The sequence below is a fragment of the Thalia democratica genome, chromosome 9 (assembly GCF_965202585.1).
Source record: "Thalia democratica chromosome 9, ktThaDemo2.hap1.1, whole genome shotgun sequence".
NCBI lineage: Eukaryota > Metazoa > Chordata > Thaliacea > Salpida > Salpidae > Thalia > Thalia democratica.
In genome coordinates, this window is record NC_139173.1 from 5,450,673 (window position 1) to 5,522,761 (window position 72,089).

General features: G+C 25.4%; 2 protein-coding genes across 3 annotated transcripts; both read left to right on the forward strand.

Moving 5' to 3' along the window:
- The first annotated feature begins 7,165 nt into the window (after positions 1–7,165).
- On the forward strand, positions 7,166–9,704 carry LOC145843846 (vezatin-like). The gene has a single exon (XM_082951089.1). The coding sequence runs from the start codon at positions 7,185–7,187 to the stop codon at positions 9,360–9,362; it is 2,178 nt and encodes a 725-aa protein (XP_082807215.1). The 5' UTR covers positions 7,166–7,184; the 3' UTR covers positions 9,363–9,704.
- A 1,094-nt stretch (positions 9,705–10,798) lies between these two features.
- On the forward strand, positions 10,799–39,680 carry LOC145844004 (phosphatidylinositol 4-kinase beta-like). 2 transcript variants are annotated; one of them, XM_082951311.1, is made up of 20 exons: positions 10,799–10,953; positions 11,145–11,331; positions 11,722–11,952; positions 12,354–12,480; positions 13,550–13,740; positions 17,959–18,145; positions 18,422–18,551; positions 19,034–19,147; positions 22,370–22,580; positions 23,258–23,390; positions 23,721–23,985; positions 24,288–24,966; positions 25,216–25,270; positions 25,845–25,996; positions 27,584–27,803; positions 29,381–29,512; positions 31,230–31,381; positions 36,140–36,272; positions 38,693–38,813; positions 39,132–39,680. In XM_082951311.1, the coding sequence occupies exons 1-20, from the start codon at positions 10,809–10,811 to the stop codon at positions 39,311–39,313; spliced, it is 3,747 nt and encodes a 1,248-aa protein (XP_082807437.1). In that variant the 5' UTR covers positions 10,799–10,808; the 3' UTR covers positions 39,314–39,680. The 2 variants fall into 2 exon arrangements, with proteins under 2 accessions (XP_082807437.1, XP_082807438.1); XM_082951312.1 differs by lacking the exon at positions 19,034–19,147.
- Positions 39,681–72,089: the final 32,409 nt, after the last annotated feature.

The window sequence follows — 72,089 nt, forward strand, 5'->3', positions numbered from 1 at the left end:
TTCCACATTTTTAGCTACATTAGTTAAACATTCTTAACTGTTTTTTCTTTTAGTAATTATATTTATAGCTATTTAATTTTTTCATAGTTATACTTTATACTTACTTGTGTAATCAAAATAACTACTTATTTGTTGAAATTTAGTAAAATAGACAAGTTCACACTATTAAATAAAACTAAAAATGTGACTAAAGTAAATATTAGCTTATCTAAAATATCATCTCTTATTGAAAATAAAGTAAAAAAAAAGTTACGTATGATAAATGTAAACAATAATAAGTAAAACCTGATGCCAAAATTTTAACTTTTGGTTTAAACTTTATATTAATTTTAACAAAGCATAATTTTTTTCAAACTCTGTATAGTAGGTTCAAGAACACTTATGTTTTTAAACTGAACTATCCAAAATCAACTAAATAAAAGAATTAAAAGTTCTTACACCACAAGTATCGACTAATTTAAGGGATAAACAACGTACTGCCTGCGAAGTGGAAATGACTACTTTGCTGATGTTTACAAAGCTTAAGTAGAATCTAGCTAGCATAGTAAAAGAAAAAACTGCGGCCTGCGATCAAGTAAATCTGGCCCACTTAACCAAACATTAAAAATAACGCTAGAAATTCCAAAAGTTGAAAAAAGGAGGAAAAAGAAAAACCTGAAACTTAAATTAGGTACAGTAAAAAAAAAAGGTCAAGTAGAATTATTAGTTTTTCAAAATAAATTGGATAGTTAATTTTTTTCGTGAATTAAATGAAATTAAAATGCAGCGGCCCGCCAGGTACAACATATTAAAGCATTTTACGTTTTCAAACAACTAGTTTGAGACTTTTAGTGAAAAAACTCCACACAAAACTTACAAGAAAAATTAATTTAAAAGATTTATGTTAAAAGTGATGTTTCATTGCTTTTGAAATATTTTGTTATATTAATTTTTTTAGCAATGTAATACAGACAAAATAGTATTTTTTAAACTATTGAGTAAGCTTGAAATTCAATATCTTGACCAAATATTTTGTTTTACTGTAAAATCATTCAAGCGAGACCTGCAATGAAATTTAGTTGTTACATGCAAACTCAAAGCTGAAATGCTCCTAACAAAAAAGAATTAAGCATAATTTTGTTACTATTGCAGTCAACAATTTCTCATGATTGAAAAAAGAAATTAAGTATAATGTAGAAAAAATTATTTATAATCTATGATATTTTGGTTTGTAGAAGGGTAGGTTTTAAAATTTTTTAATTGCAAATACAAAAAAAAAAAAAAACTTAAAATATAATTTTTTTAAGTTATTGATTTATTAAAAAAAAAATTCTCTTTACTTATGTAAATCAAACTTTGATGTTACTTTTAAACAGAAAATAATAACAATTCAAAATAAATAAATAAAAGTGGGTTTTCTACAAAATAATCGACGCACATTATTCAACAAAATTAACAGGAACTTTTAGTAAATTTTACATTGATATTCTACTTATTTTTGCTACAAGGTCCAAATTTCAAGGAGATACTTTTTAAAAAGTCAAGGCATCGATAGGGTACGCCTATAAGAAGTACGCAACCGCATAAAATACGCTCTTAATTTTTATATACTACCAGGTACAAAACAGTGCACCCAATTTATCTTTGATAACTAATGTGTTTTTAGAAACTTTAATAGATATTTATAACTATAATTATTTACAGATCACGGAAAGAAATCAAAGTTTTTAAAGCAAAACAAAATATTGTAATTTCTGGTGACATTCCAACTTCGATTGACATTTCTAAAATTTATTGTGACATCAATAAAAATAAAACGATCATTTGTATTTATTTTAAACTAAACTTTAGATATAAAATATTATTAATTTCTATAACTTAAAAAAGTATTAATAATTACTTTTTATAAATAAAAATAACTAAAACAATAAAAGAATAAACTCATGCTCTGTTAAAAATTATTCTGTTCTCCTTTTCAAATTTAATCTAGTAGTTTTGAAGTCTAAAAGTAAATGCAAGCACAGTACTTGGGTTTATTAAAAACAAAAAAAAGTATGATTAAGTTGTTTTGTTATTTCTACAAACACACTGACGCACAGTATTTATGCCTTATAAAACAGTAAAACTATGATTAACTTGTATTTTTATTGCTACAAACACACTGACGCACAGTATTTATGACTTATAAAACTATGGTTAAGTTGTTTTTTATCCTACAAACACACTGACGCACAGTATTTATGCCTTATAAAACAGTAAAACTATGATTAACTTGTATTTCTATTGCTACAAATACACTGACGCACAGTATTTATGCCTTGTAAAAGAGTAAAACTATGATTAAATTGTATATTTATTATAAATACTGCGCGTCAGAGTATTTGTAGCAAGAAAAATACAAGTTAATCATAGTTTTAATCTTTTATAAGGCGTAAATACTGTGCGTCAGTGTGTTTGTAGAATAAAAAAACAACTTAACCATAGTTTCACTGTTTAATAAGGCATAAATACTGTGCGTAAGTGTATTTGTAGCAATAAATATACAAGTTGGTCATAGTTTTACTGTTTTATAGGGCATAAATACTGTGCGTCAGTGTGTTTGTAGAACAAAAAATTACTTTAATAAAGTTTTACTGTTTTATAAGTCATAAATACTGTGTGTCAGTGGGTTTGTAGCAATAAAAATACAAGTTAATCATAGTTTTACTTTTTTATAAGGCATAAATACTGTGCGTCAGTGTGTTTGTAGAAATAACAAAACAACTTAATCATACTTTTTTTTGTTTTTAATAAACCCAAGTACTGTGCTTGCATTTACTTTTAGACTTCAAAACTACTAGATTAAATTTGAAAAGGAGAACAGAATAATTTTTAACAGAGCATGAGTTTATTCTTTTATTGTTTTAGTTATTTTTATTTATAAAAAGTAATTATTAATACTTTTTTAAGTTATAGAAATTAATAATATTTTATATCTAAAGTTTAGTTTAAAATAAATACAAATGATCGTATTATTTTTATTGATGTCACAATAAATTTTAGAAATGTCAATCGAAGTTGGAATGTCACCAGAAATTACAATATTTTGTTTTGCTTTAAAAACTTTGATTTCTTTCCGTGATCTGTAAATAATTATAGTTATAAATATCTATTAAAGTTTCTAAAAACACATTAGTTATCAAAGATAAATTGGGTGCACTGTTTTGTACCTGGTAGTATATAAAAATTAAGAGCGTATTTTATGCGGTTGCGTACTTCTTATAGGCGTACCCTATCGATGCCTTGACTTTTTAAAAAGTATCTCCTTGAAATTTGGACCTTGTAGCAAAAATAAGTAGAATATCAATGTAAAATTTACTAAAAGTTCCTGTTAATTTTGTTGAATAATGTGCGTCGATTATTTTGTAGAGAACCTAAAAGTGATTGATGTTTTAAAGTTTTGCTTTAGTTCCATTAAACAAGGTTGCAAAAACTTATTTTCTTCACACTAAAAAATATTTAACTTACTTTGTTAGCTACTAAAATATGCTTTTTGTATTTTTTGTCAATAGGACCAATATACCATCAATTTTTTTTTTGTTAAGAATTATTAATTTTTATCTTCAACAATAAGTATTGTTCAAGGTTTGAGCTAGAAAGGTAAATAACCTGTAATTTAACCTTATTTATGGTAAAAATATTGGTATCAAACTCTAACACTGAAAATATACTTAAAGGTCAGTCTGACTAGCATGTTTGCCAAGTCAGCAAATTTTTTTTAATTTTTTTATTTATTTATACATTTTATTTCTAACCAACCTTACCAAAACATATTTAGAAATAATCAAAAAATAAAGTTTAAAAAAATTAAAACTAAATAAAAAAAAAAATGCTGACTCAAATAACATTCAAATCAGACTGGTCTTAAAGTATACATGTGTGTCATTGTAGCTGACAACAGAAATGAAATTTGACCAACTTTGTCAGCTACAATGATACACATTTAGTATACTAGCCCTCTAACACCTGCTTAATGGTTAACACTTAATAGTCAAAAAATAGTTGTATTTAAATAAAAAGAACTTTCATCTCAACTCAACATATTATCTCATCTCAATTTGACAAATACTCAACATTAAAAACACATGTTGGGCAAATCCTGAAGCCAAATCAACTATTAGAAAGAAAGAAAAGTGTGAATCACAACTACGGTCAATGGATTGGTGTGGAGAAAGACCTTTTGGTTATTGAGCCTCACACCATACATTTTATTAAACTTTTTGAGCAGTTTTAATTGAAACATTAAAAAAGAAACTTAAGATCAATGAAAAATTGATATTATTATTAATTAATAATTTTTTTTTTAAGTATTATTATTTAAATTAAGTCTAAAACAAAACTATTTTTACAAAAAAAAATTGATGTGCACCAGGGACGTAGCTAGCTCAAAAAAGTTACAAATCTACAAAAATTAAAACATCTGAAATGACGGCAGATAAGTCCTAGCGGGAACACAGCTACCTTTAATGTTATTGAATTTAATCTGAAACTATGCAGTTATGTTAATACATCAAAAGTGGAATATTGAAGTACGAGTGATAACTGTACACAAGGCAATTTATTTTGCTCCACACCCACTATGACTCTTTATGTGTTGCCACTTGTGTAAACCCAGAAAACATTCATTAAAAATAAGTATAAGAAAATCACAGTTTAACTCATTACTTAACAAATAACATTTATATTGTATTCAAAATCAAACATTTAAGGTAGTCAATAGTAAGAACAAGTTATGCAAATTTTTGTAACATAAAGTTGTATGATTTTGATCTTTGAAGCTACAGCTTCCATTAGCATCAGTTTTGCAATGCTTTTTTTTTGACAAATTAAAGCTATTACTAAATGTTACAATTTGGATGTATTTAATTCGTTTAATCTTTATGACATTAAAAGTGCTAGAGATTACATACATGTTGAAATTATCTCTCAGGAGTGCATAACTAAGTTTAAATGAATACTTAAAGCTAAGAAAGCAGAGTCTTTTTAAGAAGAAATAAAAGCAAGTTTTTTCCATATAAGTATACGTTTCTGTAGATTTGCAGACACGTACGAAGCCATGTGCCTGGTGTGCACTCTTTTTTATACCCATTTCTGCTAATATTGACAATGGAAACCATATTCTACCATGGGCACCACACCGTCTCCTCCCCTTAGATTTCAATTTTTACAATCATGTATTCTTATTGCTCTTTTCACAAGAACAACCTCAAAAAATGCAATAATGCAAAAATGCAAAGCTCCATAATAGCATAATGGAGAAGTGGTAGAATATGAAAAATAAAAACATATATCTCATCTTTAAATATATATATAAATAAGATTAAACATGAGTGTAAAACAAAAACTGTAAATCACAGATACTTTAAAAGTATCTGTGAATTTCCTTTGTAGGTGCTTAAATGTATTTGAAAAAAAGTATATGTTCTAATGTTGTATATTTCTAATATATGTTTTAACTCAATTATATAAAATAGACAAGGTGGCCATTTAACCTGGAATCTATGAATAACCTGTAATTAGAAATTTCTGGAAAAACATCCTGGAATATGATTTTTTTTTGCAAAAACGTTTAATTTTGAAAAACTTTACATGTAAAATAGTTAGTTTAAAATTAATAGTAAAAAAAAAAGATATTTTAAGCTGCATAAAGTAGTTTTTATGCGCTTTTTTACCTTAAGTTTTATTTTGTAATAAAAAGAAACAACTAAGTTTGTAATTTTAAAAACCTTTAAAAAGTTTTTGAAAACCACCCACTAATGATAAATTAACATTATTTTCTATGAAATTGCTTTGTACTGTTAATTTATAGTAACTTTCTTGTAACAACTTTTTTAATACTTTTTTAAGTTTTGAAATTTTTATGGTTCAAAGTTAAAAGTAATTATGATGCAGGAAGTTCACAAAAAGTTCAAAACAGACTGAATAAACTTAAATAGTTTGAAAATTTATATATGTATTTTTTCATCTAAAAATACATTTCTCCATAAATTAATTATACACACAAGAGACTTATAGAAAGTCATAAGTTATGTGAGCTTTATACCATGATTAACTGAAAATTAGCAAAGGTATAATTAGGATAATTTCTGTAAATCAAAGTTATGTTAAAACTACTACAAAGAAACACCCAGAAACTAATTTTGATCTAATTTAAAAATTATAAAACTTTTTTTTTATTACAGTAAAACTTTGTTTCAGACAAAATTGAGTTAGTTTTAAAAAGGCATATATAAAACACAAGAAAATAGAAACAGTTTAAAACTTCACAAAAACTTGATAAAAAAATAGAAACAGTTTGAAAACAACCATTGTGTAATCTTTCCTTGAAATGACTCAAATTTAATGATTTAATTTTATAAGAATATAAAAAAGGATATTAGAAAACATCCAACATATTGTATTTTGTTTTTACCACTTTAATAGTGTTATAAATAATATAGATAGTTTTTAATAGTTATCCAATAGGTAATAAACATTAAAGCTGTATTCAACTTACTTAAACTAGTTAATTCTAAAATTATTATTTTCCTTTACACTTAAAATTTAAAATACTTGTTCAGTTAATTATTGCTAATCATTGTATAGAAATTATTTTTTTTATATAAAATTGTATTTTTTAAGTAATATTTTGCTATATTAAAACTTATGGCCTAATAAATATTTTTGATGAAAATAATTTTTAATAAGTTGTTTTACCTCACACTTTGTATTATTATATGTTTGGTTGTTATTGAAAAAAAAATTAGATATCTCTATTTTTAAGAGTAGAACAAATATACTGTTATAGTTTATATTTTGTGAGTTAAAAAAGTTCTAATTGGTTTTTAAAAGCAAAATATCTCAGGTGGTCAAAAATTTAACAATAAAAGAAGAAAAAATATGATAATAAAAATAAGATTGTTCAAATATAAACAGGTATTCTACTCTTTTAAAATGATTGTATTTATGTAAACTGTTTTGTGGTTTAATTGCTATTGTAATAAATACTGGTGTAATGACTTTGGAAATATTTAAAAAACTTATTATAAACACCTATTTTGTTGGTAAAATCAGATATTTCTGCTCCATATTATCAATAACCTAATAATTCTGTAAAATTGAAATGAATAATTTCAACTATTATTTGTTAACAGGCCAGTAATGAATCAATATTAATAAAAATAAAAATGGTTGAAAGTAGCTTTGCAGAAGACCCGGTTTTGCACCAAAACTCCCCTCTTCAAGAATACTTGAACAATATGGAGTTCAACGACGACGGCTTGGTGGAGGAATACTTCAGCAAGAAGCAGAAAAAGTTTGAGCTAAAATCATCAACATGTTATTATGACACGTTCTACGTCTTAATGAAAAAATACTGGCAGCAAGTAAGAAGTTTTGTTTCAAACGTGTTTCCAATGTCACAGAACGTTGTGAGAGATCTGTGCAAGCAGTATTACTACGAGTTTGGAGAGGAAGTTGTGAGCAGCAAGATAATTCTAGATGAGGATCTGGACTTTCTGTGCTTGCAGACACCTCAGATCTTTGTGGATATTGTCAGAAAGGACAGAAAGTTGAGTGGAGATTACCAACATGAACAAGCTAAAGTTAAGAAAGAAGAAAAGAAAGAAATTAAAAACAACTATTTAACTTTTTCTTTTGTCATATTGTTTATTGCAGTGGTGGCCACCTCTTTATTTTCAGTTTACCTTCATATGGTGGTGTTTGCTTTTGTGCTCATGTTTGTCATATTCACAGTGCGATTGAAACTAACCAAAGAAATTTGGAAGCGCAGGCTTTTGGGCAACCTGTCAATTATTAAGGACCTGTTGAACTTCAGCTACAAGTTCTTGTCAACTTCAAGGCAGAGCATCAAAATGGCTCAAGAGCTAGAAGTTGTGTCACTTGGTTACAGCCTTGTTAATGGTGTCACCCCTGCTGCTAGGCTGGAACAATCTTCCAAAAACAGAGACAAGCCAAAAAGCTGTGTGAGATTGAGATCATTGGTGTTAAAATCAACCATAAACTGCATACTTTGCTGCAGGGAAGCAACACTGAAAGTTCTCAAGTTTGTTCCGATCAACAGTGAGCACAAAGCAAGCTCAAATCGCTTTGATGTGTCTCTGGAAAGCCTTGAGAGCTTGCATCCTTGCCTGGCAGCCACCAACGACCTTGAAATGCTCCAACACAGCGACGGCTACTCCCTGGCAACTTTGAAAGTGATGAACAGGCTGTTTAGAAAGCAGGTGTCTGAGCTCATAACCCAAATATTCATCGCCCTGTCAGCTTCAACTTGGGACTTTTCTAACACTGGTTTGTTGGTCACCTTATCAGAGGTACTAAAAGTTCCAGTTCAGGAATTTTTAAAGTCATGTAAGGTGTTACGCAGCTGTTATGAAATGCACAAGTATGTCACAAGTGTCAAACCAGCCAGTCCCAGACATCATAGCTCCACTGAGAATTCTAAAGTGTCAAAAGAGTTCATGATCCACCTTAAAAGTCTGCAGGTTCACATGAGGAATGCTTTGCTGATGTCCATTGAGATGGAGGAACGGTTGAACAAGGTTGACAGTGATCAAGATCAGGATTATGCGACTGGCCTGATGGACAACATAGACCACCACATAAGTTTCTCACATGATTGTCTTGAGAAGTGTAAGAATGGTGTTGGTAAAAAGGTGGACAATATAGAGCAGGTTGGAGATGTGTTACCTCAAACGAAAATGTCAGCTTCTGAGTATCAGTCTGTTGAAGAAGTTGTTCAGGAGAAAGATCCAGTTGACTTCACTGAAGACCAAGTTTTTGAGGCAGTTGTTGACAAGGATGAAAATGTATTAGTGTCAAGAGACATTGATGCAGATGATGAAGTAAACTTGAAACTGCAGAGGGAAAAATCCAAGCATTTGTTGAAGGAACTGAACTCAGTTCTGGCTTCAAAGACGAGTGCTGAGCAGAGAGAGGAAAGAAAAGTGAAACTGTTCCCAAACTACAAGCCAAAAACACTGCCTCTTGAGAAAAACAACTCAATAAAAAGCATCTTTTCATTCTGTGACAAAGTCAAAGATGATCAAAATGTAGTTAACGATGTTGTAATTGACCAAATAAAACTAAATCCTTTGCCTAATGGCCGTAAAAAAGTGACTACATATTCCAAAAGGCCTCCTAGTAGAAGCCACAGGCTTAAAAGCATAGAAAACAACGTTATTGATGAAAACAAGCAAAATGACAATAAAACTTCTGATGAAGCAGAAAGTACAAAAAAAGTAAACTATTCTCGTGGGTATGGGTTTTCACAAGCACTAGCGGCCCAAGCTGCAGCAATTGCTAGGAAACAGCAAACAAAAACTGAAATCATTGGTGATGACTAGAGCTGCTAAAATACACCTGTTCATTTTTGTAGGATGACTGAAATGAAATTGTACAGATAAATTGTTGTTTTCTTCTAAATGGAACTTTTAACTATTAAAATGGGTCGTATTTATTGATTGTAAGAGTTGAAATTTATGTGCAAAGAGATTTTTGTGACAAAATACTGCTTTTTTTTATTATTATTTATTAAGCCTAAAGTTGCTTCAATTTTGCTAAAAATAAATGAGTTATGTACTATTGATATTGTACTATACTATTGTTTGAGCTATTGCCTGTATTTAAAAACGTTTTGTTTAGGACGAAGTGTTTTGAAAGATTGATACAATCTTTTTCTACTTATTTGAAACATCTAACTTATATATATATATATATATATATATATATATATTACAATTTAGACTACAGTTATATTAAATTTTAGTTATTAAAGTAAATCATTAATAAATTTTTTTTTTGTTTTTTTTATAATTGAAGCTCTTTTTAATACATCAAACTTAGATAAAAACTAAATTGTGCTGAATTATTGTTTTTTTTGTCACTTTTTATAGTTGAAGCTCTTTTAAATACATCAAACTTGGATAAAAACTAAATTGTGTTGAATTATTGTTTTGCTATAAATTGAAATAAATAAAGTTTGAAGTAATTTTTTTACTTAAAAAAATAGTACATTTAAAGGTGCAGTCTTATCAAAAAAAAGATTAATAAAATATTTATTTTCAACAAATAAAGCATAGAAATATTTATCTAAAAGCTTTTCAGAAAACAGTACTTTATAGTTTTGATATTTCAATCATGTTTTTAGTATTTAAATCATTCAGGAATGTAGAAGTATATATCCGCTTAGCTGCTATTAAGTGATATTCCATTTTAAAATACGTAGATTGATTATAGCTATACATTTTCAGTCTTTACCAAAATGCAACATTTTTACCAAAGTCTACCTTCTAAACCATTAAAGATAAAAATAAATGCCATTACTTGAGTATCTTGATAAAGTATTAAAAGTTTATTAAGTTTGACAAAAAATAAATATAATTTTTACTTTTGTGTATAAAAACATTTAACTTAAAATTTTTATTATGAAATAAAAAAGTACTGTGTTTTATCTTCTACAAAGTATTTTTTGTTGTGATGCCTTTTTTATTAGTATTTTTGTGTTGTTAAAAAATGAGTTTCGTCCTTTTGTATCATTTTTATTATGTTTGATGATTTTTATCTAATTTTTTAAACACAGGCTTGTTAAAAACAAATTTTTAAATAAAATTATATACTAGAAAATGTTCTATATTTATTTATACGTATTGTTCATGTCACTGTTTTTGATATATTTTAAGTACTTAAGTTAATTTAAAAAAGTTATCAGTATCTTTAGTATACACCTATATACACACCAAACTATAGTATTTAATAAATGTTTTTTGTTAGAAAGTAGTAATAAGATACAAATGAGTACCGCAGAATCTCAAAATGAATCTCCTACATCAAATATCTCTTTAAATAAAGAATCTCCCATAAAAAGTTTCCCGCCAAAAAAAGAATCTCCCACAGATAGTTTCTCACCAAAAGATGTAGAAACTCCCGTTGAAAATGGTAAGAAGACTTAATTAAAAATTTTATAAAACTAGTTTACTGTAATTAAATTGACCTAACTATATTTAAAGATTTGTTATAGGCAAAAGCTAAACATTTTAAGACCACTACCAAAATAGATTTAAACTGTTATTGAAGTTTTTTTTTTAAATAACACAAAGTGATTTTTAACATCAAAACTGAAACTTTAGCAGTTTCTCTCGGAAATGGTGATTGTCATCAGAACTCAAGTACTGGCACAGATGACAAAACTATGTCTGATGACAAAACTTCACTAGATGACAAATCTCCTGTTGAGGATGAACCAAACTTGGAAGATTCAATTGTGACACTTGTCAACCAGGAAAATGACATTGATGACGTTGTCAATACACCAAGGTAATTTAAAAATGAGTTGATTACTTTAATTAAAAACCATTAAACTAAGCCTATAGTTTATATAGTGTACAAGTTAAATTCAAATATATGCTATATATTAAATTAGATAAAAAATAGTTTGTTCATAAAAATAGTTTAAATGGTTTTTTAAATCCTTGTTTGTAATTATTAACTTCCAAAAAACATAAAGTTTATTCTTCCAAATTAACATAGCACAAGGTTATTTGGTTGAAGATAATTTTAATCTAAATTAAGGTATGCAATTGTATTTTTTTTTAATTTACTTCACAGGCAACTGCATAAATAGTTTTTATTTTACGTCTTTTTGTTTTTAAAATAAATAATAAATAAACAATTTTTTGTGTTAACAATAATCTTTTTACTCCACAGGCAGCAACCTGAGAACGTCACCTTCCGCGTCGAAACGTCAACAACGTCTGATGACGTCACAATAAAAGCTCATGCTGTCACGCTGAACAACTCAAATACGAGTATTGTGACGTCACAGAAGAAGTACAACAAGCTGGATCCGCGCAAGCTGAACTTAACACTTGATCTTTTCTCCTCAAAGAAGAAGAAGTCTTCATCGTCTTCCAAGAATTCATCTTCCCTTTCTCCCAGGTTATTGATACATATTTTTTATGAACTTTTATTATTTTAATTGTGTTGTTGTTAACTATTTTTTATTATAATGATTTTTTTTAATCGATTATTTTAAAAGAGTTTTGTTGAAAAATAAAAGCTGGTAAAAATGTTTGTTGTGTACAAAAAGAACAGTAAAACAATTATATACAAATTATATTTAATAATATAATTAGGACACACTTATTAAATAAATTTTACCATATAGTTCTGAAGTAATTATTAAAATACTAAAATGAGTTAAAAAAATGATTTTAAAGCAAACATAATATTGGCATATTCGTTCTAAAATTATTAATAAAGTTTTCTATTTTATATAACAGAGAACAGATGAAAGTTAGTTTAAATGACAAAATTAATAAGCAACAATTTAATTTCAGGGAAGATGAAACGTCATCTAAGAAACATGTGAGAAAGTTGAAATTGACGTCAAGCCCAGTCCAATCGGCTGCCGACCAGAAAAAATCACCAAAAAAATCATGGCTGCTCAGGCTGTTCGAATCACAGGTCAGTTTTTTTAATTGATTGTTTTTTTAACCAGTTGTATATTAAAGTTTCATTTTTTAATTAACCAAGAAATCATAGCAGTTTCGGCTGTTTGAGTTTCAAGTTTGATACAAGTACAAGTATTCTATAAGTACATTATAATACTAAGTTGTTGTTAATTTGAAGAGGTAAAAAGTTTTAATCATACTTTATGTTTGTTTTGAAAGATGTTAAAAATATATTGAAAGTCAAGAACTCGAAAAAAGTTTTACAAAGTTTCAAAATAGTTTATAAAAGAGTTTTTAAGGTATATACTTGAACACTAGTTTGCAACAATAAAAAAATGATTAAATTTTCTATCATTTTATAAATAACTAAATTAATTTCTGTGTCTTTTATTTTAAAAAGTTGATTCTTTTTAGGTAGCAGTTTTGCAACTTGTAATAAGAATACTGTTTATAACTATACTGTTTATACTATTTATAACAATAATTTTATTACACTAACAACAGTTATGACATGCAAAATACTTTATCTAAAAAGTTTTACTTTGCAATGCTACGTAGAAAGTTAATTAGTTAAAAGTATTAGTCTGCAAAAATCGATTAAGCCGATTAGCAGAATTTTACTTTCATTTTGTTCAAATTGTAATAGTTTTAATAAATGATGAAAGTTGATATTTAATTTAATTGTTAGTTTGTTTAAAGTGTCTACTTCAACAATAGTTTTAGTCATTTATACACTTATGTAAAACAAGACATAATACAATACTCTATAGTCTATATGCAATTTTATATTTGTACTTGGATGAATTAACTCTTAATATTTTCAAAATATTGTTTATATACTACATCTTTACTGTTTTTTTTACTGTTACAAAATATAAATATTTTTGTTAAAATTTGAGATGTAGGTAATAAAGTATTAAATCCTAGTACTTGAATACAAAAACAATTGCTTAGTTTAAAATATTTTACGTTTAGTACTTATTAAAGTATATTCATAAAGTATATTTTATAAGTTTTTCAAAAGTTTGTACTGTAGACATTAAGATTTGTTTCAGACTGATTTAAATTTCTAATTTCCACAGGTATTCGACATGCACATAGCATTGCAACATTTGTTCAATTCGAAAGAACCGGGCGTTATGGCGTACCTGGGCAACAAATTGTTCCACTTTCCCAAACATGAGGTTGACTTCTACCTTCCCGAGTTGCTGGTCATGTACATCTACATGAACCACGATATGAGGGAAGCTATTCACCCTTATATCATATCAAGGTTTGAGTTGGATAATTTATTTATTAGGTATTCACCCTTATATCATATCAAGGTTTGAGTTGGATAATTAATTTATTAGGTATTCACCTTTATATCATATCAAGGTTTGAGTTGGATAATTTATTTGTTAGGTATTCACCCTTATATCATATCAAGGTTTGAGTTGGATAATTAATTTATTAGGTATTCACCTTATATCATATCAAGGTTTGAATTGGATAATTAATTTATTAGGTATTCACCTTTATATCATATCAAGGTATTAGTTGGATAATTTATTTATTAGGTATTCACCTTATATCATATCAAGGTATGAGTTGGATAATTAATTTATTAGGTATTCACCTTTATATCATATCAAGGTATTAGTTGGATAATTTATTTATTAGGTATTCACCCTTATATCATATCAAGGTTTGAATTGGATAATTTATTTATTAGCTATTAACCCTTATATCATATCAAGGTTTGAATTGGATAAATTATTTATTAGCTATTCACCCTTATATCATATCAAGGTTTGAATCAAATAATTTATTTATTAGGTATTCACTCTTATATCATATCAAGGTTTGAATCAAATAATTTATTTATTAGGTATTCACCCTTATACCATATCCAGGTATGAATTGGATAATTTATTTATTAGGTATTCACCCTTATATAATATCCAGGTATGAATTGGATAATTTATTTATTAGGTATTCACCTTATATCATATCAAGGTTTGAATTGGATAATTTATTTATTAGGTATTCACCCTTATATAATATCCAGGTATGAATTGGATAATTTATTTATTAGGTATTCACCTTATATCATATCAAGGTTTGAATTGGATAATTTATTTATTAGGTATTCACCCTTATATTATATCCAGGTATGAATTAAATAATTTATTTATTAGGTATTCACCCTTATATTGTTTCCAGATTTGATTCGTAGTTTTTTTTTGTATATTCATCCTTATGTTTTATCTAGGCTTGATTTGTTATTAAGTATTCACCCTTATATTATATTCATGTTTGATTTAAATACTAAGTGTTCATCTTTGTATTATATCAAAGTATGGTAGAATAATTAATAAAATATTTAAATTGTTAGTTATCAACTTAGGAATTTACTAAAGATGTTTCTTTATATTTTATTTTTATTTTATCAGGGTCTGAATTAATAATTTGTTTATTTACCTTTCATCCTTATGTTGTATCGAGAATTGGTTTGAATGTTTTTGATTAAGTATTCATCTTTACACAGCGCTTTCACGGGTCAGGCCAAGTCAACCTGAGTCATTTTTTTTTGGAAAAAATCAGGCTAAGTCAGTTTTAATAGGTCAAAATATCAAATGTCAGATTTTGTGGTCAAAATGATAAAAAGTCAGTTTTTTTGGGTCAAAATGTCAGACTTTGTCAGTTCATATTTACAAAGTCTTTAATTTCAATAGCCTTCAGCTTGTAAAAATTAATAAAAAAAATATTTTATTAAGTCAACTAAAATTGCAAAATTTTCCTAGAAACATAACTTTTAAAAACGTTTTAATTTACATTTTTAGTTTTGCAAAATTAATTATGTTGTAGTTCAAGTGTTTTAATAACAATTTTCTTACCAATCACTAACACAATTGTGACAATTAGAGATTATTTGCAAAGAGGTAAGTGTATCTAGCAGTGAGAAAAAAGTATACCTAGTTCAGTGAAAAGAAACTTTTTTATTAAATTTATATTATATTTATTTTTACATTCCAATAAATTCTTATTACGTTTATCTTTCGCTAAAGTACACATTCTGAACGCAGAAGCTACTCAATAGAAAGTTTGTAGCTAAGAATTACTAGTCTAGATAAAAGAGAAACTTGACATAAAGTTTTTATGTTGTTTCAAAGATGCGTACTAAACAGAAAGAACGTACTAAAATGCGCATTTAACTGGAAGTGCATATTAAAAAAAGGAATGTAAAAGTCAGGCTAAATCGGTAAAAATCTTAAAAATTCTGGCTAATTTTACAAATTTTGCGTGGCAATCCTGTTATATCATATCAAAGTACGGTAGAACGATTGATAAGAAATTTAAATTGTTAGTTATTCTGGCAAGTTATGAGTTTACTTAAGAAAAGATATAAAAGTAAAGTTATAAGTGTTTATAGCAAAAACAAATATTTTTGTGATAGTATTTAATGTTAGTGACATAAATTTAAAAAACCTAAATTTTATTTACTGAATTGAATTTAAATCAACAATATTTATTGTTTACTATAAACTTGTGGTAGGGAGTTAGTCATTACTACACTTTTTTAAATTATAACTTTTGAGTAGTAATCAATAAATGAGTTCTATTAGATTAATTATTCATCAAGTAGTAAAACAATAATGTTGTAGATTTGTACAAAACCAAAGAAAATTTTAGCTAGTTCAATATAAAGGCTAAGTAAGGTTGTTTTTAAAACATTTAATTTAATTAAAAATTGATGTTTGAAAATGAAATCAATATTTTGCAACGAATGATTTATTGATTATGTTCGTATGTGTTTATAATGAAAGTTCATTTAGAATTTTTTTTAGTGTACTTTAAAACAAAAATACAAAGAATAAAATAAAATATAAGCTTTAATAACAGAAATAAAACCGAAATGTTTGGTATCGTATTAAGTTATGTTTTTAAGGTTTTTAGTTTTTATGGTATAATAGTGTGTTTGTTGAATTCAAGAACAAAGCTAATTGCAAGTTCTTCGGTTTAGAAAAAAATGATGTAAATGTGTATATTTGACTTAAAATATTTTATTAAAATTAAAAAGATTTTAACTATATCAAAACGATTGAAGTTAAAAAAAACACATAATTTGTTTATGTTTAAAAACAAAATCAATTTGCTTTCAATAGGTTTGTTAAATATCTTTTGATGACATATTTCTTATTACTAATGTTTATGTTACTCAACTAATTGTTATTTATTAGTGAAAATATGTTAGTCTGTTGTAAACAAACATTACAAATTTATTAAGCTTTTGTTAAAATGTTCTATTTTAATCTATATTTAATAACTTTTATTGATCTTAAGGTTGAAAATCTTGTAAAAATTATAAAATATCATTCAGTGTTAATGGTTTTTAGTTTCATACTTTATAAATACATATGTATTTATTTTAAAATGAGGTAATATATCACAACTTGTAAAGTTAATAAGTTTAATTCTTTATAATTGTAACAGATAATAACATATCTTTTGGTATTAAAACCTTCGTTAAAGCATATCTAACTTTAGTTTAACATTTTTATCTATATTTAACTAAACAAAAAATGAAGCATTCATGTATGTCGAGCTAATTACAATAAAACAATTGATGCTGCTAGTTGTTTTATTATCTCAAAATATGTAAATTACAAATCGCTATAGCTACATGGCCCGGATTTTACAAAGAAGTGATTTATGCTTAAATCAATTTCTATTTTGTTCATATTAAAAATTTATCTTATAAGCTAAACAATTTTTTAAACAATCTTTTAATTCTTCCGTTGTTTTTAACAATCATTTTGTGAAATTGTTTTCGTAAATTTATGAATTTAAGCTAAAAAGTATAAAAAGCTAAAAAGTAGTTCAGTTACTGTTTAAATAAATATTACCAAACATATAGTTAAGTTAAATATCTAATTATTTAAACATAAATTATCCAGTAATTGACAGATAACTAAGCTGGTGTATGTACTTAAATTTAATAATATTTTTTAAATTTTATGTGTATAAATATTTAACTAAGGTAAACTTATACAGTTTTTACTTAAAAATTATGTTTGTTTTATTTTTTTTTTTTCTCCTAAAAAAATTAAAAAACTGTAAACTAGTGTCTATAATTATGTTTCTATACTTAACCTAAAGTTTTTCTATGATGATTTTAGGTAATCAGTAAAAAAATAACTTAAAAAAAATTATATATATTAAAATAAGTAATGTTGAATTATTGATAAGTTTATACAAAATATGCCACATATATAATATAGGTACTGTTTCTATTTATATAAAGTCAAATAAACAGTTAAAATATAGTAGTATTAAACACTTTAGATAAAAATAACTAAATATTTATTTATTTTAAGTTTTTAGACTCTATACTAATGTATCATTAGTTATTTAAAATTATATTTAAAAAAAAACAATTATCAGATGAAATGATAAGATAAATTTTAAATCTATAGGAAATATGTAATTTAATAAAAAATAATATCAGATGCAAGGAAAGTGTTGATTTCGCGTTGACTTGCGCGTGGCTTCTCAGCGGTTCGGAACCGGCAACGGCGCCCTCCAGTGGAGCCACCAGGAGGCAGACGAGAGCGCACAAGTTGAGGGATTCGATTTTGAATGGAAATCTTTCGACGCAGAAACCAAGAACAATATTTGAAGGCAGTCAGCAGCAGGTATTAAGATAAAAATTTACGTTGAAAAAAAGTACTTTTTAATGATATTGCACTTTCTAATAAATTCAATACTATTTATGTTAAGTCAGAAAATTGAAATAGTAGCCTTGTGTCTGCTTTATGTATTGATAACGAGATTTAATATAGCCAGTACTTGCTTTGCTATCCATTTATTTTTGCAATCCTCTTACTTTTTATAATACACTTTACTTCCACCTACAATAGTAGCACTTGACTTCTACCACCATCAGTTTTAAAACATGTTTTTTTTAACAGCAAGTATCAAAAAGAAACAGTTTTAACGAGAGAATATCCTCACTTCATTACAACGAAAGAGGTTACAACGAAAGAGGATCTTTCAGAAAGAGACAAGCTCACAAGAGGAGCAAAAGTGACGTTCTTGCAGGTATTATTTATTATTTATTTAATACTTAATTAAGTTCGTTGCTAATAATTAAACAGTCTATTAAATTAAAACATTAAGTTTAATTTTTACAATAAACTGTTGATAAATCTTACAATTTTTTTTTAAATGCTAATGCATTTATTTTGAAGTTTGTAATAGATAATTTTAATATTTGTTTCTTTACTTACTAAATATAGTACTCTAATTTATTTTGTACTCATACAACTTTTTTACTGTCAAATTTTTCCGTTACATTAAAGTTTGCGTTTTAAATGCGTACACTTTGTAAAACCAAAATTTTACAAGTTTTACATAATAAGTAAGTTAAACTTAAACCATTTTATGCAAAACTCTAGTTTATATTTTTTTCGTTAGTTTATTGTTATATTATTATTAAACTAACACAATTTTTATCAATTACTTTAGGTTCACGCTTTTTAAGTGAGTTTGAAAATTATTTAAATTTTATTGATAATTTTTAGACGATTGTTCAAGTAGTGAGGATTTGAGTAGTGACAATTTTAGTAGTGACACTTTTAATGGTGACAATTTTAATAGTGACAAACGTAGTTGTAGTGACATTAGTAGTTCAACAGGTATTTTGCTTTTTGGTGAAAATATTAATTTGAATTTTGAATGTCAAAGTATTTTGTTTAATTTTTGAGAATAATTTGACTGAAGAAATATAATTTAAATTTGACTATAAATAAAAATACAGGTTGTTGAGTTGGAGTTTAATTTGTTTAATTTGAATGCTTGGTACAACTGTTGATTTGAAAAAAACTGAAATTAGTTTCGAGCTTGACTATAAATGAAATATAGGATATTGTGTTGTAATGTAATTTTTCAAGTTTAAATGTTTGGTACAGCTTTTGATTTTCAGATTCAAACACAACCCAAATTTAACTTCTAAATGGGTGATTGAGTTCAAATGCGTTGATAAATAGCAACTTGATTTAATTTAAAAAAGCTTAAATTTTAAAAATCACTTATGTAATTGGATCACAAAAATCAAAAAAGTTAATATAAATCAAATACAATCTGGTTGTCCTCGTCTGATTTGGAATTGTTTTATATGGTGTGACAGCTATTTAATGCTTTATTTTGAATTTTGAAGTTGTAAATAGTAATAAAAAGTGTTTTTTCACTAAAAGTTTTTTTAAATAAGGGATAATTAAGTAGTATTACTGTTTCTTTGTTTTAATAACTCTATTTATTTTTTAGGTAATTTTTAGAATTTATTGTTAGTTTTGTAACTTATGTAGGAGAATTTTATAAGATAGGTTTATAAACATTTAAACAGTTTCAGCTTATCAATTATGTATCACAATGAGGTATTTGAAAATTTATTTCGTCTGCTAAGTGTTGAAATTGAATCTGTGTAAAATGTTTTAATCTAATCAATTTAAATCTGCTTGAATTTTTTTGATAAGTTTTAATATGTTTTCTAAACAAATGAAAACTGTTCTAAATATACTTTAACAAAATGTAATTGTACTCATTTTAAGTAAGGTTGTATTTAAATATTGTAAAAAATGTACACAAAATTTTTTTACAAAGTACAATAAACATACAATTATATTAAGAATGCTGTTTTTAATTAAAATCTTTAAATGCATGTGTGTTCTAATTAATTAATAAAGAGATTCACGACTTGTAAAGCCAAAGGTTAATTATAATTTAATTGCGTATTGATTTAATTTAATTTTAATTGTATATTGATTTATATTCATAGTGGTTTAAAAAGTTCAGTCTGGCTTAATTTCTTCTTAAATTAAAGCTTTTATTGATATGTTTGAATAATCTTTTATATAATTGATTAATTTTGTTTAGTCTAGATTGTTTTAGAAAAAAAATATCAAATTAAATTAAAATAGTTTATTGTATGTATGAAGATAAACTTATTTTAAAGTTTCTTAAGTTATATATACAAAGTTCATCAAAATACTAATATAAAAAAAGCTAATAGTTTATCGTTAAATAATATAACGTTTGAATTTTTTTATTGGTATATATTCAAAAAAATTATAAAATTAATGTATTACTTATTTTTATAAACAATAAAAGTAATTAAACAACATTATTATTTTATTTTTAATAATTATAAACTAAATACTAATTTTTGTTTTTACTAGTGCTAACTATTTATATTACTAATATTGTATGTTAACAAAAAATAGTGTTGTTTCTTTTGATAAAGTTAAAGTAAAAGGTTAATGTTTTGAAAAGTTTATTTATTAAACATATTCATCATAAAAAATGCTTGAACAGCAATACTTTAATGAGTAATAATAGAAATATTTTCTTATTTCAAATAAATGCTTACAAAATGAGTCAGTTAAACAATTTTTCTCAAACAATTTATTAATTTGCTTTAAAACTGTTCCTTGGTTTCAATATTTTGTTAATATTATTTGTTTTAAGTCTGTTTGATCATTAGAGTTTTGTAAGTTAATTAGTTAAAACTTGTTCAAGTGTTACCGGTATGTTATTGTTGTTTTTTTAACAACCAAGTATTAATTAAGGAATTGTTTATAAAATATTTTTAAAGTAAGCATCTTATATATATCAATGTCTTTTTCTTTCATGTCAAATATCAAATATTTGTTATGACTAAAGTAAACTAAAATGTTTAAGGAAACTATTATCTATATATAGGTTAGCTTATAATTGTATAAATAAATTTTCAATAAATATATAAATAAATAACGTATTATAAGTATTGTTAATAATTAGATAAACATTTAAGAAAATATATTGAAAATTTTTAAGTTACTAGATTTTGTTAAAATTTAAAGCCAATAGTTCAAACAATTAAAAATCAACGTTTAAACTTGATTTTATTGTTAAACATTCTACATAGTTTAAGAATTTAAATATGTCTGTTATGAGGAGAAAATTCAAAAAGTTGTGTGTAGTTAAAGAAACGCATATTTTTAAAGTGTATTTTAAGCTAATATAGCAGGGTTGCCACTCGGTCAGGAAAAGTCAGGAAATTTGATAAAATTAAAAAAAAAGTCAGATTTTGTCAGTTTAAGTTTACAAAATTCCTTTTTTTCCAAAGCCTTCAAATGGTAAAAATTAATTAAAAGTCCTTTAAAGTCAAAAAAAAATCCAAAATTTTCCTATAAATTTACAAATTTAAAAAAATTTATTTCCAATGCCTTCATCTGGTATAAATTAGTAAAATATCCTTTATAAAACTGCAAAAATTTTCTATTAACATATTGAACAGCTTTATATAGTTTCAAGTGTTAGATTATGTATTTTAGAATAAGTTTAATTTAAGAGTTTGATTTAGAAAAGTCAGGAAAATTTTGGTAAAAAGTCAGGAAAAGTCAGGAAATTTTTCTCAGCTTGATGAGTGGCAACCATGATATAGGTATAGTAGCTTATAAACGTGATAAAATTTATTGAGTTAGTACTGGGTTTAATTTTAAAGCGATAGTTTAGAAAATCAATACATTGTACCTTTTTGTTGAATAGTTAAAGTAATAATTTGATAAATAAAAAAAATATATATACAATAAATAATTATAACACATATACAATAAATGATTAAAAAAAATATATAAACAAATAATAAAAATTTAATCAAACATCGATCGTGTTTCGGAATCCGTAAAACAAATAGAAACAAAAAGATCAAAAAATGTCATATACAAATAAAAGTAATAATAATTATTATTGAAACCAAACAAGGATCGCTAGCATGTAAACATGTATTAAGTTAACTAAATAACAATTAAAACATGTTAACATATAAAAATTTAAAATATATATTAATAAAAAATAATAGCTATAAAATATCAATCAAGGATCGCTGGCATCCGAATCAACACTCAAAACATGCAACGGGAAGACGGGATCAGAATGGGATCTTTCAACAGGTCACGCGTTCGAGTGCAGAGACCCGCAAGCTTCGTCGAGTCAGCAGAGGATCGCACCGGAGAGGGAGTTCATCAAAGCTCTGATGAACATCGGTAAGAGGCTGACCGCACAACCTACCAAGGATGCCAAGACTCATCGGTTTGTAAAATTTATAAAAATATATTTAATTTTTTAATAATAAGGTAAGAGGCTGACCGCTCAACCTACCAAGGATGCCAAAACTCATCGGTATGTAAAATTTATAAAAATGTATTTAATTTTTTAATAATAAGCTAAGAGGCTGACCGCACAACCTACCAAGGATGCTAAAACTCATCGGTTAGATTATATTTAATTGTTATTTATTTTTAATAATTTGTTTGTATTGAGAAAAATATTTACTGCACAACCGACCAATGATACTTATTAGTTTGAAAAGCAATCTATCATGTAATTACATAATTATTGAAAAGAATCATCGGTCAGATATATTTATTATTTAATTATTCTATTTGTATTTGATACCTTTAGGCAAGAAATTGACTGCTTAGCCTACCAACGGTGATAAGACTCATAAATTAAGTTAACAAAAGAGGTTTATGTTATTGAATTAATAACGTTTAATTGACAATCTACTTCAGTTATGATCAAATTGTAAAGTGACCATGTGTAGTTAAGACTGTTTAGTTGCTGCTTATTACTAAAAGTTAAATTTTAGATCAGTACTATAATCAACTTTTGTCTAAATTGTCGATCTTGACAATTTGTAATTGAAAAGTTTAGGAAAAATAATATACAATTAAAATAACAAATTAATTTCACCTCAAAATTTTCAGATTAGTAGCTGAATTGCAACTTCTCAATTTAAATCTTCCCGCAAGAGTTTGGCTGCCTTTCAAACATTGTAAACATCATCACATTGTCAGGTTGCCTCCTTCGGCAGGTGTTGTGCTCAACTCCAAAGATAAAGTTTGTTCTTTTTATTTATTATAATATAATATTCATATATAAAAATTCACCATTTTTTTATTGACTTAAGTAAGCTAAACTTTTTGAGCTTTATTGTTTTTTCGAAATTTTACCCATTTCTACAGTATATATTTGTTTATATTTATATAAAATGTTTTAATTTATTGTAATGAAATGTTTTAAATAACTTTAAAACATTGTAAATTTTAAATAAAAAATAACTTTGCAAATGACTTTTTAATTAACTTTATTGCACACTAAACATTTGTTAAAAGTAAATTAGAATTGCAATTTTCTTGTAAATATTACTTTACAATATAATCCATCAAGGCACCCTACTTGATTTGCGTTGAAGTTCTAACTTGCGAGAACAAAGCCAAGTGTCCGGTTCCCGCCAAAATGCTAGAGAGCTCGTTACGCTATGCTGCATCCGAAGAAAACCTGTCGTCCAATAGGAACAGGGATTCGAGGCTGAGCAGAAATTCCAGTTCAGCAGCCAGCAAGCCGGAGAGTTTGACTTCTGCAAAATCGCATAAAAGCCAGGAAAATTTGGGCAACTCGAAAGAAAATATTTCCAAAAAGGCTGTTTTGAAAGGTTAATATATTATTATTTGAATATTTTTGTTGATGGTAAATGATATTAGTGTTGAGAAGATTTATGAAAAAGACTGTTTTGAAAAAATTTGTAAGTGTAGAATTTGTGCATTTTGATTTTTTTTATGGGGATTGATTGCTATTAGTGAGTGATCAAAAGTAACTAAGCTAACAAATGTTAAACATTAAAAGTATATTTTTCAATAAAATTTAATGTTTTTACTCCCAAATTTTTAAAATCTCAAAAACCAGTTAAATTATTTTTTGTAACAAAATTCTATAATTTAGATAATTTTTTTTTAGATAACAACCAAGACACGGATTTGAAAATAGAAGATCTGTCCACTGAAGACAAAACACCAACACCTGAAAACATTAATCAATTAGAAAAAAGTGATAAAGTAGAAGGTAAACCTGACAAATCTGAAATTCAAGTTTCAAACGAAAGTTCACAGGAAAACATAAGTGATGAAGGTTCCGAAGAAAAACTTAAAACTGAAAGCCTGAGCGAAAAAATAGAAACTTTGACTTTAGATCTGGAAGAGAAAGTTAAGAGTCTGACTGAAAACTTGAGTGAAAACGACGCAACGAAAAAAGAAGTAGATGATAAATCTTCCTGTGAAGAAATAGAAACTGAATCTTCGTGTGAAAAGGCTGAAGATTTGAAAGAAAATACAGAAGAAAAAGTTAAAGCGAGTTGCGAAGAAGGAAAATTAGAAAAAGCTGAGCTTGAAGCCGAACCTTCATGTGAAAGTACAGAAGTCCAAAGTTCCTGTGAAAAAATAGAGCATTCCACTGATAAAACAGAATTAAAAACTTCCTGCGAAAATTCAAAAGTAGAACCTTCCTGTGAAAATGTAGAAGAAAGTTCCTGTGAAAAATCGGGAGATAATGAATTGAAAGTGGTCATAACTCCGACAGCGATCTCTAACGACGAAAAAACTGAAAAAATATCACAAAAATCCAGTTCGGAAAGCAACAGGTAAATTTGTTTTTCAAAATAAAGCGTTTAAAAGATAGATCAATATTTTGTTGTATTATTCATATAGTTTAAAGTACGAATACAAGCAAGTTTGATATTTATAACTACTTGTTGTGGTTTTTTGAAATTATATTTAAACTTTACGACTTTAAAAATGAGTGTGATAATTTTTTTTTGTGTAAATGTTTTATGAATTTATGAAGGCGGTGAAATATTAGTTAATAATAATATTTTATAAAAAATTTCTAGAATATGTGATGACGATGAATGGTCTCAGGGTGACATCAGAGATCTTCAAGAACAAGTGAATAATATAAAATTTTGTAAATTATTTCTATTAAAATAATAAAGTAAGTAGAAATACAAGAAATTATTTCTAATAAAATTTGTATCTAAAATTGCAAGAAAAATAAGTATTTTTAAAAATCATAAATAATTAGTTGTTTATACTATATAATATTGAAACATGTTGAATTTGTTTAAAAATGTTTCTTGTAAATAAAAACTTAATGAAATAAGGTTTCATTGGATTACTAACGTTTAACGTTTAATTTTTTATTACTTTAATATAAAATAATGTAAAAATGTAATCAATAAAACAATTGACTATAACATAACACATAAAATATATTTCACGTGACTTCAAACCAATCAGAATTGAATACCGAAAAGTATTTCTTTTTATAACTTACTTCTTATTTTATTTTATTTGAGCACCAAGTTTTAATGCAGAATAAAAAATCTAAAACGTTTTGCTTCATTTTAATTCATTTTAAGTTTAACACTGGTTTATCAGTCTATAAGTACTTAGGATTGCTTAAAGCTATGTGTAAATAAAATAACGTTGACAAAACACATGTAAGTTTTAAACCAATCAGATGCAGGGAGACAGTTCATCAACCAATCAGCAGCAAGGAGGCGATTCTTGCTCGATATCCAGGATGTCAATGCTTTCAATAGATTCAATCGTATCAGGAGATTGTATTTCCATGGATAGCAGAGAAATATATGTTCCTGCAATTGACATTAGGTTTATTATTTATATATAATACTTTTTTTCATTAGTATAACAACACATATATATGAACCTGTCATTTATATTAGGATATCTTTAAATTTTTAAATAAATTTATTCTAGTAATTACTATGTAATAAATAAAATACCCTTAAACCTATATGTGTCAGAATATAAGTTTTATTATTGTTTATACAAACGAGTTGTAAGGTTTAGAACAGGTTTTCCCAATGTGCGCCATATTAGCAACTCAGGGGCAATAAGGAGGAGGTACCTAGATAATATCATGAGAAAATTGAAATTTTAACTGTATATTCTGCGGCTTTTAATGAGTTAGGGTGATCATTTTTTAACTTTTTGAGAAAGCGGGCCTTTATGAAAATGAGTTTGTAAAACCCTGGTAAAGAAACAAACTTTGATAACAAATTAAGATTATGTATATAAAAAGTACTTCTATAGTAAACATTTAATAAGGTAAATATACTATTTACCTAAACATATTAACTTAAAACTATTAATTTTCAAATAAGTATGCGCCAGATTTGTATTTTAAGCAACCAAGCGTAAAAAAACTATTAAAAAAAAAAGTTTTAATCAATTTCTGTTTTTTCGATGCTTCAACGCAAATAAAATTTCACTAATTTTTTGAGATGCAGAAGTTTTATACACAATTTGCAGTTGCAGACTTTGAAACCTAACTAATTTCAATTGGTCAAATTAGTTGTGATGTAAAAACGCGATTGTTGACTGCAAATGAAAAAGTCTTATCTGACATCTTTATATTAGTTCTATACTGAGGAATGTTATTTAAAAAATGGTTTTTAAATGCGTTTCTACTTACCAGTTTAATTACTTTTTTTATCTAATGCTATTTATAAATAATATATTTTGTTAGTTTTGTTCATTTTGGAAAATGTATTAGTGCCGAATACATCAAAAACTGACTTTTTATAATTTTAAAAGTGTTTGCAAACCAATGTTTAAACAAAATAAACACAAAACATTGTAATTTATTTATAACAGTTGGTTTAGCTTAAATATAAATTAGGTGCTTTACTTACTTTTCAAAGCTTTACTAAAACCACTTGAGTCTGCAAATAAAACAAAACTAAATTAGCTAGATGTGTTTAATTATTCTTCTAAAGTGTTTTTTTGCTAAATTTTTATATTTTAGCAATAAATAGTAGAACAAGTTTAATGTTTTATAATGTCAATAAATTAAATATCAGTTTATCAAGTTGAGCTAGTTTACAATAATTACAAAACAAATTTTAACTTCATAAAAACGAAGTCATTTTTAGGTATTAACTTTTACTTATACTTACTATTTATTCTATTATGTACCTTTTAGATTAGTATATGATTATTGCAAAAGTATATATATACAGAAAAATATTAGAAAAGAGGATTTTTTAATGTTTTTTATACTACTTTTACTTACTTTTTATGTTATTTTATTTATTTATATTCACAGGAAGAGATACCAATGACAGGCGGATATATGTTGCTAATATGTATATCAATTTATTCAAGTACAAGTGTTGTAAATATTAAATTCGATACTGAAAATATTTTGATAAATTATCAACATGTTTTTTCCAGGAAAAGATTGGAGGAGATGACGGGGGGATCTTCTCAGGGGTCCGGGTTCAGGAAGAGGGACCCGGAAGACCCGAGCGCTCAGGCGTTGAAGGAACCGTGGGAGGCCAAGGTTGCCAGGATACGGGACAGCAGCCCCTACGGTCACCTTGGCAACTGGAAGCTGGTCACGTGCATTGTAAAGTGTGGCGACGACCTCAGGCAGGAACTGCTCGCTTATCAGGTTGGAATTTTTATTTGTTTGTTTTTTTTTGAAAATATTGTTTATTTTAATTGTCACAAAACTTATAAGTTATTTCTTAATTTAGTTTGGGAAGTAAATAAAAAAGTAAACATAAAATTTATTTAAAATAAATGTTAAAACTTCCGGGTAAGATTTGTTTGCTATCAAGTGTGATAGTAATTAATTAAAAAGTAATGTAAAATATAAATCAGCGATTTAAATCAGAAAGGAGGTTTACACGTTTATCAGGTAAATTTTAATATATATTAATAAGTTAATTAATTAAAAATGTATAAAATAATTTAAATCACTTGCTTATTTGTTTAATGAAAAAAAAGTAAATATGTTTATTTAATTTGAATACTAGTTTTTTGTACTATTCGTTGAAAACTTAGATTAAAGTACAAAAATTAAATAGCTGTGAACAACCAATAATTGATAAATATAAACATTTTAATAAACTTATAATGCTACGATTTAACTTGCTTACCAAATGAATAAAATAACTAGTTAAATGGCATACAAGTAGATAAGTATGGTAATGTTAAAACGGCGCGTATAAAATTAGTAGTCTTTAAAGTTTTAGTTACCAAAAATTCAAATGTGTAAATGGTTCTAGCAATAAAAGTTCTTTGAAAAATAATAACAACAAATATTCCAAATAATTCAGCTAATAATATTTCGCTGTGCTAGTTGAACAAAACAGGTCTTTAAATTTTTCAAAAACTCGGAACACTTTAGAAAAATCATTATTTAAATAAATTAGAATTTTTTTAAAGTTATTGTAAAATCAAAATAAATAAATCATTTTTACTATTTACTTGACCACCAAACTTATTAAGTGACTGGATAATAAAAATACAACTAGATCAGGGTTTCTCAAAGTGGGCAATATCGTCCTTTTAGTGGCAATTTTGGCTATCAGGGGGATTCAATTAGTAATGCGGCGAAAAAGTAAATGGGTAATTAACTAGTGAGAGACGGTATTTTGAAAATGGTTGCGATTTTTTTTAATTTCGGCCAAGAGGTATTCCATAAAAATGGGTTCGCAAAACCCAGAACTCATTGACAAATTTAAACTTTTACTGTGTTAAACAGTTCTCTTCATAAAAATGTGTATTATAATTAAGTTTCTATAATCCCTTTGGATAGGTGCAAATATTTTAGATAAAAACTGCACTCTTGATCACACAATTAAAATAATTAAAGGATTAAAACCTAGTGAAATGGGTTTCACGTGAATATTTTAATATTTTAATTTAAATTGGCTTGTTTTTGTATAATGTTTGTGGTCTTAAGCCTTTGTAAGTTTCCGTTTTTGAGGTTTGGAATATAGGTTTTTTATAAGTAATTAGTTTCGGTTATTTTTTCGATTTAATGCAGTTTTAAATTAGATATTGATACAAATTTAAAAGTTATTAAATTTATGCCTTTTAAATATTGTTTTTTAATAATAAGAACAAGTTATATTCAAATATAAACAACAAATAAACAGATGCTATTAAAACTTTCAGACATTTGGAGTGTAATCAATTTGATTATTAATATTAAATAATGATTTAAATATAATTACTCAGATGTTGTTGAAACTTAGTGATATTTGGAGTGAGGAGAAAGTGCAGTTGTGGCTCCGTCCGTACGAGATAATTGTGACGTCACAAGAATCAGGAATCATCGAACCCATTCTCAACGCCGTTTCCCTTCATCAGGTTTGTGACGTCATGATAGTTTGAATAAATAGTTTTGTTTTATTCAAATATTTTTTCAACATGAATTTAAGTTGGCTCTGTTGAGCAGGAAATATACAGTAGTATTTATTTTTTATGATTAGTTAAAATAACTTTATTTATTTATTTTATTATCCCTCCACTGTGTTATGTTCTCAACTTTTACGATTTTTTTCCAACATGAAAGTTATTTATGCCATTGACAAATGTATGCTTAATTTTTAATAGTAGAAAAAAATAAATTTTTATGTAAATAATAAATTTTATACTGGTTATTTATTTTAGATATTAATTAAAACTGATTAGAAGAAGTTTTTTTATCAGTAAAATTTATAAATATGTATGTTTATAATGAAAAGTGAGTATTTTTACTCTCAGCAAAGTTGATATAAAGTTATAAAGTTTATAAACAACTTCAATAACAATTGTATAATCTTAAGTAAACATTAACAAAAGTTTCTAAAAAAAATTTATATACCTATTGATTAATATAAGCTTTTTAAACTTACAATAGTAGAATAGTATATTTTAGATTAAAAATGATTGGTTAAAACTTTTTCTTTTAATTATAGTTTTGTAGTCCTATAGCTTGTCAAAATTTTAAGTATATTGAACAAATAATCAAAATAAAATATAATCTGAAATAAGTAATTATGTAAACCTCAAGCAACTACGTCATTTATTATGCAAGAAAATCAAACTTAAAAAGTCACTAACTAATATAAGTAATTATTATTTTTTTTCAGTAAGGTTTATTTACTTTACTTTATATCTTATTTTTATTAGTCCAATATTATTAACTTCAAATAACAGTAAGTTTTAAGTTTGATGTTTTAACATTATTAGTTTTGTATACTAGTATAAACATATGTAGTTGTTATGCTATGTTTAGTAATTTTTCTATACTATGTAAGTTTTTTCTTAAAACTAAACATACATTGTTTTATAAATATTTAAACTTTACCCTATCCTAAGTTGTGTAAAACTAATAAATAAACTTCAGAAGTTGATATTTTATTTAATGTATGTGTTTTACACAAAGAACTACACGTAAATTATGTGCAACATTATATTACATCACTAGATTTACAAGATTGATTACAATCGTTTTTAAACAAGCTAATTTACATGAAGTCCTTGCTTAGTTTCCAAGAATCATTTAAATAATATATATTTAAAGTTTTTCTAAAATTATATATTTTACTAACAACTAATAGATTAATGTCAAATAAAACAAAAAAGATAATATACAGAGTTTGTTAATAAGGTAAAATTCAAAATGTAGATATTTAACTTTTAACTTAAAAGTTAAAAGATACTTATAAAAATTAATTAAGTTATAGTCATAAAAGTTAAACTTTCAACAATAAGTAAATTAAATGCTGGTAATTTTACACTAAACTAGTTTTTTTTTTTTATTTACTCACAGAAAACTAAAAGAATATAATATTTATATGGTATACTTAAGTTTACTGCTTATGAAAAAGTTGTCATAACTACACTGTAGAAAAGTAGAATAATATAACTTTTATAGCAGATAAAGAAAAACACTTGGATGTAATTATTTTTTCCTAAACTATTTATTTTATTTATTGCTATATATATATCCTAAAACATATGTTTTATTGCAGATTAAGAATAGAGATAATTTTTAAATACAATTTAAATACGACTAAATTAAACATATTTTTTATTTCAGATAAAGAAGAACACACAGATGTCTTTGTTGGAATATTTTTATCAGGAATTCGGACCAGCAAATAGTGAGGAATTTCTAACTGCTCAGAGAAATTTCGTCAAAAGCTCGGCAGCTTACAGTATTGTGTGTTACATACTACAAGTTAAAGATAGGTTAGAATGTTTGTTATTAAGTTTAAATCAATAATTGTATTTTTAATTTTTATTAAAATAAAAGAACTTATTGTATGATGTATACTACTAGTTAAAGATAGGTTTGGTTTTTGTTATTCAGTTTAAGTAATTGATGATAAAATGGTAGTTACTTTAGTTGATATTTTTAATATTAAACATTTACGTATGCTACATAGTAAAAGATAGGTTATAAATTTGTTTTTGACTTTAAATAATTAATGATGAACAATGGTAGCTACTTTTGTTTATTTGTTTTGTAAATATTTAAATATTTAACTAATAATACATAACAACTTTTTTAATAAGTTTAAACAATTAATAGTCTAACTCCTATTTGTTGTAAGGTTTTTTAAACTTACAGTATATTTAACATTATAAAAGTTAAATATGGATTAAGTATTGTTATCAAGTTTAAACAGTTGGTCATGAAATTATAAATACTTTTATTTTTTCCAATTTTATTAAAACTCAGTGCATGCTACATTCTATAAACTAAGAATATTTTAGAAATTTCTTAGCAAACCTAAATACTTAGTACTAATATGCTAGTTACTTTCGTTTATTTATGTTGTGATTGTTTAAATTTACAGCCTTGTACAAACTTTATTAAAAATAGGTTAGGAGGTTAGTTATACTTTGTTGGTATTCTAAAATAATGTTAAATATTTTTCCTGAAAATTATTTGTAATTTGACTTAAATAAAAAATAGATAAGCTTATTCGCGCACATAAAAAATACTTAAAGTTTACACAAAATTTATAACATAACAATTCAATCAGTGTAGTAAATTTATTTATTATACATAAAATATAGCTATTTTAGAATCTAATTAACTTACTTGAATAAAATATTTACTTAAGTACTATAATATTTACAGTTAAAGAAATAAAATAAGTTTCTAATATTAAAATTGTATATAGATAATGTTTTAATAAGTTACTGTAAGAATATAGTATTAACAATGCACCAAAACACAAATAAAATAATAATAAAAATTACTATATGTAAACTGATTAAAAATTTAATGATCATTACAGCATAAATTTTATATTCATTGTTTTTGTGATAGTTTTGTTTTAAAAATAATTGTAAAACTAATATTTTTCCAATACTTTACTCAACATAAACGTAACCTATTTAAAAAAAAAAAAGACTTTTTTGTTTGTGAAGTATAAAGCTTATAAATTATATTGACACTTATACATGTATTATGTTTCTAACAAATATTAAAAATCATAAAATTCATAAATAAAGTATTTACATAGAAGTAACATATTTTATTTTATAAGCTTTGATTTTTTATTGGTAAAAGATAAAGTTTATAGATTATATTAAGGCTTATACAAGTATTATATTTTTAAAATAGCATAAAAATCATAACAAAACTGACAAGTTGTATTAGTTATCAATTATTGTTACAAAATAACTATTTGTATTAAAGTGAACTTTGGATTAAAACAAACAAATTTATTTGCTTTTATACTTCATTACTTTGCACTTGAACTCTTTATATAACTTTATTGTTTTTAAAAGTACAGTGGAAATGAAACAAACATTTATGTTTTTTATATTGAAAAAGAGTATTGTTTTTACCGAAATTTATCTTGCTCATTATGTTTTAATTTAACAACTCTGAAGTTAATACTTAAAAAAAAATTCTATTTTTAACTATGTATAAATCGATAAAGGGTTTTACTAGAACAAAATAAATGTTGTTTACAATCTGATTTTGTTTTGCTTGTTATTGTAGTTTTTATTTATTTAAAATACTTATAGCATTTATTTTTATATCTGATAGTAGTTTTTTTTACAACTATACAAAGTTGTGCTACACAGTTTAGCTATTATGTAGCTTTAATTTTGTTAAACAAAAGCTCTCTGTTGTTAAATATAATTTGAATTTATATTTTTAGACATGGTATTTGTATAGGCTAAAAAAGCTTTTATGTGAAGATACTCATTTTTTAAAAGTATTAAAACTAAAAGTTTTGAAAATTTACTCAAATTTAAATGAAGTTGTGCTCAGAATTTAAATGCCAATGATTTATAGTTTTCTTTTTTCTGGTTAAATAAATAATTTATATATCATTAAAAAAAATACATTCAAAAAAACTACTAGTTAATTTACTATCAAATTTACAAATTATTTCTTGTAAAAATTCATTGACACAGTTTTACATGTATGTGAATTTCTAGCAAATAAATGTCAATGATTTTTCAACTTGAAAGTTTATTGGTTTTTGGTTATGTAAAAACTCAAGTGCCATGTAAGCGTGTACTATATTGTTCATTGTTTAGTTAGTACTACAAATAATACTTATTTTATATGAGTGTACGTTTAAGCTGGTTTTCAATTTAAGTTGGTATTTATTATCATTTTCTTAACACTTCTTCATTTATTTAAAACACAAAAAAAAATTAAGCAGACAAATTGTACATAAATAAACTTTTTTTAAATTGAAAACTTACAACATAAATAAACACTAGCACCAGATTTATATTTAAGTTTAGTCAAAAGTGTTTTTGATGTTTCTGCAAAAATTTCGTTTTTCTGTAAATCTTTCAGTTAAAATACTTCAATTAAAATTCTCAAGTCTTCGTTTGTGGCCAATTAACATTAGTTTAAATCCTCTTAAATTTGTTAATAACTTTAAGGCTTAAAAGTGTTTCCTATTTTTATTTTCTGAACCATTTCTTTATATAAAATTAATAAAAAATTACAAACCGTAAAATTAATTTTGTAACTATCTCGTTATAAATGTTGATTAGTTAGTATGAAAATCTAAATATAACACTACAACATCTTTTATTAAGACAAATGTTCAGCTAAACTTATGAAGTTATAAAAAACTAACAAAAAGCTAATTTATATTTGAAAAGGTTTTTAAAAGTGGATAATTGTTTTTATTTATATGCACATGGGCCGATTTCGTGGGCTACGTAAGGTATCAAAAATTTGTGAATTTTCTTTCGTATGTTCATCAATCCTAGAGATGTAGTTGTAAATAAATTAGTATAATAATTTGTTAGTTATATTAAATTGTTGAACTTAGTATAAAAATATATATTTAAAACTTAATTGTTCTTTGTGCTAAATTATGAACTGACACTGTTATCTAATTGATTATGTTTGAAATTTGTATACTTTTGTCTACATTTAAGCTACTTTAAATTAATATATAAATAAATTTATATTGTTCATCAATACTTTCTAAACTAAAGGTCGATATTTTTACTTTTGAAAATTTATTTGATTTTAAAGAAAAATTGGATACGCGTCAATAGTTTTACCAAATTTGGGCGAATACATTTCACTTTCAGAAACCCTATCGTTGTTTGAAACTGTGGCTTTGTGTAATATTTTTTAAGCAGTAGTAATAAACTTAGAAAACATAGATGTCTATTTTTTACTTTTTTCAATAGAAATAAAGTTAGATTATTAATTTATTATTTAGAATATTTAAAAAAAATTTAAAGCATATTTATTGTTAAAGTAACTATTCAAATCAGAATATTGTTTGTATATTTTTGTGTAAATAGTTCAAAAAACGTTTACCTTTTCTAACTGTTTACTTAAAAACACAACATTGTATGTAAAACTTATATTACCTATACTTTTTTTTGACAAAAGTTTATAAATTTTCATAAATACAATCATAAATATAAAAATACATGTGTTTTGTTGTTGAAGTTTGAGATTTTATAAAAATATTTAACAGTATCGTTCTCAAAAAAAAATAAACTGTTTGATGATAACTTTACTTATACAACCTTGTTTTATTTATAGCTCAATAAAGTATAACTAGTTTACTAATTTTCTGTGAAAGTTTATTGACAAATGTACCTTTCAAGAATGCTATCATCGGACTTTAAAACAAAAAAATAATTTATACAACTTTCTAATACACAGGTGTTTTTCAAAAAAATTGTAAAGTTTTCTGCGTAAAATTTTCCATTCACATTTCCAAGTCAAGCTTTATATATTTCAAACTTTAATAAAAAGTCAAGTTTGTTCAACTTAGTTTTGTAAGTGATTTTTATTTTAGGAAACATGACTTATATTAAGAGATCAATAACATACCTCTAAATCAGGAGTCGGCTGCCTTTTTAAGTAGCGGGTCGAAACTTATAGAAAAAGTTTTACGCGGGCCAAAGTTGTTTTTAATGATTGTATTAAGTAACATAAAACCGTTGTGTGTACCAAAAGTTTCATAAAATAGGAAATAAAAGAGTAATGGGTAATAATTAAATTAAGAGCCTTTTACCACAATAACTTAACTTTTTTTTTTCAATTAAGGTATATTTTTAGTTTAAAAGTAACTTGCGGGCCGCAAATTTTGACTTTGAGGGGTTTCCGACCCATGGTTTAAATGTATTAAATGTACTTTAATAATTTGATATTAATTATTGTTTATATTGAGACAATGACAAAAATATTTTTTTTTGAAACGAGAAGAACGAGTGTTCCACAAAAATTATAGATAACAAGCAGTTTTATTTATTAATTTGAAGTTTAGTTTAAAATTTATTATTAATACTTTGTTTATTTAAACAAATTTCAGCAATGTTCTACTTGATTTAGAAAGCCACATAGTTTGAGTATTAATAACTCATATTTATCATATACTTAACTATTGTATTTTTATACAGACGTATTGACAATATCTTATTAGACTGTGAAGGCCACATATAAATAATGTTTATATATAATTAATAAATATTTCAATATATTATCAGGCACAACGGAAATATTTTGCTTGACGCAGAGGGTCACATAATTCACATTGATTTCGGTTTTATTTTGTCCAGTTCTCCTAAAAATATCGGATTCGAATCTTCACCGTTCAAATTGACTGAAGAATTTGTCGAGGTAATTGTTTTAATGAAAATACTAATAAGAAATAAACAATTTCAATTCTTTAAAGCTTCATGTTTTTTGTATTGTAAGCTATTTGTGTAGTTGTAAAACTTTTAATTTAGCTGTAAAAGTTTACTCTATAAAGTTGAAAACTGACTGAATAGTTTGTTAATGTTTTTTATTTTACTTTAAGATTTTTAAACTTTACTTGTTTTTGTAACTTTAATATTTGTTTTAAACTTAATTAGATATTGGTTAGTATTTGAATTCACACATTTTTCAAACTTTGTTCTATAATTACACTTATAGAGGTCTATATCTGTAAAAGTTAATACTTGATAACAGTCTGTATGTAACAATTTTTTTATAAACTTTGCTATTGGTTAATACTAGTATATATAATATTTAGTGTTAAAATATTTATTGGTTTCTGTTAACAAGGTTGTTTATTTTGTTTCAAAAATAATAAATAAGTTTAAGTATTTTTTTACTCTATTCCTGTTCTAAACCTATTTGAAAATAAGCATTTACTCAATTTTTGTTCAGTATCTGAAATATTAGTAGTTGTGTACCTGTTAATTTATTTATTTTCATTTGTTTACAGTTTAAAAGTAATTATTTCTTTTCAATTAATTTTTCAATAGTAAGTTATTGGCATAACAATAAAATGGTTAACTATTTACTGTTCAAAATTGTCTACATCTCCGTATTGTAGTATGTTATAAATATTCATGTTAATTAATATAGCTTTTTTGCTTTATATAAAATTAGTTCAGCTTGTTTTTTCTTATTTCAAATTTTCATAAAACTAAATTAGTGGTTGATAAATAGTTGTATGAATTATTCTTATTTTTTCTCGAGCATATCAACCATATTGAAGGTATTACTTGGTGTTTTTGTAACCAATTCTTCGACAAAATTAAACTCCTGTTTAATATTATTTTTATTGATTTGTTTATATGCTTAGTAGGCAAAATAGACATTGTAGTTTAAAGAGATGACTTGTATAGGATTAACATGTTAGCTGTTGTTTTATTTATTTTTAAGCTTTTTATCAAAAGTCTTTTATTATTTTGTTAAAAAAAATTTTATCTACAGGGTACAAACTTAATTTAACTTATGTTTTATTTTGATATAACATTATACATATATGATCAGTAATTATAGTTGTTCAAGTATACAAAATAATTTAATTCAACAGAGCGAAATTAGACTTAAAAGTAAAAAAAAACTGTTTTAATAATGATAACCTTGATTTAGTGTTATGAAAGTAGTAAGTAAGTATTTCTAGGAAAATATTTACTATGATATACCGACAAAATATTTACAACAAAGGATATGTCAAAATATTTATTACTTCATTGAAAATATTTCGCGGTATTTTGTGTTTCTCCTTTAACTAATTATTTCCACTATCATAAACTTGACCTCTTTTATCAAAATTTATTATCGTAAATTTGAGCTAATTTTTATTGTCTACAAATTAATTTGTTGATAAATTACAATGGTCTTGTGTTTTTAATTTTAGATAAGTTATTATTGCGTTTCTGTAATAATAATTGTTTTAATGTGTATAAAAAATAAAACGAATTTTTTATTAATGTAAAAGTAGTAATACATTTTTTTTACTGTGAAATTTTTAAGTTAATTTGTAAGTTTCATTAATGAAATATTAAACTTAAAATAATTAAAGGGTTATGTTTTCTTATCTAACTTATTTCGTCTTAATATTTGTCAGCGGTATATGTCTGTTAATTGGATTTAATATTATTCTGATATTTACAATTAGTTTTATCTAAAATTTGTTAAATTTCTTTTTATAAATTTTAAGTTTTATCTTTATTTTAAACTTTGTTAATAGTGCCACAATATTTTTACCTTAAAAATGTTTTAAATTAAGTTACATAAACGTAAAAGTGAACTTTCATCATATTTATCTATTGATTTAATTTTTATATGAATTAGATATAAACAAATAGTTAAAGATAAGTTCATGCAACTCCTATAGTTATTGGCACATACATGTAATAATACAATTTTAAAAATAGTTAACGAAGTAGTAACATAAAGCTAAGAAGTTATACTAAGTTCGAAAAATAAAATGCGTAAAATTTAAGATACAGAACACACAATTAAAATTTAAAAGTGGGTAATATCAGTAAATTACTGTGAATTATAGCGTTGTATTATAAAAAACAAGAAATGCATAAAATTTTAGTTATTAAAATCTTTAGAAAGTTCTTAACAGGTAGGTAGAATTCTTATTTCGGTTCAATAAATTTTTCAGAATAAAAATTAAAAGCAATTAAAGTACGTTAATAAGGTGGGTAAGTGATGAAATTTATTTTATTTAAATATCAATAAGTAATAATAATAATTTGATTGATACATATAGGTAATAGGTTGTTAATAAATAAATATATATTTCATAGGTAATGGGTGGCTTACAAGGAGATATGTTTGAATATTACAAAATACTGATGTTGCAAGGACTTATATCTGCAAGGAAACATATGGATAAAATTATACAACTTGTTGAAATTATGTCTGCTGGTTAGATTTTACCATATTAAAAAACTGTTTTAATTACCTTAAATTAAAATAATTTGCTTCAATGAATGCAGTTTTATTATTCACCTTTTTACCTAAAACTACTAATTTTATTAGTTATCAAACGCAAAATATTTCAAATACAACATAATAAAAAAACAGGCTTGTCTATGCTTAGAAATTCTTAAATAATTAACTTACTTAAGACTCATTAATCATATTAATTTGGGACTTTTTTACTTATTTGGGATAATAATTGTTACTAAACTTTCGATTATAAAGTTTACAAAAAGAGCGCCAACTAACAAATACAAAACGCAGGACCATCGTTATCGTGTTTGCACGGAGTTTCAACATTGAAGTCGTTGAAAGAAAGATTCCACATGAACTTTACTGAACAGCAGCTCCATCTACTGGTTGAAAATATGGTGGAGGGAAGTATTAGGAGCTGGACGACCAAGTTGTACGATAATTTCCAATATTTGACCAACGGAATACTTTGATTTGTTCGAGAGCTTGACAAATGGAAGGTTTTTGAAGAAAAGACTGTTTTGTGGGTTTTGTTAGATGCGTGATCGAATTTTACTAGAAAGCTTTTAAGTTGAATTAATTATATTATATGTTTATATATGATCGAAACAAATAAAATTTAAAGGGACGTTTATGAGAGTAGAAAGGTACAAGTTGAAGATGCAAGTTAATTTTACATCTAACAGTTTTCATATAAAAAATTGATAATCAAAAACTTTCTAGTTGAAAACTATTGAAAAAAATATATTTATAATTTAGGTGGTAAGAAAGTTTTAAAAAAACTTTGTTCTAAATCATGGAGTTATGTATTATAGTCTGTTATGTTTAAATATAACTTAATTATAGTTCAAAAAGGTTTTTCTGATAAATATATGGAAACAAATTAATGGATTATAATGTTAGTTGACTGTGATTTTACATATTTACTTTTTTCTTGCTCTTATTTTGCAATAAATTTTGTTTAGGTTGTATTATTTTTTTAGCTGTTTGATTTCTAAATACAGGTTTTAACGATGAAAAAAATATGTTTATGTAATTTTGTGTTGTTATGAGATCTAAAAATATATAATAAAAAAACTTACTAAATCTCAACAAGCAAATTTTTCTTGTATTTTTTTACAGTATATTTTCTTTATTGATTTAAAAAGTATTTGTGTTTTTGTGCTAGTTTTTAAAACACTTTAGCTTGATTTAAATAGTTAAAAATGTTATTAAATATTTAAAATAACCATAATAGTTATATAAAATTGTAGTCTCGTTTAAATTTTTTTAGATTTTTAAAAATAGTTATTTTGTTAACAACTTATAGTATACTTTTTATTAAATCAATGTTTTTGAAAAATTTCTTTAAATTTAATGCTAATTTTGATTCAAACTTCTAAGCGTGCTATTAACATTTATTGTGTAAGTGATTTTACCTATTTTTATTTGATATAATTATTTGTTGAATGTAGTGACACTTTAAAAACGTTGCTAAACTTTATAAATTTTATTTAATAACGAGTCATTTTCGACCAATTTATTTTAAAACATTCGGAGTTTTAGCTGCTATTTTTTCTTTTTAATTAACCTTTCTTCAAAACGAATACTTTTTTTTTAGTAAAACATAGTAATTTCATAAAAAAACTTAAATATTGCAAAAACTTGTATTATTGTATTGCTTATAATGGTATTCTGTTAACCTTTTATTTTTTATAAAATTAAGTAATGCGTTGATTTTAAAAATTGGTAAAATAAAATCTCTTCAACTTATTTTTTACTAATAACATTTCAACATTTGCGAATGTTTACTGAATTTAATCTAGTAACTGTAGTCTTACCTCTTAAAATTTCAAATACTTAAATTTGAAAGTATTTATAAGAATACTAGAAACTTAAAACTTTAAAAACAAGTTAAGCCTGATCTAAATCTACTTTTATTAATTTTGATAAGACTAAAACGTTTATATATTTACACTAGATAAACTAATTTAAACACTTTTATCTTCAATTATAACGGTAGTTTCAAACACCTTTAATGCCCCGCACCCCTGAAATATTTTAATTACAGCACACTTAATAATAATAACTTATATTATAAAAAGTACATAATAACTTATATAAGTTTCAAAATAAGCCTTAGAAAAACTTAAGACCTTTATTTTTTGCTCTTCATCCAGAACTATATTTTATATAGTTTGGATTGCTTGTTAGCTTTGAAGATCGATAGTTTTGTTTAGTAAAAAATTGTCCTACAGTCGCACAAGTTAAAGAAAAATCTCCTTGATTATCAAAAAAAAAATTGAAAAGTTTTCTCGCAACCCTGGTTGGAAAACTCTGAATTAAGATATTAAAAAGTAGTAACAATAACTTACTGTAGTTTAAACAAACGTAGTCTAGTTTACTTGTTAATATAAACTAAGAAAATAGTGATTACTTAATGTTCTTTATTTTTTTATTATTATTTTATATAGTTTGGATTGCTTGTTAGCTTTGAAGATCGATAGATTTGTTTAGTAAAAAAATTGGCCTACAGTCGCACAAGTTAAAGAAAAATCTCCTTGATTATCAAAAAAAAAATTGAAAAGCTTTCTCGCAACCCTGGTTGGAAAACTCTGAATTAAGATATTAAAAAGTAGTAACAATAACTTACTGTAGTTTAAACATACGTAGTCTAGTTTACTTGTTAATATAAACTAAAAAAATAGTGATTACTTAATGTTCTTTATTTTTTTATTATTATTTTATATAGTTTGGATTGCTTGTTAGCTTTGAAGATCGATAGTTTTGTTTAGTAAAAAAATTGGCCTACAGTCGCACAAGTTAAAGAAAAATCTCCTTGATTATCAAAAAAAAAATTGAAAAGCTTTCTCGCAACCCTGGTTGGAAAACTCTGAATTAAGATATTAAAAAGTAGTAACAATAACTTACTGTAGTTTAAACAAACGTAGTCTAGTTTACTTGTTAATATAAACTAAGAAAATAGTGATTATTTAATGTTCTTTATTTTTTTATTATTATTTTATATAGTTTGGATTGCTTGTTAGCTTTGAAGATCGATAGTTTTGTTTAGTAAAAAAATTGGCCTACAGTCGCACAAGTTAAAGAAAAATCTCCTTGATTATCAAAAAAAAATTGAAAAGCTTTCTGGCAACCCTGGTTGGAAAACCCTGAATTAATATATTAAAAAGTAGTAACAATAACTTACTGTAGTTTAAACAGACGTAGTCTAGTTTACTTGTTAATATAAACTAAGAAAATAGTGATTACTTAATGTTCTTTATTTTTTTATTATTATTTTATATAGTTTGGATTGCTTGTTAGCTTTGAAGATCGATAGTTTTGTTTAGTAAAAAAATTGGCCTACAGTCGCACAAGTTAAAGAAAAATCTCCTTGATTATCAAAAAAAAATTGAAAAGCTTTCTGGCAACCCTGGTTGGAAAACCCTGAATTAATATATTAAAAAGTAGTAACAATAACTTACTGTAGTTTAAACAGACGTAGTCTAGTTTACTTGCTAATATAAACTAAAAAATAGTGATTACTTAATGTTCTTTATTTTTTTATTATTATTTTATATAGTTTGGATTGCTTGTTAGCTTTGAAGATCGATAGTTTTGTTTAGTAAAAAAATTGGCCTACAGTCGCACAAGTTAAAGAAAAATCTCCTTGATTATCAAAAAAAAATTGAAAAGCTTTCTGGCAACCCTGGTTGGAAAACCCTGAATTAATATATTAAAAAGTAGTAACAATAACTTACTGTAGTTTAAACAGACGTAGTCTAGTTTACTTGCTAATATAAACTAAAAAATAGTGATTACTTAATGTTCTTTATTTTTTTATTATTATTTTATATAGTTTGGATTGCTTGTTAGCTTTGAAGATCGATAGTTTTGTTTAGTAAAAAAATTGGCCTACAGTCGCACAAGTTAAAGAAAAATCTCCTTGATTATCAAAAAAGAAATTGAAAAGCTTTCTCGCAACCCTGGTTGGAAAACTCTGAATTAAAATATTAAAAAATTAGTAACAATAACTTACTGTAGTTTAAACAAACGTAGTCTAGTTTACTTGTTAATATAAACTAAGAAATAGTGATTACTTAATGTTCTTTATTTTTTTATTATTATTTTATATAGTTTGGATTGCTTGTTAGCTTTGAAGATCGATAGTTTTGTTTAGTAAAAAAATTGGCCTACAGTCGCACAAGTTAAAGAAAAATCTCCTTGATTATCAAAAAAAAAATTGAAAAGCTTTCTGGCAACCCTGGTTGGAAAACTCTGAATTAAGATATTAAAAAGTAGTAACAATAACTTACTGTAGTTTAAACAGACGTAGTCTAGTTTACTTGTTAATATAAACTAAAAAATAGTGATTACTTAATGTTCTTTATTTTTTTATTATTATTTTATATAGTTTGGATTGCTTGTTAGCTTTGAAGATCGATAGTTTTGTTTAGTAAAAAAATTGGCCTACAGTCGCACAAGTTAAAGAAAAATCTCCTTGATTATCAAAAAAAAATGAAAAGCTTCTAGCAACCCTGGTTGGAAAACTCTGAATTAAGATATTAAAAAGTAGTAACAATAACTTACTGTAGTTTAAACAAACGTAGTCTAGTTTACTTTCTAATATAAACTAAAAAATAGTGATTACTTAATGTTCTTTATTTTTTTATTATTATTTTATATAGTTTGGATTGATTGTTAGCTTTGAAGATCGATAGTTTTGTTTAGTAAAAAAATTGGCCTACAGTCGCACAAGTTAAAGAAAAATCTCCTTGATTATCAAAAAAAAAATTGAAAAGTTTTCTCGCAACCCTGGTTGGAAAACTCTGAATTAAAATATTAAAAAGTAGTAACAATAACTTACTGTAGTTTAAACAGACGTAGTCTAGTTTACTTGTTAATATAAACTAAAAAATAGTGATTACTTAATGTTCTTTATTTTTTTATTATTATTTTATATACTTTGGATTGCTTGTTAGCTTTGAAGATCGATAGTTTTGTTTAGTAAAAAAATTGGCCTACAGTCGCACAAGTTAAAGAAAAATCTCCTTGATTATCAAAAAAAAAATTGAAAAGCTTTCTCGCAACCCTGGTTGGAAAACTCTGAATTAAGATATTAAAAAGTAGTAACAATAACTTACTGTAGTTTAAACAGACGTAGTCTAGTTTACTTGTTAATATAAACTAAAAAATAGTGATTATTTAATGTTCTTTATTTTTTTATTATTATTTTATATACTTTGGATTGCTTGTTAGCTTTGAAGATCGATAGTTTTGTTTAGTAAAAAAATTGGCCTACAGTCGCACAAGTTAAAGAAAAATCTCCTTGATTATCAAAAAATAAATTGAAAAGCTTTCTGGCAACACTGGTTGGAAAACTCTGAATTAAGATATTAAAAAGTAGTAACAATAACTTACTGTAGTTTAAACAGACGTAGTCTAGTTTACTTGTTAATATAAACTAAAAAATAGTGATTATTTAATGTTCTTTATTTTTTTATTATTATTTTATATAGTTTGGATTGCTTGTTAGCTTTGAAGATCGATAGTTTTGTTTAGTAAAAAAATTGGCCTACAGTCGCACAAGTTAAAGAAAAATCTCCTTGATTATCAAAAAAAAAATTGAAAAGCTTTCTGGCAACCCTGGTTGGAAAACTCTGAATTAATATATTAAAAAGTAGTAACAATAACTTACTGTAGTTTAAACAGACGTAGTCTAGTTTACTTGTTAATATAAACTAAAAAAATAGTGATTACTTAATGTTCTTTATTTTTTTATTATTATTTTATATACTTTGGATTGCTTGTTAGCTTTGAAGATCGATAGTTTTGTTTAGTAAAAAAATTGGCCTACAGTCGCACAAGTTAAAGAAAAATCTCCTTGATTATCAAAAAAAAAATTGAAAATCTTCTCGCAACCCTGGTTGGAAAACTCTGAATTAAGATATTAAAAAGTAGTAACAATAACTTACTGTAGTTTAAACAGACGTAGTCTAGTTTACTTGTTAATATAAACTAAGAAATAGTGATTACTTAATGTTCTTTATTTTTTTATTATTATTTTATATAGTTTGGATTGCTTGTTAGCTTTGAAGATCGATAGTTTTGTTTAGTAAAAAAATTGGCCTACAGTCGCACAAGTTAAAGAAAAATCTCCTTGATTATCAAAAAAAAAATTGAAAAGCTTTCTCGCAATCCTGGTTGGAAAACTCTGAATTAAGATATTAAAAAGTAGTAACAATAACTTACTGTAGTTTAAACATACGTAGTCTAGTTTACTTGTTAATATAAACTAAAAAATAGTGATTACTTAATGTTCTTTATTTTTTTATTATTATTTTATATAGTTTGGATTGCTTGTTAGCTTTGAAGATCGATAGTTTTGTTTAGTAAAAAAATTGGCCTACAGTCGCACAAGTTAAAGAAAAATCTCCTTGATTATCAAAAAAAAATTGAAAAGCTTTCTCGCAACCCTGGTTGGAAAACTCTGAATTAAAATATTAAAAAGTAGTAACAATAACTTACTGTAGTTTAAACAGACGTAGTTTAGTTTACTTGTTAATATAAACTAAGAAAATAGTGATTACTTAATGTTCTTTATTTTTTTATTATTATTTTATATACTTTGGATTGCTTGTTAGCTTTGAAGATCGATAGCTTTGTTTAGTAAAAAAATTGGCCTACAGTCGCACAAGTTAAAGAAAAATCTCCTTGATTATCAAAAAAAAATTGAAAAGTTTTCTCGTAACCCTGGTTGGAAAACTCTGAATTAAGATATTAAAAAGTAGTAACAATAACTTACTGTATTTTAAACAGACGTAGTCTAGTTTACTTGTTAATATAAACTAAGAAAATAGTGATTACTTAATGTTCTTTATTTTTTTATTATTATTTTATATAGTTTGGATTGCTTGTTAGCTTTGAAGATCGATAGTTTTGTTTAGTAAAAAAATTGGCCTACAGTCGCACAAGTTAAAGAAAAATCTCCTTGATTATCAAAAAAAAAATTGAAAAGCTTTCTCGCAACCCTGGTTGGAAAACTCTGAATTAATATATTAAAAAGTAGTAACAATAACTTACTGTATTTTAAACAGACGTAGTCTAGTTTACTTGTTAATATAAACTAAGAAAATAGTGATTACTTAATGTTCTTTATTTTTTTATTATTATTTTATATAGTTTGGATTGCTTGTTAGCTTTGAAGATCGATAGTTTTGTTTAGTAAAAAAATTGGCCTACAGTCGCACAAGTTAAAGAAAAATCTCCTTGATTATCAAAAAAAAATTGAAAAGTTTTCTCGCAACCCTGGTTGGAAAACTCTGAATTAAGATATTAAAAATTAGTAACAATAACTTACTGTAGTTTAAACATACGTAGTCTAGTTTACTTTCTAATATAAACTAAGAAAATAGTGATTACTTAATGTTCTTTATTTTTTTATTATTATATTATATAGTTTGGATTGCTTGTTAGCTTTGAAGATCGATAGTTTTGTTTAGTAAAAAAATTGGCCTACAGTCGTACAAGTTAAAGAAAAATCTCCTTGATTATCAAAAAAAAAATTGAAAAGCTTTCTCGCAACCCTGGTTGGAAAACTCTGAATTAAGATATTAAAAAATTAGTAACAATAACTTACTGTAGTTTAAACAGACGTAGTCTAGTTTACTTGCTAATATAAACTAAGAAAATAGTGATTACTTAATGTTCTTTATTTTTTTATTATTATATTATATACTTTGGATTGCTTGTTAGCTTTGAAGATCGATAGTTTTGTTTAGTAAAAAAATTGGCCTACAGTCGCACAAGTTAAAGAAAAATCTCCTTGATTATCAAAAAAAAAAATTGAAAAGTTTTCTCGCAACCCTGGTTGGAAAACTCTGAATTAATATATTAAAAAGTAGTAACAATAACTTACTGTAGTTTAAACAGACGTAGTCTAGTTTACTTGTTAATATAAACTAAAAAATAGTGATTACTTAATGTTCTTTATTTTTTTATTATTATTTTATATAGTTTGGATTGCTTGTTAGCTTTGAAGATCGATAGTTTTGTTTAGTAAAAAAATTGGCCTACAGTCGCACAAGTTAAAGAAAAATCTCCTTGATTATCAAAAAAAAATTGAAAAGCTTTCTGGCAACCCTGGTTGGAAAACTCTGAATTAAAATATTAAAAAGTAGTAACAATAACTTACTGTAGTTTAAACAGACGTAGTCTAGTTTACTTGTTAATATAAACTAAGAAAATAGTGATTACTTAATGTTCTTTATTTTTTTATTATTATTTTATATAGTTTGGATTGCTTGTTAGCTTTGAAGATCGATAGTTTTGTTTAGTAAAAAAATTGGCCTACAGTCGCACAAGTTAAAGAAAAATCTCCTTGATTATCAAAAAAAAATTGAAAAACTTTCTCGCAACCCTGGTTGGAAAACTCTGAATTAAGATATTAAAAAGTAGTAACAATAACTTACTGTAGTTTAAACAGACGTAGTCTAGTTTACTTGTTAATATAAACTAAGAAAATAGTGATTACTTAATGTTCTTTATTTTTTTATTATTATTTTATATAGTTTGGATTGCTTGTTAGCTTTGAAGATCGATAGTTTTGTTTAGTAAAAAAATTGGCCTACAGTCGCACAAGTTAAAGAAAAATCTCCTTGATTATCAAAAAAAAAATTGAATAGCTTTCTGGCAACCCTGGTTGGAAAACTCTGAATTAATATATTAAAAAGTAGTAACAATAACTTACTGTAGTTTAAACAGACGTAGTCTAGTTTACTTGTTAATATAAACTAAGAAAATAGCGATTACTTAATGTTCTTTATTTTTTTATTATTATTTTATATAGTTTGGATTGCTTGTTAGCTTTGAAGATCGATAGTTTTGTTTAGTAAAAAATTGGCCTACAGTCGCACAAGTTAAAGAAAAATCTCCTTGATTATCAAAAAAAAAATTGAAAAGCTTTCTCGCAACCCTGGTTGGAAAACTCTGAATTAAAATATTAAAAAGTAGTAACAATAACTTACTGTAGTTTAAACAAACGTAGTCTAGTTTACTTGTTAATATAAACTAAAAAAATAGTGATTACTTAATGTTCTTTATTTTTTTATTATTATTTTATATAGTTTGGATTGCTTGTTAGCTTTGAAGATCGATAGTTTTGTTTAGTAAAAAAATTGGCCTACAGTCGCACAAGTTAAAGAAAAATCTCCTTGATTATCAAAAAAAAAATTGAAAAGTTTTCTCGCAACCCTGGTTGGAAAACTCTGAATTAAGATATTAAAAAGTAGTAACAATAACTTACTGTAGTTTAAACAGACGTAGTCTAGTTTACTTGTTAATATAAACTAAGAAAATAGTGATTACTTAATGTTCTTTATTTTTTTATTATTATTTTATATAGTTTGGATTGCTTGTTAGCTTTGAAGATCGATAGTTTGTTTAGTAAAAAAATTGGCCTACAGTCGCACAAGTTAAAGAAAAATCTCCTTGATTATCAAAAAAAAAATTGAAAAGCTTTCTGGCAACACTGGTTGGAAAACTCTGAATTAAGATATTAAAAAGTAGTAACAATAACTTACTGTAGTTTAAACAGACGTAGTCTAGTTTACTTGTTAATATAAACTAAAAAATAGTGATTACTTAATGTTCTTTATTTTTTTATTATTATTTTATATAGTTTGGATTGCTTGTTAGCTTTGAAGATCGATAGTTTTGTTTAGTAAAAAAATTGGCCTACAGTCGCACAAGTTAAAGAAAAATCTCCTTGATTATCAAAAAAAAAATTGAAAAGCTTTCTGGCAACCCTGGTTGGAAAACTCTGAATTAAGATATTAAAAAGTAGTAACAATAACTTACTGTAGTTTAAACAAACGTAGTCTAGTTTACTTGTTAATATAAACTAAAAAATAGTGATTACTTAATGTTCTTTATTTTTTTATTATTATTTTATATAGTTTGGATTGCTTGTTAGCTTTGAAGATCGATAGTTTTGTTTAGTAAAAAAATTGGCCTACAGTCGCACAAGTTAAAGAAAAATCTCCTTGATTATCAAAAAAAAAATTGAAAAGCTTTCTCGCAACCCTGGTTGGAAAACTCTGAATTAAGATATTAAAAATTAGTAATAATAACTTACTGTAGTTTAAACAGACGTAGTCTAGTTTACTTGTTAATATAAACTAAGAAAATAGTGATTACTTAATGTTCTTTATTTTTTTATTATTATTTTATATAGTTTGGATTGCTTGTTAGCTTTGAAGATCGATAGTTTTGTTTAGTAAAAAAAATTGACCTACAGTCGCACAAGTTAAAGAAAAATCTCCTTGATATCAAAAAAAAAATTGAAAAGCTTTCTCGCAACCCTGGTTGGAAAACTCTGAATTAAGATATTAAAAAGTAGTAACAATAACTTACTGTAGTTTAAACAGACGTAGTCTAGTTTACTTGTTAATATAAACTAAGAAAATAGTGATTACTTAATGTTCTTTATTTTTTTATTATTATTTTATATAGTTTGGATTGCTTGTTAGCTTTGAAGATCGATAGTTTTGTTTAGTAAAAAAATTGGCCTACAGTCGCACAAGTTAAAGAAAAATCTCCTTGATTATCAAAAAAAAAATTGAAAAGCTTTCTCGCAACCCTGGTTGGAAAACTCTGAATTAAGATATTAAAAAGTAGTAATAATAACTTACTGTAGTTTAAACAGACGTAGTCTAGTTTACTTGTTAATATAAACTAAGAAAATAGTGATTACTTAATGTTCTTTATTTTTTTATTATTATTTTATATAGTTTGGATTGCTTGTTAGCTTTGAAGATCGATAGTTTTGTTTAGTAAAAAAATTGGCCTACAGTCGCACAAGTTAAAGAAAAATCTCCTTGATTATCAAAAAAAAAAATTGAAAAGCTTTCTCGCAACCCTGGTTGGAAAACTCTGAATTAAGATATTAAAAAGTAGTAACAATAACTTACTGTAGTTTAAACAGACGTAGTCTAGTTTACTTGTTAATATAAACTAAGAAAATAGTGATTACTTAATGTTCTTTATTTTTTTATTATTATTTTATATAGTTTGGATTGCTTGTTAGCTTTGAAGATCGATAGTTTTGTTTAGTAAAAAAATTGGCCTACAGTCGCACAAGTTAAAGAAAAATCTCCTTGATTATCAAAAAAAAAAATTGAAAAGCTTTCTCGCAACCCTGGTTGGAAAACTCTGAATTAAGATATTAAAAAGTAGTAACAATAACTTACTGTAGTTTAAACAGACGTAGTCTAGTTTACTTGTTAATATAAACTAAGAAAATAGTGATTACTTAATGTTCTTTATTTTTTTATTATTATTTTATATAGTTTGGATTGCTTGTTAGCTTTGAAGATCGATAGTTTTGTTTAGTAAAAAAATTGGCCTACAGTCGAACAAGTTAAAGAAAAATCTCCTTGATTATCAAAAAAAAAAATTGAAAAGCTTTCTCGCAACCCTGGTTGGAAAACTCTGAATTAAGATATTAAAAAGTAGTAACAATAACTTACTGTAGTTTAAACAGACGTAGTCTAGTTTACTTGTTAATATAAACTAAGAAAATAGTGATTACTTAATGTTCTTTATTTAATTATTATTTTATATAGTTTGGATTGATTGTTAGCTTTGAAGATCGATAGTTTTGTTTAGTAAAAAAATTGGCCTACAGTCGCACAAGTTAAAGAAAAATCTCCTTGATTATCAAAAAAAAATTGAAAAGCTTTCTGGCAACCCTGGTTGGAAAACTCTGAATTAAGATATTAAAAAGTAGTAACAATAACTTACTGTAGTTTAAACAGACGTAGTCTAGTTTACTTGTTAATATAAACTAAAAAAATAGTGATTACTTAATGTTCTTTATTTTTTTATTATTATTTTATATAGTTTGGATTGCTTGTTAGCTTTGAAGATCGATTTGTTTAGTAAAAAAATTGGCCTACAGTCGCACAAGTTAAAGAAAAATCTCCTTGATTATCAAAAAAAAATTGAAAAGCTTTCTCGCAACCCTGGTTGGAAAACTCTGAATTAAGATATTAAAAAGTAGTAACAATAACTTACTGTAGTTTAAACAGACGTAGTCTAGTTTACTTGTTAATATAAACTAAGAAAATAGTGATTACTTAATGTTCTTTATTTTTTTATTATTATTTTATATAGTTTGGATTGCTTGTTAGCTTTGAAGATCGATAGTTTTGTTTAGTAAAAAAATTGGCCTACAGTCGCACAAGTTAAAGAAAAATCTCCTTGATTATCAAAAAAAAATTGAAAAGCTTTCTGGCAACCCTGGTTGGAAAACTCTGAATTAAGATATTAAAAAGTAGTAACAATAACTTACTGTAGTTTAAACATACGTAGTCTAGTTTACTTGTTAATATAAACTAAGAAAATAGTGATTACTTAATGTTCTATATTTTTTTATTATTATTTTATATAGTTTGGATTGCTTGTTAGCTTTGAAGATCGATAGTTTTGTTTAGTAAAAAAATTGGCCTACAGTCGCACAAGTTAAAGAAAAATCTCCTTGATTATCAAAAAAAAAATTGAAAAGCTTTCTGGCAACCCTGGTTGGAAAACTCTGAATTAAGATATTAAAAAGTAGTAACAATAACTTACTGTAGTTTAAACATACGTAGTCTAGTTTACTTGTTAATATAAACTAAGAAAATAGTGATTACTTAATGTTCTTTATTTTTTTATTATTATTTTATATAGTTTGGATTGCTTGTTAGCTTTGAAGATCGATAGTTTTGTTTAGTAAAAAAATTGGCCTACAGTCGCACAAGTTAAAGAAAAATCTCCTTGATTATGAAAAAAAAAAATGAAAAGCTTTCTCGCAACCCTGGTTGGAAAACTCTGAATTAAGATATTAAAAAGTAGTAACAATAACTTACTGTAGTTTAAACAGACGTAGTCTAGTTTACTTGTTAATATAAACTAAGAAAATAGTGATTACTTAATGTTCTTTATTTTTTTATTATTATTTTATATAGTTTGGATTGCTTGTTAGCTTTGAAGATCGATAGTTTTGTTTAGTAAAAAAATTGGCCTACAGTCGCACAAGTTAAAGAAAAATCTCCTTGATTATGAAAAAAAAAATTGAAAAGCTTTCTCGCAACCCTGGTTGGAAAACTCTGAATTAATATATTAAAAAGTAGTAACAATAACTTACTGTAGTTTAAACATACGTAGTCTAGTTTACTTGTTAATATAAACTAAGAAAATAGTGATTACTTAATGTTCTTTATTTAATTATTATTTTATATAGTTTGGATTGCTTGTTAGCTTTGAAGATCGATAGTTTTGTTTAGTAAAAAAATTGGCCTACAGTCGCACAAGTTAAAGAAAAATCTCCTTGATTATCAAAAAAAAAATTGAAAAGCTTTCTGGCAACCCTGGTTGGAAAACTCTGAATTAAGATATTAAAAAGTAGTAACAATAACTTACTGTAGTTTAAACATACGTAGTCTAGTTTACTTGTTAATATAAACTAAGAAAATAGTGATTACTTAATGTTCTTTATTTTTTTATTATTATTTTATATAGTTTGGATTGCTTGTTAGCTTTGAAGATCGATAGTTTTGTTTAGTAAAAAAATTGGCCTACAGTCGCACAAGTTAAAGAAAAATCTCCTTGATTATCAAAAAAAAAATTGAAAAGCTTTCTCGCAACCCTGGTTGGAAAACTCTGAATTATAATATTAAAAAGTAGTAACAATAACTTACTGTAGTTTAAACAAACGTAGTCTAGTTTACTTTCTAATATAAACTAAGAAAATAGTGATTACTTAATGTTCTTTATTTTTTTATTATTATTTTATATAGTTTGGATTGCTTGTTAGCTTTGAAGATCGATAGTTTTGTTTAGTAAAACAATTGGCCTACAGTCGCACAAGTTAAAGAAAAATCTCCTTGATTATCAAAAAAAAAATTGAAAAGCTTTCTGGCAACCCTGGTTGGAAAACTCTGAATTATAATATTAAAAAGTAGTAATAATAACTTACTGTAGTTTAAACAGACGTAGTCTAGTTTACTTGTTAATATAAACTAAGAAAATAGTGATTACTTAATGTTCTTTATTTTTTTATTATTATTTTATATAGTTTGGATTGCTTGTTAGCTTTGAAGATCGATAGTTTTGTTTAGTAAAAAAATTGGCCTACAGTCGCACAAGTTAAAGAAAAATCTCCTTGATTATCAAAAAAAAAATTGAAAAGCTTTCTCGCAACCCTGGTTGGAAAACTCTGAATTAAGATATTAAAAAGTAGTAACAATAACTTACTGTAGTTTAAACAGACGTAGTCTAGTTTACTTGTTAATATAAACTAAAAAATAGTGATTACTTAATGTTCTTTATTTTTTTATTATTATTTTATATAGTTTGGATTGATTGTTAGCTTTGAAGATCGATAGTTTTGTTTAGTAAAAAAAATGGCCTATTGTCGCACAAGTTAAAGAAAAATCTCCTTGATTATCAAAAAAGAAATTGAAAAGCTTTCTCCCAACCCTGGTTGGAAAACTCTGAATTATAATATTAAAAAAGTAGTAACAATAACTTACTGTAGTTTAAACAAACGTAGTCTAGTTTACTTGTTAATATAAACTAAAAAAATAGTGATTACTTAATGTTCTTTATTTTTTTATTATTATTTTATATAGTTTGGATTGCTTGTTAGCTTTGAAGATCGATAGTTTTGTTTAGTAAAAAAAATGGCCTACAGTCGCACAAGTTAAAGAAAAATCTCCTTGATTATCAAAAAAAAATGAAAAGCTTTCTGGCAACCCTGGTTGGAAAACTCTGAATTAAGATATTAAAAAGTAGTAACAATAACTTACTGTAGTTTAAACAGACGTAGTCTAGTTTACTTGTTAATATAAACTAAAAAATAGTGATTACGTACTTAATGTTCTATATTTTTTATTATTATATTACGACAAATTAGTTGAATTATTTAATATCAACACCTTTAAAAGTTTAAATTTTGATCTCCTTTTTAAATTAATAGTTCAATTAAATAGACGTTTAGCTGTAAATGAATTAAAAATAAGGTTAAAACAATAAAAAAAGTGTTTATACCTATCAATAGCAATAAATTCAATGTTAATTTTAGATAGTTGAATTAAGTACAGACTTTATTGAAATAAAAGTAAATATTAAAGCCAACTAATGAATTTTTAACTTACATAACTTGGTTACGTGAAACTTTCTTATTTAAACTAATACCTAAGTATTATTTTAGTCGTCTTTTAAACAAACGCTATTAAAATACCTTATTTGTGAATACTAATAAGGGGGTGCACGACTATTCAAATTCCGACAATTCAAATTATTAAAAAAAAATTGAAAGGGCCACAACTAAAAAAGTATTGTCTATTTGTCAAATATAAAAAATACATATGTAAGTCCTATTAATATCTTCAAGCAATTTTTTTCTTTTTGCAAAACATTGAATACTTTTTGGTATATGGTTTAAATAAAGTAAAAAACATAGTTATTTTTAGTAGTTTTAAAATATCTTAAAAAGTATTTAAGATTTTGCAAAAAATAAAAAGTGGCTTGTAGATATTAATAAGGTCTACATAAGCATTTTTTATTTTTCTCAAATTTCAATTATTTTTTGAGATATAGTCTTCTAATTATTTTTTTAAGAATTTGAGTTGTCGGAATTTGAATTGTCCGAATTTGAATTGTCATGTAAGCCTAATAAGGTGTACTAGGTTTGCAAATCAATATTATACTAGTCATTCAGAACAGTTCTAAACGTCACCTTACTATACACATAACATTTGTTTCATATTTAACTTTTTTTTTACAAAATATTAAGACTGTTTACTTTCACCAAAGTTAGTAGCATACCAAAATCGTTTTTACTTATATCAGGTATAATTTGATCTGGCTTGCCACGCACAATACCGTTCGTCAATTTAGTCAAAAAAAACCTGAAATTTTGAACAGTTATTTAAATACGATAAATCTAACATATAAAATATTCATTTGTATTATTTAGAATTTTATTTATTTAAAATACATTTAAAGTAGCATTACTGTATATTTCTACTGTTTAAAGAATATTTTTACTTTAACTTCAGTTTTAATACTAAAAAACGACAATAAAACTTGTAACTTTAACACTTGTAACAAGTTTTTGAAACCCTTATAATACGACATGTTTAATAAAAAAGTTTAAAAATATTTTTGATACCGAGTTAATTGAAATAGACATTTATTTTTTCTTTTAGTTTACAGATGAAATTTATTATTGCTTATTATTAGTTAGTTTAGTACTATCTATTTGTGCAGGGTTTGTCACAAAGTTATTTAATTTTATATATAATACCGTTTTATCAACTATTATTCGTTATTAAGAGATCACTATATCTAAAGTTCAAATACTTTTAGTAAATTTAACTAAACTCAATTCGAATGATCTTATTTGATATTAATGGATAGTAAAAGCTTTAAAACAATAAAAAAGTATTTTTATGAAATTATATTTGCAGTTTTTGAGCTTAAATCAGGAAAGTTGGTATTGATTTCTGATATAACATCAATTATGTTTCTGTTATAAAAGCTGGTGCGTTATAAACATTTATTGTAATACTTAGTACTCTTGGGTAAGTCTAAACTGCTGAAGTACAATAAAAGATCGGTCAAAAATATCTTTAAATTACAAATTTATCTAGTTTCTAGAGCTTTTGATATCGTCTGTTATAAACGTAAACATTTTGGCAGAAAAAGCAAATAATCTAATACAAAACAAACAACAAACTAAAGTTTTGCAAAAGTTTTTATGCACGTTAGACATTTACTTAATTTTGATATGTACACCTAGCTGAGACGTTGTTTATATTTTCTTTACTTTTAAACTTCACAAAAATCATACAAATTTTACTTTGAGGTTGTCAACAAAAAACAGTGAACTTAAGAAGGACGATTAGATAACTGCTTCAAGTATTTTTTAAGGGTCAGAAAAATGCGGGTCTGGTAAACCAGGCAGAAATTCTGGTTAGGACGTATTTTTAGCTGAAAATCTATACCTATGCAAAATAAATAAGACATTGATTATTTTGATAGCTCGTTAAAACATTTAAACTAATTTTCAAACTAAAATGTTATCACATACAAATGTACCTGCTTAAGTTTTTTATACTTTTAAATATTTTAAGTTCTGACTTTAAAGCTTATTCTTTTGTAAACAGTTTCTTGCTAGAAAACTTTTGTGAAATTAATAAAAAATAAGAATTGAAAAATTATACTATTTAAAGGATTTAGTCTTCGTTAATATTAGTTTGATTTATATAGTCGTAATTTATCAATAAAAGTAAAAGTCTGTTTATGTCTATAGTAAAAAAACGTGTGATAGATAACATAAGGTAGTAATATGCAAAGCAAGTAACAAAAAGTCTAGAAGTAAAGTGTACACCAAGGTTTCCTAAAGTGGGCTATGACAGATGTTCAGGGGGCCACGAGCAGCAAAGAAGTCAAAGGGAGCCATAAACAGTAAAGGACCCACACGGGTACATGAGGTCATAATTTGAAACTTACACTAGATTTTCTGGAGTTTAATCATGATTACATTAAACTCTAGAGCAAAAAAGAGGTCTTAGGTGTTTTTATTGGTAGGTTCTAAATTAATATATTCTGGAGTTGACAATGAAGAACAAAAAAAAAAGGTTTTAGGTGTTTTTAATGGTAGTTTGAGTTGAGTAATCTGTTGAAGGGACCATTTGAAAAAATGTTTGGGAAACCCTGGTGTACACTGATCTGCATAGTAAACAAAAACGTCATTTTTAGTTTAGTATAAAACGATTCGTAAAACATTTTCATTAGATTCAGACGTACATTTGATTAGGCTTAACTTGTTTAGATTTTAGCTATTTTGTAAATATTAGAAGTAATTTCGAAAAAAAAAGTTTATTTTCATTTCTTTATATTTATCCAAAATTTACTTATCTTTATGACAAGTATATTTAATAAGCAGGTATATTAATTCAGAACAACTTAGTACTTAAAAGCAATTTAGAAGCAATAAAAGGTGTTTAAATACATGTTTTTAATATAAAGGTGCATAAAAAAACATATTCGAAGTTGAATTAAATAAATATACTATTTCATGCAACTTAAATAAAAATTTATTATTTGATATAATCTTTGGTGTATAGTATTTTTAGTATAATGTGTTGGTAGATCTTATTTCAACTTTAGTTAAGTTAAATTTTTTAGATATCTATAATAAATAGTTTTATATTCAAAATCGTGTACTTATTTTAACATATAAGAAATTTACCATCTTATTTTTTAACTATTTTTTTTGACGTGTTTTGTAAAAAAACAATAACAGAAGTTTCGGTCACAATCAGGGACAGTTTTCTGAAGCTAATAGTAAAAAGAAGAAAAGGGAAAAAGGTTTTAATTATTTAATGAAATCTTTTCTAACAAAGTTTTATTTACTTGAGTAGACTTAAACATGCTTTCTAACTAAACTTTTGAATGTTGAATACAAAAATATACATACTGCAATTTTACTTTAAGTTACATAGTTATTAATGTTCAACTACACTTGTTATTTTTTTAAAAATAAGTGTATCTCATAAAAGCTTTTGTGTTTTTAGGTATTTAGCAGTTAAAAATTAGGTAGTATTAAATCTAATTATAGCACATTTTTTACAATCATTAATGTTTTATATTTACTTTAAGTTTGATTTTATAGTTTTAAACAAAACTGATTATTTCACTTTAAGTACTTTCCAAAACATAGATGTAGTGACATTTCTAGGCTTATCTATTTAGTTTAAATTAGCATTTGATTTAGAATATTTTAAGTGTTTTATATTTTTAAGAAACTAAAATAATTCTAATGCTAGAACCAGCAACTTAAACATATTGACATATCAAACTTTAAAAATTTAGTTAAATTATTTAAAAACCCTTGGTTTGAATATTTTTTAAAAGTTTTTATTTACTATCTTGTACTTAACTTGGGTTTTTAGTTATTCTTGAACACTTATACAATTTTGATCTAAAATTTTAAGAAACAGTTAAACTTTTAACAAAATTTAATATTTAGCAGTTGTTAATCATCAAAATTTTTTTCTAAAACCTTTAGTCTTTAACTTGCAAAGTATTTTCTCTTAAGTTTTGAAATTTAATAAGTACTAAGAAAATCTGCAAGTTTAACATATGTTAGCTTAAAAATTTTAAGTGTTGTTTCGAACTTTAAAGTTGTTTCAATATTTACTAACATGATCTTCTACATAATTTTAATATTTTTCAGAAATATTTATCTTTACTGATGAGTTCATTGAGTAAGATTTTTTTTTGAGAAAGTAAATATAAAGATATGGATAAGTACCTACAAAATACTAAAAATAAACAACTTTATAAAAACTTACTATGTCACATTTTAATACGCTAACAGTTAAGCATTTTTGTATGCACTTTTTTAATTTTTTAGTGTGTCCTATAGAAAATTCTCTACTACTAAAAAAAGTAAACCCAACGTTAAAAGCATAAAGCCGCCCCTGCTCTCAACATAGTATTTTTTTCAAGTAACACTTTTTATTATAATTTTCTATTTTGTAAATTTGGAAAAAATTAAAAAGTATTTTTGACAACAAATATACATGTTATTTTCATCTATATGTATTAGCAATCAGCAGTTGAATGTTATGACTAAATTTAGACTTCATTTTATACCAGTTAGTCAGGATATATACTCAATTGTGTTAGTATGTTCCCTTTTACATTATAAATAAAGATGTCTTTTACTTAGATTAGTAAAAATGAGTTTTTCTTTATATATTTCATTTATATTTTTGTTTCAAAATTACTTTACATTATGATATTAACTCTAATCAAGTGAGAAAATATGTTACTAAATAATTTAAAAAGTGCTAAGTAAAGTTTTTTATTTTTAGTTAAAATTGTATGTAAAGTAAAAAAAAAGTCTGATTGTAAAATAAAACTATCAAGCTTTGTTAAAAGTAAATTTATAATATCTAATTAAGTATAAGTAAAAGATGAAAGAGTGAAGCTTTCATTAAGATAGAGTATACACCAGGGTTTCCCAAACTCATTTACTAAATCGCCCCCTTTTCAGTAATTTGAAAAAAAATCGCCCCCCACGATTTTACAAAGTAGTTTTTCTTTTTAGTACAAACTTTTGAGATAAAAAAAATTTGTGTTCGAAATGTAATTTAGTCTAGTACTTCTTATGCACGCACTTTTGTGTTCAAAGTAGTTTACAGGTCTTTAGAAAATAATTTACAGTTATTTTCTTAGAAGCCCAGTAAAGTGTATTAAAATACTTAAATATTAAAAAGCCTGGTGTAATATGTAATCAATCCTGTTTAAATATGAACTGTTTTGAAACTAATGAAACTTTTAGGTCAGTGGTGGACAACTTTTGTAGTGAGCAACTCATATTTACTAAAAAATCTTTTCTAGTTTCAACTCGTTAAAAAATGTAATTGCGGGCTGCATGATTTAAAAAAATAACAAATAAGAAAATTAAAAAACTCGAGCAAAATTGTAATAAAATTATTTAGTATTATTGTGATCTATGAAATACTATTGTGAACTGAAAACGAAATGAAAGTTTATTTCAAAATAGTAAGTATCAAAAAACTAAATTTTATTTATTTTGCACAAATAGTTTTCAATTTACTTAGCGGGTCGAAATTCGACTGGATCTGCGACTGGATCTGAGCAGTACGTTACCCATCTGAAATCTTAAATGAAACCTGACATTATAATAATATCTCATATAACGAATTTTGGACATTTAGAAGTTAATACTAAGTAACTTATTTAAGCCGCACAAAATACTTAAATTACTTATAAATAGGCATATTCTAAAATAACTATACCAGAGATTAAAAAACCATAAAAAATGAACAGTTTATTTTACACATAATAAAATAAAAATTGAAAAATAATTTCTGATCTAGTTTGAGGAAGTTTGACCGACTGGTTGATTATCTCACATGAAAAGTGGTTTCATCAAGTTAATGCAGTAAATTTATTAATTTCAATGCTAAGAAATATTGTAAGCAAGTTAGTTGTAAAGTTAAAACTTTAATTTTAAACTTTTTAAACTATTTGTTTCGTAGTAGAATACCATGAAATAGTATTTAACTGGGAATAATCTTTAGGGAACTAAACCTTAATTCTAACATTTTTTTTTCTTTATTTAAATTCAAAAAATAATCCAATGTTTAACAGTTAATTCTGTGAACAGAAAGTAATCAATTACAAAAAACTTTTAACTAGGTTAAAATTTTGTTTTGTAATTGTAGCAGTCTTTTTGATGGCTTATTTTATTCTGTTTAAAAAGTTTTTTTTTCTAGGTATTAGCCTATAATAGTTTAACAGAGGAAAATAGTGAAAAACTAAAAGCTAGTGTTGAAATATTTAAATAAACTAAGTATATTCTAATTGCTAATATACATTGAATTAAGATAAAACAAAAAATAGTTGTATTAACAGTTTAAAACTCCTTATATGATAAAAAAAAATTAACAATAGTAAATCAAGTTAGAAAATAAAATTGAGTTTAAGAAACTTTTAAATGAAAACGTAGAAGTCATTTCAAATAGAGGCCTCAAATTTATACTCTTTTAAAACCAAAAAAATATTTTTAGAAATAAAAACTTTAATGGTTATCAAAATTTTACAATCAGATAATAGTTATATAGTGATATAAGTTATATACGGATTAAACAAGTAATAACAAAAACCTGTCAAATAAAGGTCTTTCAAACAAATATTTTAATCACTATGCTATAAAAACTTTTAGTGTAATGTAAAACGACGAATATGAACTACAAAATTAACCAGGTCAAAATAAAACTATTAACAACTTTAAAACATAAACCATTTAATAAATATAGTAGACTTCCGCTTGAGTTCGGACTTTAAAAAAAATCAAAAAGTGCAAACTCAAAAAATTATTACCACATTTTTTTTACAAAATGACAAATTTCAATGTGTTATATGCAATAATGTTATGAAAAAACATGAAATCCACTAAAACATTAAACAAACTTTAATTAAAAAAATAGATCTATATAAGCTATTAAATATTATATATAATTTGTTTTATTAATATTTAGTTAGTAATAGGATTTACTTTAGTTAAATTTAAGAATATATAAATTTGCAATTTTTTTTGGGTAAAAAGTTCGAACTCAAGAGGAAGTTTACCGTAATTAATATTTATTAGGCATTATGCAAACCTGTTTTAGAATAAATAGCTTAATACAGTTGTTATTATAAAAAGACTACTTAAATACAATACAAACCAGGTTAAATAAGAAATATTCTAAAAGATCAAATAAAATTGAAAAACTTTCATAAAATAAAGTCTGCTACTAAAGTCTAATATAATGTGAAGGATGAGGTTCATGACTGCTTGCAAGTATTTCTAATCTGATTCTTAATCAGTAAAATAGAGCCTTAAGTCACCTCTTTTATAAATATCTAGATAAGATCTTTTGCTCAAGATGTTGATAACTGAACTGAAAGCTTTCTCAACAATATAGCTAGAAGGAAAAGCTATAAACAACAATCTAAATTCCTCTCAAATGATTGGATACTTTTGCCTTAGTTTTTGTTGAGTCCAAAAGCTTTCATATCGTTCTTTGGAAGAATTTACTTTAAGTTCAAGGTCAGTTTGTAAGTCTGAGAAGGTTTCCTGTTAGTCTTTTACTTCAAAAGTATCTGCCTCGAAGGAATCCATATTTTTATCTATATGATAGCTTTTTTGTGTCAAATCTAAATTTTACTACTTAATATGTTAAAATTGTTAAAAATTCCAGATTTTTCCAAGTTTTTTTTTGGCTAAATTGTCAAATTCCAGGTTTTTTCCAGGTTTCTAGGTAAATTGGCATCCCTGTATAGTTTTATTTCTTAGTCTAACTTAGTGACTTTTCAAAAAACAACTGAAAATATCATGGTTATAAGTAAAAATAAATAACATAAATTTTTACCATTTATGATCCCAAATAACATATCTGTCAGGTTATAAAATAGTGAGAGGGATTCCAATCGTCTATGATCTATGTAATTTTTAAATAAGGAAATATATGAATGAAAATATAGTATTTACTTGAAAGTAGGAGTCATAAGCACTTGATTTTTTTTTTCTATTTTTTACATAAATAAAGTTATCTTTTTTGTTTAAGTTTTACCTCAGGGTCAAATAATTAATAGCAAGCTAAAATTAGTAAAATAGCAAGAAAAAAAGTAAAAATGGTATGACAGCTCAAAATTTTAAATCGCCCCCTTTTCGCCCCCTTACTAGTTATCGCCCACCCTTTCGCCCCCTTACTAATTATCGCCCCCCAAATTACTAAAATCGCCCCCAGGGGGGCGATATCGCCCACTTTGGGAAACCCTGGTATACACCATATAATCTTGAACTTATATTAATATTGTCCAATAGAAAGTATCTCTGGTAATGTTTTTTTTAATTTATATTATCATAACAATAATAATTTAATACATCTGAAATTACATGTTTTCATGTTTTAAATTTTCAAAGGCCATTTAAAAACTCAGGCTTGTTAGAAGTTTTTGGGACTAGACCGGGATAAATAAATATTTTCTACCACTTGTGTTGTTTTCATTAAGATAGTAAGTCATTTTGTTTTGCTTTAGATAAAAATATTTAAAATTATTCATATTATAATTTTTTCAATAAGCAATTGAATTATACTCTATAGCACATATTTGTATATGATTCAACTATTTGATGTTAATAATGTTGTATGCAATGTAAAATACGAGCGTTAACTTGGCTTGAATGGCTTTTTGTGTAATTTTAATTTTTAACCAAACTTTAAAACCAATTATTTCAATTTCTTTAGTGCTAACTTGGAACTTTTTTTTTATTCTAAAGAACGTTCTTTTGCTTAGCTTTTCATAAAAATTTTCATCAAATTGGGGATTTAGTTTTGTTGTGGGGCCCCTTTAAAAATTAAAAGTTTTTAGCATTTTTTACTTAACATTGTTTTTCTATAAAAATAATTTTTATTTTCAATTTTTTTTATTATTAACATACAAATAACTATGTAAAGTCCAAGTGCAGTAACCTTCCACTTAGGTAAGCACTTTTAATACAGCGCAAAAGTGCGCACCCAACCGTCAGTGCGTACCTATAAAATTTAAATTGTTAACTACTTACATATAACTAAATTAAACATGTTTAAAGTCACTAGAGTATACAAATGACTATTATACCATCCCAAAATCAAAGATACTATAAAAAAAAAATTGTTTAAAGTTCATTTCAAGTATTGAGTATTTTTTAATTTGTATGTAAGTATTCCTAAATGTATGTACTAAGTATGTTTCAATTTAACCCAACATGTAATTTATTATATCTTTTATTTATTCATACTTTTAAAATCTACGAAGTCTACACTTTTGTTTTGTTTTACTAAATTTATGATTGTTTAGCAAGCTACCTAACACTGCTAAAAATCCTGTTGTCCCAATTTTCAGCACTACCTACTTTTACTATTTGCAGAACAATAAAAAAAAAACAATAAAAAAGTTACTTTTAGAATGATATTGCAGTAAAATTTAAAAATGTTGAAAAATTTTGTTGAAATTGGAAGGTACAGACTACAGTACAGAGGTATAGATACGCGTTTTCGTTACTATTTATTTATTGACGTGATATTCAAATCTAAAACTGTAAAGTTTCAATGTCGCGGTTTCCAATCAGGAACTGAAATGAATGCAGTCGCGAAAGATTTTGTGGAAGAATTTTTAAACAAAGACAAACATTTTAATTTTATGAGATCGAAAATACTCACCTGTTTCAAATGGCTGCAAAACGGTGATATTAACTTTGAAACAATAAAAATTCCATTTTCAATAAACTCATTACCTCACATCTCATGTGCCGCGAATAACAGCATTTTTTTTCTAATCAATAAAGAAACAGAAAACGGAACGCCTCAATCTGAATTGAAAGAAAAATTGGCAAGTGTCGAGAAGGACAGTAAAATATTGAATTTTTTTGAAGATAAGAAGTGTTCTGTTTGTCTCAGTAGTTACAAAGAGATCCTTGATGACAACTTTCATGTTGTCGTTTCAACCTGTGGGCACGTGTTGTGCTGTAATTGCGCTGACAAAATTTTGAAGAGTAGGAAGAAAGAATGTCCACAATGTAGAGAAAATGTCACTGCTAGTTCGTTCAGCCCCATGAAGTTCAATGCTGATTTGGAGGTTGACATGCGAAACCAAAAACTGTTCTTGTAAAATAGAAATACGAAGATATATTAATATGACTTGGATAAGCATATATTTTTGTTTAAAACTTTCATAATAAAATACATGCTTAAAATACATGTCATTTCTTTTATATTTCTTTTTTTCTACTGTTGCGCGTGAGACAAGGTTTTTTTTTGAGTAAATGTGGAGTTATTTAGCTCATTAAACAGTTTTTTACTTTAATTTTACCTGCGATTATTCATAAACGTAGGTATTAAAATTAAATAGTGAGTTTTTTTTATTAGGAACTTCAAACAATTAAAATTAGTCTTATTAGAATCATTCTATTAAGGTGTGTAAGTACTAACACCGAATAAATAAAGCAAACTTTTATTCACAGCAATAGGCAAAACCAACCATGAAATTTATCTGTCTTAATTGTGTAAGATATGTGAAAGTTTTGCAAAAAAAAATTTGCACGAGTCATCAATTTTAAGTATCAATACAAGAACTGTAATAAAATCAAAATAAACACAATTAAAAATTATAAAGATATTAATTAAAAACTATTTTTTAATAAAAGTTAAGCTAGTCATGAAATAAAATTACAATAAACCCTATTAAAACTAGTTCAAAAGTGACAATGTGAAAAAGAGATTCTTGTTCATTTTTTAAAACTACTTAACAAAATTAGCAACAATTCGATATGAATTAAACTTGTAGCAGTGAATTAAATATAGTTTTATAGTTTTTATTTTTATAATCTTAAAACTACCTTGGGTTATTAAACTTCATTGATATTTTTGTAACTAGTTTTATTACTCGTATTTCTTAATCAAAAAGTATCAAAAATAAAATTTTCAACAACTTTATTACATATGTCTTAAACCAGGGTTTCCCAAGCTTTTTTGCTAATGGCCCCCTTTAAAGAGTTTGAAAAAGTAATGGCCCCCTTCAACATATAGATTACTCATAAACTACAATAAAATACACATAAGACCTTTTTTTTTTTTTTTTTGCTCTTCATCTGAAACTCGAGAATATCTAGTGTAAGTTTCTAAACTGCCATAAAATACACGTAAGACCTTTTTTTTTTTTGCTCTTCATCTGCAACTCAAGAATATCTAGTGTAAGTTTCAAGTTATGGCCTCATGGCCCCCTGTGGCTCCTTTACTGCTCATGGCCCCCCTTCTTCCCCCTTTGCTGCTCATGGCCCCCTGAGTATCTGTCATGGCCCCCTAGGGGGCCACTTGGCCCACTTTGGGAAACCCTGTCTTAAACTTACAAGTTTTCAGTTTAGAACAGAATAAACAATATAAAAGTTATTTTTCGTAAATATTATATCTTAGCTCGTATAAATGTTTGAAAATATTACTGCCTACGTTAGGAAAGTCAACTGAACAATACAGGCTTAGAATACAGGCTTTGTTTTTTGTTATATTGTCATAACTTCTGACAATATGGACATCACTTTAAACTGTATCCTGGTGTATGACTTGATAACCGAAAGGTTTTTCGTACACCAGGTCTTTGGACCAAATATTTGAGCGCTTTTTTTTTTCGTTCAATAAACAATATATAATTCTTAAAACATTTATATTGAATAACTTACTGAAGTTTCTTTTTTAACTGTTTGCTTTAAAATATTTTAGAGTTTCAATATGTGAAATAAGTTTATAAGTCTTCGATTAAGCTTAATAAGTAAGTTGCATCAACTTATATCCTAATAAAATTATCAACTTGTAGGTACTGTTATATGAACAATTTGTAGTTTAAAACTTTCCTTTAAAATTTATAAAGTAAAAGCCAAACTTTTGCATAAGCATTTGATATATTTATTTTCCCAAAAAGTAGATAACTTTTTCGACTAAAAGTTTTATATATAGAATACAAAAATAAATACGAGATAGATTATAGCGAGCTTACTTTCACTTGCACAATTTCTTTGATTTATTAGGTTTTCAATAAAGCTTTCTTTTAAATTAAATTTTTGTCGAGCGTTATACAGGTAAAATGAACTAGCTTAATTAGAGGTATTTTAGTTTAATGTGAAAGTTTTTTGAACATGTTTAGTAACAATACAACTTTACTTGTTTGAACTTGTTCTCATCTTTTCATTAGCATTAGCTATTCTTAAAGCGCCAAATAAATTTATTTTTGATAAAGTTGAAATAAAATCCTTTTTTGAGTTCGGGTTTACTATGTCAGTGCTAAAGTCCATATAAAAAGTGGGACACTTAAGATTTTTTTAGTCTTCGCAGCTTATCTCAAAAAATACATTTAATTGTTTGTAAAAATTCATCAATGAACTAACTTATTAGTTAGTGTCTCTTTTTTATTTAATCATAATTTTCTTGAGATATCAGAAAATTTTGGTTTTATCTAGTTTTAGTCTTTAATTAGAGTTTTATTCTATTCAAAATTTTTTTTTAATCTAAATTCACTGACTAAAAAAGGTATTTTTGTTAAACATTTTGAAATAAAAAAATACTTATTTTAATCGTCTTTTTGGAAGAACTAAAAAATTATAGACCCTTTAGTGACTTATTTGTTTTTGCACCATATTTAAAACTAAAGTATTAAAACAAGTATTTTGTACTTGTAAGATTGCTTTTATTTTTATTAATAAAAAACTTGGCTGAAAAAAGCGTTTAGAGAGCGGAGACGCTTTCCAAGGCACAAGCTTATTTTTGTGTTACTTAACTTAAATATATTCAGTACATTTAAATTTTAATATCTTACACACTTAACCTAATGTTAATAAACATCACCTTTTAAAACCAACACAATCAAACAGAACTGCAAAGATGAATTTTACGTTCAACAACGCTGACAGAAACCCTTAGAAAACGGTGATTTAGGACACAATGAAGGCCCACCAAAAGCAGATAAAGGAGCCATCCAGGGCGGAGTCTTCAGCAGGTCGAACAACAGCAGAAAGAGGGAACGAACCTGATCCTGCAAGACTAGATGGTGCAATTGATGAAAAAGTTAAGAAACGATGATTTAGATGGACAAAAAATTTATTTGCCAATAAATTAAATTGTCTGCTGTCGTCTCTCTCTCTCAGTAAACTACAAGATTAACTTTACAATATAAGAAACTTTTTAAAATAAAGCACTAATTTTTGCCAGAGAATTACTGAGAAAACTTTTGTTTTTACGACTAAATTTCGTCTAGCAGGAGAAAAAAAATCAACATAATCGCAAAACTTTGGTGCGTGGCATAAGTTGAAAGCAAATTTAATGCATCATATAGCCGTAATTCGATATTTGGTACATGTTAATGTTCACAATAAAAATAGTTTTGTACTTGAAAGTTTTATAATTTTATAAATTCTTAGTTGAATGCAAATTAAGTACATGCTGTCCATCTTCGGGAAGTTGCACACTCGTAGTTAAATTTATTGCATGTATCAAGAGGACTTGTTTTAAAGGTTAAAAAATTGTCAATAATTTTCCACAATGTAAAAACAGCAAATCTAAAATATTTTACCTACAACGTTTCTGGTTCCTAAATACAATTAACTTTGACCAAGTTCTCTAAATTAGCCCGCAAGTAGCATAGTATATCTTTAATATTGTGTCCAAATGAAATTTCTAAACATTTAAATAAATGGATAGTTTACATATGAGTTATGCCAGCAACATGAAGGATTTGGACAGTTTTACAAGATTACTTTTAACTTTTTATGTTATAAACCAGCGGACTAGAAAAAACATTCGTATAGATGTTTGTTTGGCTTGGTATCAGAGTTGATAAAATGCTAATAGTTACTATGGTAATTCAGCATTGAAGCGTATAAACTTTTGTTTTTTTTAAGTTAGTAATTTCACGCTTGAGTAAACAAAGCAAAGCTTTTTAACATGTCTGCTTGGTATACTAAAATTAACAGAATTTCCCATATGACTTTTCAAGGAATTCAACTTAGATGGCCACCTTTGTTACAGAATTCAATGGCTAATATTACTGTTTAGTCGGCTTACCAATGTCAACAGACTGCTTCATTGGGCAATATATTTTCAGAATTTCCATGTTTTGAAGTACGTGCAGTACAGTGCTCACCAATATTTTGTGAATGTTTTCTTTAATAATAGGTTAATAGTTGCTAAGATACGAAAAGCGGAATTTCAATCATAGAAGCTACATACAGAAACTTTATTAAGTTCTGATAAAAACCTGGGCTAAAATTATTTTTTGTTTAAACTATCGTTTTAAATGTAAGTTTTAAACTTATTTTAAACTTAAGACTTATCAAAAAATCTTTAAAGATGTAACGATAAGTGTTAAGTATAAAAACTTATTATGTACAACATTGATCATTTTTGTTCTATAAATTAAAAATTAAACATGTTTATAACTGCTATTTAAAGTTTTTAGCAAAAGGTACTATATAAAATTATAAACTTTTAGAAGTTTTCTTTAAACTTTAGCTTAGATAAAAAAATTTAATTGTAAGTATCAAGTACTGAATTTTTCTAACGGAAATCAAAGATTTTTCGAAAATTATACTTTTATTTTAGTAAGTAAACCGCTAACAGTAGTTTTAAATTTGTACTTTTATCTAATAATTTTCACAGCAACTTTTTAAACACTGTGAGGAACAAATTGTTAATACAAAATGTGTATAAAGTTTATGTTTCTACTACAAACAAAGCTTCATCCTTATAAAAACAATAACTTACAAACACAACGATTTTTTATACAACTATAAATAGTTTAATCTGTGTTTACTATTATTGTTTATTGAACGACAAAATACGCTCAAAACATTTGGTCCTAGAATTTGGTGCACAAAAAAAAATTTTGGTTTTCTAGTCGCACGACGCACACCATTTGGATACTTTAAAATGTCTTGTCCAGAATAAATGAAGGAAAATGTGTCTACAAAGCTGTCATTGTCGCCGTGAAAATGTTATAGCAGCATTTACTTTTAAAAGTAACACCGCGAGATCCAGTAGGAGTTTTATTTTTATATTATAGTTAATATTATATTGGTCTTGTAATTTACATTTTTAGTCACGTATATGCTGTTCCGGGACATAAACTCTAAGAACGGCAATTACAGGTTGGTATATTAACAGGTTTATTTATCCTACGATTTTTTAAAGATTAATATAGTTTTCGTTTTTATATAATAACTTAGATGCGATTTATACAGCTACATGTATTTTAAGACAATATATATTTAGTGTTTTGTTTAGTATCTCGTTTTACTTCAAAATAGTATCATATAAATTTTAAAATGCATTCCATATCATTTTTTTATAGAAATTGAAGTACTAAAGGCCTTCGTTAAATCTTATTGAATCCTCAGGAACGAAAAATTTTATTTAGTGCAGTTTTAGTGCTTAATCTTAATGTAGCAAACCTTTTTACAACAAAATTCACCACACGATTACTAAAGCATGTCATATTTTTGGCTACTCAGTATCTAAGATTTTTTATGTCTTGAATTCTGGCAGCTTTGCTTTGAAGTGTACAAAAGTAAATAACAACGTTATGGACATTTAATTTAGCATGGATGGTAGTATTTATCAATTCAAACATTTCTAAAGCGTTTACGCTCAAAATATAAAACATGTTTAAACTAATTTAGATAATTATATTAATAAAAAATAGTGATAAAACTATTTTTGTTTTGGTAAAGCCTAGTATGTCTGCGACTTAAAAACAGTTTTTTTTGCTTATAAGTTTTTTATCTCCTCGGAAAAGAGCACGCTCAAAAACTGACTTGACCTTACATCGAAATACATAAAAACATACTAACTTATGTAGGTTATATTTTTTAAATTTAACTAGAAGTAGTAATTACATAAAAATTTTGCTTTATAAGTAAACGTTTTAGTTATAATCTGTTTTATCCTACCTATCTTAGAAAACTTAAGAAAATTTTAAGTCTGTATAAAAACAACAAATTTAATTTCTAATCATTTAAAAAAAATTAAAAGTGATAAATTTGTTATGTATCATTTTCCAGAGCTATCAAGGTTTTTTCTCTAAATTATCAACTATTAATAAGCCTTTAAACTAAATATTGTTATTGTAAATATGTTAGAAAATGTTTCATTTTGTTAAATTGTTGAATAACGAATGTCAGAGTAAAAGAAAATGCTTAGAAAAAATGTTAGATGGTGTATTAATAAAATATTTAAGTCTTTTCCTAAAATTATTAACTATACTAACTTGACTTTATTAAAAATACTGATAGTCTCTTGATTTCTGATATATTTTTATAAGTTACAGAGGAAAAATCATAAGAAAATCTTTACTCAAATTAAAAAAAAACAAGAAAGATGAAATTAAAAGCAATAACTTAATTTTTTTTTGATGGTAGAACATTTATTATTATTTAGACAAAAAGGGAAGGGGGAAGTAAAGCACTTTGTTTACAAGTTGTGATTTAGTTTATTAACAGTTTTTTTATATGTGTTGACCACTGGGTTTTGATCTTGAAACAATTAACTCTTTTTCAAAGTTTTCAATGCCTGTTATTAGGATTCATGCATATCTGATCAAGTAAAACTCAATAGGTGCCTTATGAAAAGATCAATAAAAAGAAAAAAAAATCAGTTTTTTAAAATCTATCTTCTTCTAAAGTTTTTGATCAATTTTTTTAAAGAAAAGTTTTTCAGTAAATTTTAGCTAAACAATTGCAATAAAGACTTTTTTTATTTTAAGGAAAAATAAATGCATTTTTATAAAAACACAATTACTTTTGACCATAAATTACTTAATTTTTAACCTTATAAACTTGTTAACACTTAGTGGGCTGGGAAGCAGCCTTTGACTATTTCAGTGTCTTGAAAAATAAACCAAAAGTTTTATTTAATTGTTTAGAGCTGGGTTTATATTTTTATAAACTGTGTTTGATTCTATTCTGTTTTAAGTATATTAAAAGTTACATAAGTTGAAATGTTGTAAATTTTTGCTGTTTTTAAGTTTTAAAATAACTGGAAAAACCCTAAAACTTATGCCAAAATTAAGGCCTACAGCAACTGCTAAAAATACCTTAAAAGCTTTTATGCAAATACTTTTTTTTAACTTGGTTTAATTACAGTAGACTACCGCTTAAGTACGCACTTTTTTTGGTACGCACATCGCCTTAAGTACGCACTTATCCAGGAAGACAAAAAAAAAATTCTAAATTTTTTATATATATTTTATGAATTTGCCTAAATTTCTAATCATAAAATTTTTCCAGATTATTTTATGTTTCCAGGTAGAATGACCAACCTGCTGAGTTAGCCTGGGACTTTCACAAGTTTTAAACTAGGGTGAGTAATCCTGAGTATTTTAAGTGGCCTGAGATTGTGACAGTCCTGTTATTAGATGTTAATAAACTAAATACTTATGTAGTGGTTGCAGAAAAGTGAAAAGAATAATGATATTTAAGCTGTAATGCTATAAAACAAATCTAGATGACAAAGTTAAAAAAACATACAAATACAAAATAGTTGAGTCATAATTTAATTTAAATGTACAAAAAGTGATGTTTTGAAAATGTTTGGTAAACACAATGTAGTTTGGTACTTTTCTGCTAACAAAACAAAATATGGAAAATATGGCTTAATATTCTTTTTTATATCATTGACTGACATTGACTTTCTATATTAAATGTATGTATTAATTATGTAGAAACTTTTTAGAGAAAAAATAAATAATTTTAAAATCTATTAAAAAATTTTGCAGATTAGAATTATGTATTAAATGTTATTTGTAATAAAAAGACTTGTTTATTTGGCTTAACTATTTGGTGGCTAGTTGCAAGAAAGAAAACAAACAACTAAATTTCATATTATACTGTGTTGTCAAAAAGTACGCACTTTTTGGTCGGGTTCAATTTGAGTACTAAAGCGGTTGTCTACTGTAGTACAAATTTTAAAATATTATTTTTTTTGAATAATTGAAATCAGTATACTACTTTTCATTTAAAATGCTGCTATTCTTTTTAAAAATTCATTGATGTTTATAGGGCTGTTATATAAGATATTTTTATGAGTTACATTTTTCAAAACACTTGTCACAGTCAAT

What these genes read in the sequence shown, in the direction of transcription:
- LOC145843846 (XM_082951089.1), top strand. Translation starts at nt 7,185, where the DNA reads ATGGTTGAAAGTAGCTTTGCAGAAGACCCGGTTTTGCACCAAAACTCC.
- LOC145844004 (XM_082951311.1), top strand. Translation starts at nt 10,809, where the DNA reads ATGAGTACCGCAGAATCTCAAAATGAATCTCCTACATCAAATATCTCT. An exon ending in AGAAACTCCCGTTGAAAATG is followed by an intron (nt 10,954 to 11,144) that starts GTAAGAAGACTT and finishes CTGAAACTTTAG; the next exon opens with CAGTTTCTCTCGGAAATGGT. An exon ending in AAGGATGCCAAGACTCATCG is followed by an intron (nt 22,581 to 23,257) that starts GTTTGTAAAATT and finishes CAAAATTTTCAG; the next exon opens with ATTAGTAGCTGAATTGCAAC.